Source organism: Primulina huaijiensis, chromosome 6 (genome assembly GCF_012295235.1).
Source record: "Primulina huaijiensis isolate GDHJ02 chromosome 6, ASM1229523v2, whole genome shotgun sequence".
Taxonomy (NCBI): Eukaryota; Viridiplantae; Streptophyta; class Magnoliopsida; order Lamiales; family Gesneriaceae; genus Primulina; species Primulina huaijiensis.
In genome coordinates, this window is record NC_133311.1 from 10,000,651 (window position 1) to 10,064,858 (window position 64,208).

At 36.9% G+C, this 64,208-nt stretch overlaps 2 protein-coding genes and 1 pseudogene across 8 annotated transcripts; 1 reads left to right on the top strand and 2 right to left on the bottom strand.

Moving 5' to 3' along the window:
- The first annotated feature begins 9,740 nt into the window (after window positions 1-9,740).
- Window positions 9,741-10,825, top strand: LOC140979073 (uncharacterized; annotated as a pseudogene).
- Window positions 10,826-23,699: 12,874 nt separating this feature from the next.
- LOC140979922 (MLO-like protein 11) lies at window positions 23,700-29,947 on the bottom strand. Of its 6 annotated transcripts, none has more exons than XM_073445577.1 (16): window positions 29,184-29,251; window positions 28,811-28,851; window positions 28,607-28,664; window positions 28,267-28,502; window positions 27,916-28,032; window positions 27,317-27,377; window positions 26,660-26,754; window positions 26,412-26,486; window positions 26,042-26,127; window positions 25,655-25,704; window positions 25,366-25,406; window positions 25,008-25,178; window positions 24,837-24,917; window positions 24,646-24,713; window positions 24,488-24,548; window positions 23,700-24,268 (listed from the first exon to the last, which is right to left on the bottom strand). In XM_073445577.1, exons 3-16 carry the CDS (start codon window positions 28,614-28,616, stop codon window positions 23,879-23,881), a joined length of 1,542 nt encoding a protein of 513 aa, XP_073301678.1. In that variant the 5' UTR covers window positions 28,617-28,664; window positions 28,811-28,851; window positions 29,184-29,251; the 3' UTR covers window positions 23,700-23,878. The 6 variants fall into 6 exon arrangements, with proteins under 6 accessions (XP_073301678.1, XP_073301679.1, XP_073301677.1 ...); XM_073445578.1 differs by having other exon boundaries at window positions 28,746-28,851; XM_073445576.1 differs by lacking the exon at window positions 28,811-28,851 and having other exon boundaries at window positions 24,882-24,917; window positions 29,184-29,947.
- A 10,282-nt stretch (window positions 29,948-40,229) lies between these two features.
- On the bottom strand, window positions 40,230-48,822 carry LOC140979417 (uncharacterized). Of its 2 annotated transcripts, XR_012175738.1 has the most exons (3): window positions 40,985-41,104; window positions 40,858-40,890; window positions 40,230-40,376 (listed from the first exon to the last, which is right to left on the bottom strand). XR_012175738.1 is itself a non-coding variant. In XM_073444803.1 (2 exons), the coding sequence occupies exons 1-2, from the start codon at window positions 48,805-48,807 to the stop codon at window positions 40,336-40,338; spliced, it is 1,149 nt and encodes a 382-aa protein (XP_073300904.1). In that variant the 5' UTR covers window positions 48,808-48,822; the 3' UTR covers window positions 40,230-40,335. The 2 variants fall into 2 exon arrangements, 1 of the variants encoding a protein (XP_073300904.1); XM_073444803.1 differs by lacking the exons at window positions 40,858-40,890; window positions 40,985-41,104 and adding an exon at window positions 47,700-48,822.
- Between the last annotated feature and the right edge of the window lie 15,386 nt (window positions 48,823-64,208).

Sequence of the window (64,208 nt, forward strand, 5' to 3'; positions counted from 1 at the left end):
CGTAGTACACAACATCACAGATGCTAGTCTCGAGCTTAAGTGACTTTATCCCTGTTTTAGGTGGCTGAATCGACTAGGAACAGATTTAGAATATGCAGTGTTTACAAATGAGTTTCAACATCGAATTACGATTCATTTGTATTAAAGCATAATCAAGGACTTTATCTATGCTGATTGCATGGGTATACAGATAAAGTAAACTGAAATCATGAAAAGTTAAATTATATTAAAATAAAGATTGTTTATTTCACTTGAGTCAATAAATTCCCTAGGTAACCGTTGGCTTGCAGGGCATCTACTCTAACACTAGCATGGCTAAGACTCATTCCCTGACCCGAGCCCTCGATCACCCACAACCGTGAGATGGTTCTAGCCTTATTCGTGTCTCGTGCGCAGCGTGTTGTGCATCTTGTAGGACCCTTAAACTCGTGTAAAACAATCCCATATCACTTCCTAATCATGGCAGGCCCTTAGATACATGTAATTCATGTTTTTTGGATCAAAACACATGTTTTAAAAATCACCTATGATGCATATACGAAAATATTTAAAAGCAACCCTTGTTTTTCATGCAAAACATATTTAAACAAATACTATGGTGTGATAGATGAGTAAAGAGAAGAAAATGGCGTACCTCTGCGTTAATTATGCTACGAATATACGTTGACGGATCGAAGAACGATGACACGAAGCCTTGAGCGAAATTCCTTGAAGAACTCGAAGCCTTCTCTTGTTCAAAACTTGTGTGTGCCTTTAGAGAAAAGAAAGAGTTTTAATTTTTTGGGGAAGGCGGGCGTGAATAACATGGGGTTATGGGGTAGGTTTTGCACTTAAATAATTAATTAACACACTAACAATAGCCTAGGCCCAATAAAAAAGTTAGTTAGGCCCAATTAGCCCATTATTGCTTAATTAAAATATTTTGAGTAGAAAAGTTTGTGAATTTATTAGCCGGATTGTCAAAATGTTTGTAGTTTTTTTGAAAATCCAACAACGATAAAAATTACGTCCCAGCGTAAAAATCACCTCAAAACTCTTTATTTTCAAAAATAAAAAAAACATCAACCATATTTTAAATAATTAAAAACAATTATTTAATAACAACATTTTCCAATTTTCAGTCAGCGGTCTCCGTTCCTCGATCGCAACTCGAATAACGCTTAAAAATACATTTTAATGCATTTAAGTGGAAAAACTACTAAAACATCATACAAACATATCACATAATCAATTTAGCAATTAAAATCAATTATTTAACTATTTTTCATATTCCTTATATTTGCATGTAGTTGGATTACGTCGTCTTAATTTTGGATCTTACACTTTATTTCTTTCGCACATCACCTTTTGAGTTGGGAGAGCAGATGAAAATTTTATATGCTATGTTTTGACTTGTTGATGGTTGTGAGGATTTTTAATTTTTTCATATCTGCATTATTTTAAAATGTAGGTTGGGGTTCGACGATTTGTCTCTTTTTAAAACTGCAGTATTTTTACCTGTTTGATGATAGCTACTATTTTATTAATGTAAATTTTAAGCAGGGTTGCATGCATACATAATTTATGAATTTTGGATAATGACCTTGTAAAAAAATTAGTAGCATTTTTAAGTAGTAGATGTTACATGAAGTGCTTTAGAAATTACCACTGCCTTAAATTGATTCAGTACGACTTTCTCTAGTGCTATAAACATGTCCAGTACAACCTTTTTCTTCATTTTCTTAGCAAAAGTGATTGTCCAGAACTATACCTATTCATCAAATAATTTGATCTTATCTTCAACAAATCAATCAACTTCATCCATGACCAGATCAATCTGAGTTTGAAACAGTGATACTGGTTCTTTTTCCACAATCTTGGCCATATTCTCTTTTCCCTTTCCTGATATAGTCTTGATTGAGAATTGAGAATCCAGCCCTAACTGTAAGACCTGAGATTAGATCACTGTAATTAGACATTGATTTAGTGACAGAATTGCAAATAGTGAAGAGTACAGGGGCTAAAGCGCAAGAAATGAAATTGAGTAGAAAAGCATAAAATCAAATGTGGTGGACAGAACTTCAGGCGCTTATGCGCGGAAGAGAGGCGCGCATATGCGCGAGCAACTATTTGCCAGACAGAACTTCTCGCGCATATGCGCGAGACAGGGTGCGCATATGCGCGAGCAGATGAGAAGCTAGAGTGCGAGACAGAACATCTCGCGCATATGCGCGGAGATGAGGCGCGCATATGCGCGAGCAGCCGATTTCGCCAAGCGCCGAGACAGAGTGTCTCGTGCATATGCGCCGGTGCTGGACGTGCATACGCGCGAGACGTGCAGTATAGAAATTAGGCCACTTGGCTTTGCCATGCATCTAGATATGTATCTTCTTCATTTCCTTTCAGAACTCCAGCAAGAAAACCGAGAAGAGCCATAGAAAATTCCCTCAAGCTTCATCCTATATTAGAATTGTGATTGTGCAAGATCCGGCGATCTGATTTTCAACCCGAACATAGTTTCGTGTTCCTCTTATAAAAAGCCTCAAAAGGATGTAAGTTTTATTATGTTCTTGCATAGTGTAAGTTTTATTATGTTCTTGCATAGTTTGAAAGTTTGATGTTGGAGGAATTATGATTTGATTGAGATTATGTATTCCCGAGATTGTGGTAATCATATAATCGAAACCGGATCGAAAAACAGACACCGTATGTAATTGTTATCATTTTTCAATTATATTCGAATGGGGTTATACAGAATTGGTCTTGGAATTGTGTTTGTGGATATATTATGAGTTGTTGAGATTGAATGTTGGTTAATGGTATTGCCGGTATTTCGAGATTTTGCCATTATGCCGTTGAAAGTTAACTAGATTGAGTATTGATCAAAGTAATCAAGTCTTGCTTTGAATTGAATGGTGATATTGTATGTTTCGAATGTCATTGCCAGATTGAGTGGTGACAGCTTCGAATTCAAGACTTCGACTTCGTCAGACCGACAAAAAAAAGGTATAAATACTGTTAAACCGGGAATGATAACTCGAGTAAGATGTAACTTGAGTTTCCCTAAAACCACATACTTACTTGTTATTGTTTTGATACAATTGAATTCCTTGCATGTGTATGTTTGTTCTATTGATTTATAGAAAGGCGTAGAATAGAAGACATATATTGTGACAGGGTTACTGGCAGAGGTGCCAGGTCACTTGACGTTTGGGTTATATCGATGTGATTAGGAGACAGATCAGTCCCTATTGTAGATTACTCGATATAGTGTGCCGAAGTACAGGAATAGGAACGTACCGCCGCCTCGAGGGGAGAGTAGGTGGGAGATTTGTTACGTTCTTATTCAAACCAGGATCCCTAGACTAGATAAGAGTCGATAAAATTTTGACTTAGAGTCGAGTCAAAGATTAAGAGTTAAAGAGTTTGATTTACAGATTTGTATTGATTATATTTCATAGATTAAGATACATGTCTGATATATGCTTTATGCTTTTGTATATGATTATATGAAATGCATGATGCTCCAAAGCTCTTTTGGTTGTAAGCCACCAACTCTTTGCAACCTCATGCAACTGATGCCCAATCAGTCTGACTCTACGCTCATCTATATAATCAAGTGAATCAAACAACATCTAATATCATCAAGCCAACTCTCACAGTCGATAGAATACTCAATGCCTTTCAAAGTCGGCGGTTTGAACGACTGAAATCTCTTTAACAATGTCTCCATGGGTGTCGCTATCACATCCATCGGATTATTGTACGTACTACCCTGTTCTGGGATTCTTTGAGCAGGAATATCTGATTATAAAATTAAGAGGGGGTTGCGGGAACTGAACTGGAGGTTGTTGTTGTTTCTGTGTCTGAGCAACATACGAAAATCCTCGCTGTTTGATCAAGCCTGCTTCAGCTCCCTTTGCTCTGTTCAGGGCATCAGCAAGGCAAACTCTGAACCCTTGTCCTTTCTGTACGACACTGGGAAAAATCGTTGATAAAACTCAGCTTTAAAGATTTTCCAAGTAATAGTCGTAAGTGAAAAAAAAGGTAGAAAAAAAAGGGAGAGAGAGTACGACAGAGGAAAGTTGTTTGATCCATAAAGCATCTAGTATTTATTCGTTATCTCTCTCATTTGAATCTTGAATGCTTCTGATGCGAGTCTATGAAAAAAACTTGATGTTTTCTTTGTATGCAACTGATAAACATAAAAATTGTACATTAATTAAATGTTTTATAATATAATTATATAGTTTTTGTTTTATTAAATGTTTAAATATTATATGTTTTATAATAAATTGTATAAAATATAAGTTGTTGTGTAATTACAAGTTTTTACTATTTTTTACAGGTTCGATAAAACAAGAATAAACTTGGCGTTGCAAATGGGATTAAGATGATTCTTGGACCTGTAGAAAGTTGCTTATAATATCTACAATATTGTTGACAAGCATGAGATAAAAATCCTCTCACAATTGGGATCAAATTAAGCAACAAATAAAGTTACCAAAGGAGTGGCAGTTTTATCATGCTCTAGTATTTTGACCATATCTCTCAAATTACTTGGTCAAATAATTTAAAAAAAATATCACAACTAGACAACTCAATTATCCACATGTTTCTTTTTATGTGAAGAAGCAAATTCGGAGAAGAAGATTTTCAAAAGTGATGTGTAGTATAATATAATATCTGGGAACACCAATGAAGACTTATGTGTAAAAAAAAAAAAAATTTTATTTGTGGTTGTCTCCCCAAATTTGGCTATAAATAGGGGTGCATTGTAATGTATTGAGATATCCCTCATTCTATGAACAAACATTTGATTTCATAATATTTCTCTCCATATTTTTCCTTTATTTCTTCATTTAAATACAATTAGCATGTTAGTTTCATATTCAAAGTTTTACACTTTGAATAATGAATAGCTAACTTCCTAAAGTTGAGATGATAAGGTGAAACTCTTGGCATGATAATAAGGTTATTAAAATGTAAGAATCTATGTTTTATATTATTTAATCATTATTTATTGTTTATGTTATATTTATTTCTTTAAGCATTTTTATACCCTACTTATAAGTGGGAGTTTTGATTTATTGTTGCTATATGTTACACTAAATTCTTGGAACCATTTAAATGTTAGTTTGGTTTTACCAACCATGTAACTTGGATTCCTTGATTTATTATATATGAATATATCATAGTATTAATTTATTGGTACCATTTAAATGTTTGTTTGGTTTTACCAACCATTTAAAGTGGGAACCTTGATTTAGTGTTTACAAATATATATAACACAATAAATACTTGACCACATTTATAAGTTTTGGTATATATTATATACTTATAAGATAATAATTTTTAACACAATATAAATATGATTATTTAATATATTGGAACCATTTTATTAAGTGGATTTCAATATTGTTCGTTAATATTAACTTTATTAAAATACCAAGAGTGGATCCTTTAATCTCAACTAATTAAATTAAAATTTGAACAATTAAAATTTACCCATTAAAGATTCAAACAATTAAAATTAAAAAGAAACAAAAACAAAAACAAAACAAAAAGACATTGTAGTGGACTTGTAATTACCTTAACTTCCCTGTGGATACGATATCGGCCTCACCGAATTATACTACTTGTGGACAACCTGCTCTTGGGAGTGCAACAATCAAAGTGACAACAACAACTGATTTTGCATTCTTACTACTACATTTATGGGTAGTTGCTCTAGATGATGTGTTGAAATGATAAGTGTATGGGGTCTAGCACACATACTGTTTTCTTTGGTGAGCTTTGAGCCTATGAGCAAACATTATATCATGCTCCATTTTATTTGATTGTGTGTTAGTCATGCATTGTTGATTTTTCTAGAACTTGCATTGTTATACATATCTTTGTTGACACCTTGTGATGGATTAGAGGCATAAACAAAGTAAAGGGCATTAGGTTCAAACCGTTTTCTTTCACATCATCAGTGTCGTTCTTTTGAGCCTACCCTGATTCATTTACCACTAGTGAGCCAAGTTCGAGCTTGAGCCTATTTGTTGGAAAATAACCACGTTACAAGCCATGATAAATCCCTTTTGTTTGTTATTCCTCTATTTGAACCTTGAATTGGAGAATCATACAAACTTTTCGCATTTAGCATCGCTTTGAGCCAAGAAAGTGCAAATTGTTGAGATCGAGTGATTAATGCTCGAAATCGTTGTCTCAAAAACTCCTTATGAAAAAAAATATGAAAAAAAAGAGAAGAGAAAATATATATATTTAAAATTAAAAGAAAAATGAAGGAAAATGAAAAGGCGGAATGAGAAGGAGAATAAGAGCAACGAAGAAGAAAAAAATGTTCTTGGATTTTATAATGAGATTGAAGATGTTATTATTTGGATACAATTGTCTTTGTGAAAAGTGCGTATGATTTCTTCAATTCTGTAAACGCATTGTGCCTTCATTCCTACCTGACCTCTAGCCATGGTACAACCCATGTATAGCCCTTATTTGTGCATTTTAATTCATTCAATTGGTGGAGGATGTGATATATTTGCAATCTTATGGTAAAAATTTTCAGTGTTTTGACATAAGAGCTCTTTGATACATACCTAGACACTTACGAGTGAAATGATCGAATCCTGTGAGGAGTGTTTGGACCCTGTGCTTTTTTATTTCTACAAATTCGGATGGAAGCAATTGTTCATGATGTTGGTATGTTAGGTGCTTAAAAATTAAATTGCTTTGGTGCATGACAAAATATTTTGCTGACAAGTAAATGAAGCAGAAAGAGGATAATAAGTTGAAATAATGAATCAAATTCTTTTATGCTTGAGGACAAGCATGGTTTAGGTGCGGGAGATTTGATAGGCTCATAATAGTTTGTATTTTTATTGTCATATCTCTCATTGTTACAACTACCAACGTGCCTAATTGACACATTTTTGTGTGATTTTATTGTAGAAGAAAGTTTTCTACTCTTACGATAAATCTTGGCTAATAAGGGTGATTTCATATCACAATTAAAGTTTCCGATATGATCTTAGTGGGAATCGTTGAGCAGAAAAATTCAAAAGATGTTTTTGGATATGGTGTTGTCACGCCTTGTGACGATTCCTTGGCTGCCTAGTGAGAAATATGGAATTTTTATATCAAGGAAAATAATATCTTTTATTTTTTAATGATTAGGTTTTATTTTAGATAATTGGGCTTTGATATTATTTGGACTCAATTTTTCCTTCTTTGACTTACACAACTCAAAGGGAGGCGGCAGGAGAGAAGGAAGATTCACAAGAAAGAACTCTGCAATTCCTTCCACCAACACACGTGAAAGAAGAACAAGAAAGGCGCAAGGATTTTCTCCTCAACTCTAGGCTAAGTTTTATTTCTGATTTAAGGGTTGTTTTTACTGTTTAATTTATCAGTGTGAGGTATTCGTTCTTAAATTCAATATTCTTTTTATTCCAAGTATTTGTCGATTTATGATTTAATTATATGAATATTGTATATTAAGTAATCTTACAATTCAATTCGATATATGATTTTCTAATGCTAACCATGAATTCAGTGATCCGTAATTGTCACGAATGCTTGGTACATGAGTAGCATAGATTAGATGTGTTGTGGTATCATAATATATTTAATCTAAATAAATCAATAAAACTTGATTTATCAATTGCAGCTATCTCGATTGATAGATTTCAGGATTAACTGTTTTCACAAATCTAAAAGCTATCGTTAATTAATATGGAACGCTATCGTGCCCAGTTGGTTATTTATAAGTTTTGACTGGATGCTGGGTTCGGTCAATTTATTTAGAAAAAAACATGAATTTTAGCGGCTATCTCTATAATTCTAAAGTTAATTGTTTGGAACAACTTGAATAAATTATTTGTTTGCCGATGAACAGTGATATAATTAAATAGTAGAACTCCTTTGAATCAGATCTTTCTCGTATTAAATTCTTCATTTTAGTCTAGTAGATAAATTATCATTTAAATTTATTGTTTTCATTTCTTGGATAAATTTAGTTTAGTATTTTATTAAATTCATATCCAAAAATCCCCCCTTTTATTTGCATTTTTACTCGAAAGAAATCATCCCCTGTTTCCTGTGGATTCGACTCTGCTCACCATTACACTAATTTTATTTAAAGAGTAGGAATTTAAGTTTGGTGGCACAACGACACCACACCAATATGCATTGACTTCCGAGACTTGAACTGTGCAACTCCCAAAGGCGTATATGTGATGCTGATACCTGATATGTTGATTGATTCAGTGGCTAGACATGAATTTTTATCTTTCAGGGATAGATTCTCGAGCTACAATCAGATCAAGATAGCAGAAACTGACACTCACAAAACAGCATTCAGATGCCCAGGAGCTGTTGGTACGTTTGAGTGGCTTGTCATGCAATTCGGGCAAAAAAATGCAGGGGCCGCGTATCAAAGGGCTATGAACTCGATCTTTCATGATATGATAGGGCACCACATTGAAGTTTATATAGATGATATCGTTGTGAAATCTAAACAAGCTGATGATCACATCGAACATTTGAGGAAGAGCTTCCAAAGAATGAGGCAACATGAGTTGAAGTTAAATCCATTGAAATGTGCCTTTGGCATAAAAGCAGGAAACTTTTTGGGATTTCTGGTGCACCAAAAGGGAGTCGAGGTGGATAAAAACAAAGCGAAGGCTATCATGGAGGCGAATCCGCCTAGGAACAAGAAAGAGTTAGAACGTTTTCTTGGGCAAGTGAATTACTTGAGACGTTTTATTTCTAACTTTGCAGGGAAGACGAAGTAGTTTTCACAGTTGTTGAAGCTCAAAGACAGCCGGGAGTTCAAATGGGAAGATTCGCATCAGAAAGCTTTTGATGTGTTCAAGAAATATTTATCTAACCCACCTGTTCTTATGCCTCCCAGTGACAGACCCCTGAAGTAGGCCTTCAGGCCACTTAGAATATGGCAAGAAAGAAACACACCGAGCGAGGATTTGAGCTCACTGAGCAGAACAACGAATAATAAAGGGAGAAAAGAAAATAACAAGATGACCCATAAGTGGACTTTGGTATAGAAATAGGCTATCCAGCCATTTTTGTATGTTGATTAGCTTCATGTTGTAAGATTTTATTTGAAGTAGGCCGTAGGGCCACTAATGTAAATATTTGTTGGTTATGATTCAAAAATGAAAACGATCAATTAAAGTTGGCCAGTAGGCCACTTTTATCATATTGGATCCATTGTGTTTCGAAAGATAATGAAGAGAAGAAATAATCTCGAGTGGGGAGTTTTAAGCTAACATATGGTTTTGCTTGAAGCAATTGAAATGAGTTGGGTTAAGAACGAAGAGAAACTCCTTCCCAACATCCAATACACAACATCACATACAAACCCACCTTCATTCCACATCCATCACCCAACAATCACAACACCTAACCAACAGCCAACAAATATAAAGCGGAGTCACCGCATGCGAGAACAGCAAGTAAGCGTGTATGCGAGAAAGGGGTCCGACTGAAGTGCAAATGCATATACGTGTATACGGTAAAGGGGTCCGACTGAAGTGCAAATGCATATACGTGTATGTGGGAAAGGGATCCGACTGAAGTGCAATGCATAATGCTAGGGACTCGGGAGTCGTCTTGAATGGATGCAACATGTAAGAGCACGTAATGCACATAAGAGTTGAGAGGTACCTGTGTTGCAAGATACCCCAAATGACACTAATGCTTAAGTGTCAAGTGTACAAAAGAACTGAGGCTAACCCATGGCCAATCTCGATCCAGTGATATCAGGACGTCCAACGATTAAATTTGAGAGTGGGTATAATGTGGAGACTGTCTTTGATGGCAACGAGCTTTGCATTGAGCCATATGTTGTTGAAACAGTATCTGATGGGGACTTGCTAATTTTGGATTTAACTAATAGCAATCTTTATAAGATTTCCTCCTCTTTGCCCCTTTACAGCCAGCCAAAGTTGGTTTTAGGGTATGCCGATGGATACTATGGACATGTAGATAGACCAAGTGAAGATGCAAAATTTTCTAATGATTTTGATGTGGTCTATATTGGGATCAGTTGCTCTCTTCTCGTTATTGACCGTGGGAAAAAGGCAATTCGTGAAATACAACTCCATTTTGATGATTGTGCTTACCAGTATGGAAGTGGTTTCCCCATAGGCATTGTTATGCTTATAGCAGCTGGATTCTTTGGTTATATGCTAGCCTTTCTTCAACAAATGGTTGGATCAATTGTTTCTTCTCAAGAAGAAGTTGTGGAAGTACATGTTTCTCCCAACACATATCAGAATCCAATGAAATCTGTGAAACGGCCTCCACTAATTCCAACATAAGATGATCAAGAAAACAAGAAGAAAGGTTTATGGGATCTATTGAGAGATTGGTTGCCCAAAGTGGAGCATCTGTTGCAGAAATCATGGGAGGAGTGTTCACTGTGTTCCACAAAAAGCCATTAAAACATAATAGCCAAAATCAGTATTACCAACATCAAAGGTATTCAAATTCTTGGCTGTTGCAAGAGAGCTTTGTTATTCCAGATGAGGAGGAGCCTCCTACTGTTGAAACCTGGACCCCTATTCCACGGAAAACCTATCCCTTTATTTCCAAAGATTCCGAGAAAATGCAACAGCTTTGCCAAGGCCGAGCTTTCTATAGTGAGTGGGACGGAGACCTTCAGCAACAGCAAACGAAGAAGCAGCGGCACATACATGACACATGCGTGATGCAAGAAGGCTTCATGATCGGAACAAGTTTGGGTCTTGCAAATGTTTGTGTATTTTCATTTGGGCAAATTCACAAACACCATGAAGGCACAATGGTGATCAAAATATAACTTATGGGTTGGCACGAGCGCCATAATGGAAGAAACAAGGGACAAGGTGAAGCTAAAACGTTGGCTTGATCAGAAGAGGAACCCGCAGCGCTGAAGTTGGGTATATGCGCAAATGAAGAGTCTTGAGCCATACCGCGTTTTTGGGCGACAACGGAGCCGACAGCAAATAACAATTGAAAAGATCTTAAGGAAGGCGATCCTCCACACCGGCAGCGAAGAGTAATTGAAAAAACGGGAGGAAAAAAGATTGAAGAGAGCGGGCTTGGAAGTTTGAATGTAGATAGTGAGTAAAGCATGAATGAAGATACATTGGTGTGAAGTTCAGTAGTGAATGGGCTTGAGTTATTCAGTCCACTATCATAGCCAACTCACAGACACATAAAATCGCGGGCTGCTACAAACAAATGAGTTGAATCGGGCTTACATGTACAAGCATTTTGGCCCAATGGGCCAATGCTTGCGGGGGGCAATTGTTTGGGCGAAAAATAATTAATTATGGAAGCCAAATTTAATTACAAGCCCAATTAAATTATGGGCCCGTCAAATGTAGCGGATTAATTTCTATCAAGTCCAACCAACCACAGAGTGCTGAAGATGGAAAAGATCGTAGGAAGACAGGCACAGATCGTGAGAGAGTAGTGGAAAAGATCATGGGCTCATGGGGGAGTGGAGAGAAATGGCACAGCACTGGGAAGAAAAAGACATCGGCAAACACTCTACACACAACTCTACACGCAAAAACTCTGCAAATACTCTCTGCAAATTTTTTAATATTCAAGCACTAGTTTGTTAAGCGTTCCAGTATATTTATAGCATTCTAGGTCTTGTCCTTTTAGATTTTGGCAATTTTATGTGTTATATTCCATGTCTTGTAAATTCCTACTGTTTATTGAAAATATAAAGGATGTCAGGGGTTTATTCTTCAAATTCCATTAATTTTCTTCATTTTGGCGTTATAGTTATTTTAGGTGATTAGAACCGACGGTCAAATTTAGGATTTGCTTTCGCTTGTTTTTTAGAAGTTAGATTTTATTATTTTCACACAAATCGGTGCAACTTCGCACCTGGCACGCCCGCAAATCAAATATTGTGCAAACATAATGATTGATGGTATTATTATTATTATTGTGTTGTAGGAATTTCTCAAGAGCTTTGCAAGAACTTGTGTATTGGGTTGTAAGTAGATTATTCCTTTGAATGCATCTCATGAGCTATGTATATGATAAATGAAGATTCCATTGATTTTAGCTCCTTTAAATCATTGATTATGTATATTGTATGTATTGACATATTGAAAAGAAATGGAATTGAAGCCAAGGGCAAAGTAAAGGAGCTAACTCTTTAGCACGCACGCCACATGTTTGATAAAATGATTCAATGAATGTTTTTATGGCTTGATGGTTATATGGTATTGTGGTGTTACCTATGGTAATTATAAACCCACTTGACAAGTTGATCAACATAATGACATGTATTGTGACTGATTTTGACTGAGATCGCGTACATGTGTACCATTGACTGATGACCTATCGACGCCATATGAATGAAAAGAAATGAATTGTTCTATAGATGTCATCTTATAATTGTTATTTACGCATTTTTATTGACACATGGCATATTATGATTAAGAAATGATACGGATTCCTTCTGTACACTATGGTATATGTACTTGTTATTTAAAGGTCTACTTGCTGAGTTTTTATAACTCATTTCAGTTATGTTCATGAGATGCAGATGCAGGTAACCGAGATTGATACGGCGGGGTGTCGAGACGGAAGATGGAAATGTGCCAAGCTTGGAGGAAGGGTTAAATAATTATTCTGTCTATGGATTGTTAAGAAAGTATTTTGTTTTGAAACGGTTGATGTTGGTTAATATATTTTGTTGTAACCCATTTGATATTTTGGGAGTTTAAACTTGACTCGATTATTTTGGTAATCAAATGCAATACTTTTGCCTTTGTATGTCTTTATGTATTAGTTGTGGGAATTTTTATGATGTATTGGTTTTATTGCTTGAGACAGTTGGTGATTTCCTTTTCACGGGAAAACTCTGCCAAAATTTTTAGAACATGTACTTTCCTCCAAGTTTTTTTTTCAAAATCTTCCGTATTATAGAGTTTATTTTTTTTAAAACGGGCCAGGGTGTCACATTTAGTGGTATCAGAGCAAATCATTTTCGGACCAATGAATTGGCACATGACTTCTTCTGTTTACGACATTTCGGTATGTATATTTCTACATCTCATTGATGTACTGATATGATGATAAGTATCTTTTATGGTATATATACGATTTAAAATGATTTTAAACTGAGATGCAATGTAGGAGATGCCACCTAAGAGGAAAGTTGTAGAGGGAGAAGATAGTTCCTCATCACGAGTTGTTGATGAGTTTAGTAAGTTGCCCAAGGAGCAAGCCAAAGTTCATGGAGAACAGATCCAACAGTTATTGAGATTGCAGAACCCATTACAAGGGAGAATTAGAGGCCTTATGCGACAGGAGCCCAGTTCAGAGGGAGCATATCATAGATTTAAAAGAATGAATCCACCTGACTTCGTGGGAAGTGCGGATCCTCTTGCAGCTATGGAATGGGTTAAAGATATTGAAGCAATCTTTGACTACTTGCACTTTGAGGTTAATGATCGAGTTAGCTGTGCAGTGTTTATTCAGACCAAGACTGCATGCATTTGGTGGGAGGCCACGAAAGTTACTGTCAACGTTCAAACCATCCAATGGAATGAGTTCAAGGGGCTATTTTATGACAAATATTTCTCCACAGATGTCAAGACACAGAAAGTGAAGGAGTTCTTGAAACTAAAGCAGGGCAACTTGAATGTGAATGATTATATATTGAAGTTCGAAGAAGGATGTCTGTTCGTTCCTTTTATTTCTTCGAATGACAAAGATCGAGGAGAACACTTCATGAGAGGCTTCAGAGCCGAGATCAGGAGGGATGTCAGAATGTCTAAGGCCGAAACGTACAAAGAGATCGTGGAAAAAGATCTTTTAGCGGAACAGGACGAGAAAGTGATTGAGAAAGAAAAGCAATTGAGAAGACATAAATTCAATCAAAAGAGCCAAGCTTCGAGTCAAAGTTGGAAAAGAGGATACAAAGGAAAAGGAAAAGAAGAACATCGAAGTAAAGCTCTTGTGGTTCAGTCTGAGACGAATAGGCCTTTATGTCCCAAATGCAGCAAGCCACACAAGGGTGAATACTTTGTAGGAACCAACAAATGTTACAGATGTGGAGGTCCAGGTCACATTGCCATCAACTGCACCCAATCTTCAGGCCGAGGACGAGTCCAAGGGCGCATCTTGTCTTTGACCAAAGAGGGTGTTAATCCTGATACGTCGGTTATATCAGGTACTATTCTTATTTCAGGCAATGTAGCTCTTACTTTAATTGATATTGGAGTTACGCATTCCTTTATGTCTGAAATTTTCATGAGATCGTTGGGTATTGCACCTATAATTGAACCTCTCCAGTTTATTATTATGCTTCCGTCAAGAGATGTGATTTTCTCAACAAGTGTGATTAGAGCTTGTCCTATTCTAGTGAATGAGAGAATTTTATTTGATTATCTTATTGTAATTCTTATGATAGAGTTTGATGTGATTTTGGGTATGGATTGGCTATCATCGTATCGTGCAGTAATAGATTGTGTTGAAAAGACGGTGCGATTTCCGACAGAAGAAGGTGACAGCAGGGTCTTCAAGCGTTCAAGTACTTCGCTTGACACTTCTTTTATTTCTTGTTGGAAGGTGAATAAGATGTTGGTTAAGGGGTGTCAGAGATTTCTAGCGTCAGTAATGAATGTGAGTAAGGAATATAATATGGATGTGAATGATATTGTAATTGTTCGAGAGTATTCAGATGTCTTTGCTGAAGATGTGTCGGGGTTGCCACCGATAGAGAAGTCGAGTTTGTCATTGATGTTGTACATGGTACTGCTTCTATTTCTAAAGGCCCTTATCGAATGACACCAACTGAAATGAAAGAATTAAAGAGCCAATTACAAGAGCTGTTAGATAAGGGCTTTATTAGACCGAGTTCTTCACCATGGGGGGCACCAGTGTTGTTTGTGAAAAAAAAGATGGGTCATTACGTTTGTGTATTGACTACCGAGAGATCAACAAAGTTACAATTAAGAACATGTACCCTTTGCTACGAATAGATGATCCGTTTGATCAATTACAAGGGACAACGGCATTTTCCAAAATTGATCTGCGATCGGGATATCACCAATTGAAAATGAAAGAAGCGGACATACTTAAGAATGCTTTTTGAACTAGGTATGGTCATTATGAATTTATGTTAATGTCTTTTGGGTTAACGAATGCGCCGTCAATTTTTATGGATCTTGTGAATCGAGTCTTCAAGCCTTATTTGGACAGTTTCGTCATTGTATTTATTGATGATATTCAGGTTTATTCGAAGACTCGAGAACTTCATCGAGAACATTTGAGAACTGTGCTGCAGCTATTGAGGAATAACCAGTTGTATGCCAAGTTAAAGAAGTGTGAGTTCTGGTTGGACCAAGTGACTTTCCAAGGCGACGTGTTTCTAAAGATGGAATTACCGTGGATCCAACAAAGATAGAAAAAGTGAAGAAATGGCTTATTCCTACGACAGTTTCTGAGGTACGAAGTTTTCTTGGTTTGGCAGGTTACTATCGTCGTTTTATAGCTGATTTCTCAAATATAGCCCTGCCATTAACCACGTTGACAAGAAAGATAGTTAAATTTGAATGGACAAATGATTGTCAACAAAGTTTTCAGGACTTGAAGGATAAATTGACATCGGCTTTAGTGTTGTCACTTCCTGAAAGAGTTGAAAACTTTGTAGTGTTCACTGATGCTTCTAAGAAAGGACTTGGTGCTGTATTGATGCAGCGTGGTAATTGCTTATGCTTCTCGTTAGCTAAAGGATTATGAAAAGAATTATCCGACTCACGATCTTGAGTTGGCAGCTGTGGTATTCGCTTTAAAGATATGACGACATTATTTGTTTGGAGTGAAGTGTGAGATTTTCTCAGATCATAAAAGCCTTAAATATCTGTTTACTCAGAAGAAATTGAACATGCGTCAGAGGAGATGGTTGGTACTTGTTAAGGATTATGATTGCACTATTAGTTACCACCCTGGGAAGGCGAATGTAGTGGCAGACGCATTGAGTCGGAAGTCAGGTGTTGTGTTGAATTCTATGATTCAAAAATCTTTATTGTTGGACTTGCAAAAGAATAAGATCGCTTTGGTCGAGAAAGGTACGATCGTTCGAATTTTAGCTTTGGTGATTCGACCTACTTTGAATGACAGGATTAAAGATGGACAACAGAATAATAAGCAATTGCTGGAAATGAAATCTAAGGCTGAGTTGAAAGGAAATTCTGAGTTTGGTTTAAACAGTGATGGGTTGATGACCTTCAGAGGTAGATTTGTGTTCCTACCGGTGATAATATTCGACAAGATGTTTTGATTGAGGTGCATACCGCATCATATTCGATACATCCAGGTAATACCAAGATGTATCAAAATCTTTGTCGAGTTTTCTGGTGGTCAGGTATGAAGAAGGATATTGCGTTGTATATTTCTGAATGCCTAACATGCCAACAGGTTAAGAGTGAGCACCAAAGACCTGCAGGATTGTTGCAGTCATTGCCGATACCTCAGTGGAAATGGGAACACATCACAATGGACTTTGTTGTCGGACTTCCTAGGACGCAGAAAGGTTATAATTCACTTTGGGTCATTGTTGATCATTTAAACAATTCATCACATTTTCTTCCTGTCAAGACAACTTATTCGATGAATCAATATGCTGAGGCTTATGTTCAAGAGATTGTTAGACTTCATGGGATACCGGTGTCAATTGTTTTTATCGTTATCCAAGATTTACATCTGAATTCTGGAAGAGTTTGCATAGAGCTTTAGGTACAAAGTTGGCCTTCAACACAGCTTATTGTCTTCAGAGTGACGGACAATCAGAACGAGTTATTCAGATTCTTGAGGACATGTTAAGGGTCTGCATTATTGATTTTCTTGGAAGTTGGGATTTGAAGCTGCCTCTTGTGGAATTCACATATAATAACAGCTATCAGTCCTCGATTGGCATGGCACCCTATGAAGCTTTGTATGGGAGAAAGTGTCGATCACCTTTGTTTTGGGATGAAGTAGGTGAAAGAAAAATGTTAGGACCAGAGTTGGTTCAAAAAATGGTTTATGTTGTAGCATTGATTCGAGAAAGAATGAAAACTTCTCAGTCTCGATAGAAAAGATATGCAGATGTTCGAAGAAGGCCTTTGGCAGTCGAGGTAGGTGATCACGTGTTTGTTAAGATAGCTCCTCTCAAGGGAGTTTTGAGATTTGGGAAGAAAGGAAAGTTGAGTCCTCGTTTTATTGGACATTTCGAGATTCTTGATAGAATTGGTGAGCGAGCTTATAGATTGGCTTTGCCTCCGGACATAGATAAAGTACATAATGTATTTCATGTCTCAATGCTTCGTAAATATGTATCGAACCCAATTCGTGTACTTCGTCACGAACCACTAGACTTAATGCCAAATTTGAGTTATCATGAACGGTCGGTACAAATACTGGATCGAAAGGTTAAAGTGCTTAGAAACAAAAAAATTGGGATTGTGAAGGTGTTATGGAGTAATCATGTCATCGAAGAAGCAACATGGGAACCCGAGGAAGAGATGAAGCAACGTTATCCTGACTTGTTTACGTCGTGAGGTAAATTTCGGGGACGAAATTTTTATAAGAGGAGGATCTCGCTCCACCGCTCCCAGTACATGTTTAAAAAACGTGTTTCGAGGATTTGGAAGGCTTTTAATAGATGTTGTATCAATTTTTCCTCATTTCTTCCCCTCTCCACATCGGTAAGTTAGCGTTCTTCAATTTTTTTCTTTAAGCCAACTTTTAGCAAGGCTTTGAACTTTGATTGGAGATTAGAAGTTCTTCTCCTCAAGAATTTAGGAGCAAGGTAAGAAAAGCTTATTCCATGGGATAGTGATTGAAGGGAAAATATTGGGTTGTTTGGTTTGAGTGTTGAGGTAAGGTTGTTAATATAATGATTGATGATATTATTATTATTATTGTGTTGTAGGAATTTCTCAAGAGCTTAGCAAGAACTTGTGTATTGGGTTGTAAGTAGATTCTTCATTTGAATGCATCTCATGGGCTATGTATATGATAACTGAAGATTCCATTGATTTTAGCTCATTTAAATCATTGATTATGTATATTATATTTATTGATATATTGAAAAGAAATGGAATTGAAGTCAAGGGCAAAGTAAAGGAGCTAACTCTTTAGCACGCACGCCACATGTATTATAAAATGATTCAATGAATATTTTTATGGCTTGATGGTTACATGGTATTGTGGTGTTACCTATGGTAATTCTAAACCTATTTGACGGAAGTTGATCAACAAAATGACATGTACTGTGACTGATTTTGACTGAGAAATACATGTGTACCATTGACTGATGACCTATCAACGCCATACGAATGAAAAGAAATGAATTGTTCTATAGATGCCATCTTATAATTGTTATTTATGCATTTTTATTGACAAATGGCATATTACGATTAAGAAATGATACGGATTCCTTCTTTACACTATGGTATATGTACTTGTTATTTAAAGGTCTACTTGCTGAGTTTTTATAACTCATTTCAGTTATGTTCATGAGATGCAGATGCAGGTAATCGAGATTGATATGGCGGGGCGTCGAGACGGAAGATGGAAATGTGCCAAGCTTGGAGGAAAGGTTAACTAATTATTTTGTCTATGGATGGTTAAGAAAGTATTTTGTTTTGAAATGGTTTATGTTGGTTAATATATTTTGTTGTAACCCATTTGATATTTTGGAAGTTTAAACTTGACTCAATTATTTTGGTAATCAAATGCAATACTTTAGCCTTTGTATGTCTTTATGTATTAGTTGTGGGAATTTTTATGGTGTATTGATTTTATTGCTTGAGACAGTTGGTGATTTCCTTTTCACGGGAAAAATCTGCCAAAATTTTTAAAACATATACTTTCCTCCAAGTTTTTTTTTAAAAAAAGCTTCCGTATTATAGAGTTTATTTTTTTTAAAACGGGTCAGGGTGTCACAATAATTGTCCCCAAGTAACAATTTTACTCTTATCACCAATTAGAAGTTAGATTCCTAATTTCATAATCCCAAATAAATATTTTTTGACACTACAAGTTGTTTCTTAATAACTTTTAACATTTCTCCCGAATGAATTCATCCTTATAAGGTTTGGCGACAAAGTTAAAAAATACGGGTTTTCGGACCTTAGCAATCACAGCAATTGCAGTGTCAACCCAAAAATGAAATTCTTTCTCTTAACTCACTTCCCAAAATTTCGCAATTATCTAGTATAGTCCCCGAATAATATTTTTCTCGAATCCTATAAACTGAAGTTTACAAAAATTATACAAACTTCGATATTCTTAGTTTGTATTTCTCGAATCCTTCATAACATTACTTCAATAGTTTTATGCCTAATATCCTAATATAAACGAATTCCATTTACTGATTTTCTCCTTCAGTAATTTGACCCCTTAAATATCTTATTAAAATTCTGAAATCTAAAATACAAACGCCCCAAACTTTCCGATACTATAGCCATTGTTTTTTAAATTATGTTTTTAATATTTATATCATTTGTGTTTCACGATGTACACTTATAACACTTGTAATACAATTGTAATTCTCTATAATCCATTATGATACCCAAAAAATTATTAATTTGACGAATCTTACTTTCTAATCAAAATCGCTAATACCAATATTTCTCGTTCCTCCTAGGACATCCTCATACTTACATATCTGTCTAATTTCCTCGATCGCAATTCCTTGGTAATTTACTTGCTGACTACATTCAAATAGACCTTTTTTTATTTTTCAGAAAATTGCAACCTAAATCTTAATGTTCTCGGATTATTCCATTAAGCCTAAATTATCGCATTCCAGTCGTCTCAAACTATCGAATTTAATGCAAAGCGGCTCCCATCGCTTTTGAAAATTGCTAAAATGACCTCATAATTTTCCTAAAATTTGCAATCAAGACCCAAAATTCTCGAATTCTCAAATTTAGCTCCAAATTTTCGCATTTTAGCCCTCCAAGTTTTCGGATTCATACAACTAAGCCCCTATATTTTCTAATTATAGCAAAATCACCCTCTATATTTCCGAAAACTTGCAATTAAGTCCCTCAAATTATATTATAATTCAATCCCTAAGTTCATGATTTCTTAAAATTCAACCACACCATCAACTCCAAAATTCCCTTCCTCAACAACGTAGAATTCGAAACAAGCAGTCCTAAATCACAAAGTTCAATTCACCTCAACTTAATCTTAGGTAGGGCAAAATTCGAGATACACAAAAACCAAATTCTCCTCACTCTGAAGCATAATTGTACACACCGTCCAAACCACGTAACCAACATGTATTTAATTTTAAAACAACATCCAACCTCCAGATTTCTATATCATAAAAGCATTCAAAAATTTTCAGCATGTAAAATTCAAAGCAGTAAATACTCACATACTTGATGCTTGACTTCTTGAGCTTCTTGGAGTGGCAGTAACACAACTCTTACGGGATTCTTGGCTCTGATACAAACTGAAACGTCCACTACTTTTAAAATTTAAAATTCTATTAATTATTTTTTCGAAGCTTGGGATTAAAAACTCAACATTACCAAAAAACAAAAATTAATTTAACATTTAAAATCTCAAGTGCATAAAAATCCCTAAATCATCAATTAACAAAACTTCTATGTTAACCATTAACATGATCAAAACTAACTTCAAAATAAAGCATAAAAATCTCAAAATAATTCATTCTCAAAATCTTTATTTCAAAACTTTCATTATCAAGCTAATGCAGAAAATAAAGTCCCTCAGGAGTGTACTACCGGACTCAATCCACTCAAGCGTCAGTGCCTCCCTCAATATCATCCTCACCAGCAACCAATCAAACCTAGTGAGTCTAATGACTCAGCACGTTCTAAACATGAGTAACAAATAATACATATACAGACACATGCATAAAAAATCATACTTTTATTTAAAATTGGCTAGTACATTGTAAGCATAAATGAATCATAAATCGTCAAATCATAAAGCTTTCTATCATTTATCATTTTGGGTGAAGTTTGATCCTTGAAAGTGACTAGCTGTATCATGTGGTCGACTGATCAGTCTTAGCTCACCATTGCGCATGAGGATGGACACTAGGCACCGCCATAAATGGAAATACGATCGTTGGGCTCTCTCTGGGACTTTTCCTGTAAACGGGCTCCTTCTAGGTCTTCTCCTTCACGATATTCTCAACAATCATAACATATCATATCATATCATTTTTGTCACAGTCAATTAACATCCTTCAAAATATTTTTTTTCCCTTTTAATCATAATTATCATATCATATCCACATTTGTAAAATAACATTTTTAACAGTAAAAAATGCACAGTTTTATCATAAATCATGAAATTCCATATTTTCATCATAAACTTTTTCAAATATCATTTAGCATGCGTTATGATTCTTCAGGACACTGCCAACCCTTTTTGTACTACCAGGTGTTAAATGATCGTTTTGTCTCTAGACATAAAAATCCTCGATTTTGACTTTTTTCTCACTTTTATTGACTCGAGCCTATCCCAAATAATTATTTAAGCATAAATTTGACTTCTAATATTTTTATTTAGCGTGAACTCGAGACTTTCGAATTATTTTCTTAATTACTAAATCGTAAAGCGTTTTAATCCCGAATTGATTCCAAACTTAATATTTTCTTCCCAAACTTTAAACATACACTTTACACACCAAAACTACCCTCGTGAACTATGAATCGACCCTTGTGGACCATGATTCGAACCGCTTCTCTTCCTAGCCTCAAAACCGAACCCTAGCCTATATATATTAAGTCACGGCTCGATTCCATCGAGCCACCACCGAGCCGCCCTTGACCAAACCTCCCCCTGACCTTCTTGGACCCTTGCTGAACCCTCCTGGACCAGCGCACCAGCCCCAGCCCCAGCCCCAGCCCACTCTTGCGCATGAACCCGAGCCACGCCCCTTTCTTGTTTCCTAGAATCCTAGCCATACAAGGACTTTCCTAATTATCCAACCAATGACCCCACACACACCTAGCCATCCCTGGACCCCTTTATAGACCCGACTGGACCAGCCTAGCTATCCCTTAGCCACGTTGCACTCTCTCCTGAATCATACCAGCCGCACGCACGATGGGGAGAGTCCTCGTGCGTGTGGACTTTTCTCCCTCGCTGCTACTACGTCTAGCCCCTAGCATCTCACCCAAGCCACGCACAGGCCCTGACCCAAGCCCCATGTGCTGCCTCCCCTTAAGCGAGCACTAGGATCCGTGCAAGACACACAAACCTTATGTTCATCCAGCTGACTGAAGCGCAACCTCCTTGCTACTGTCCAGCCCTAGTTTCCACCTTAAACTGCCCTTGTTCCATCCTTTAAACACCTTATGTTGGCAGCCTAACCCTTGGGAATCATAACACGTTCATATACGCATTAAATTCATCAAAACTTTCAAAATAATCATTAATATGTTAAGTGATTTGTACCTAATTATTTTTCATGCAAAAATACGTAAAAAAAGCATAATATGATTTGAATAGTGCGTCAAAAAAGTTTAGAAGCGTGCCTTTGTGTTTAAAACGCTCGAATATTTGATCGTTGGTGTGGGTTGCGAAGAGGGACGAACGGGCGACGAAGAATCCTTGAATATTTTGCTCTTCAAATTTCGAATTTAGTGTGTGATGTGTGTGAGTGTTTCGACTGCTATGGAGTCAAGATCCCTAGGTTTCCTTTTTATTATTTTCGAACAACAAGTGTTTAAAGGTTAGGGTTTTGGGCTTTTTAGTTTATGAGTAATTAAGCCAACTAATCTTAGGTAAATTAGACTCATTAAGACCTATTTAATTGTAAAATAAAAATTTACAAAGATTTATTTCAAAAATTATACTTTTTTGGCCTTTAAAAGTCCTACGTTTGTCAAAAATCGGCTTCCCGGATAAAATCGAGATCATCTCGTAAAATAATTTGGACTCCAAAATTTTTAGAAAATTATATTCATATTTAATCGTATTATCAAGCCTCAAAAACATTTAACGAAAAAATATTTTTATCTCAGTCGTCCCCGTTCTCCTTTCCCAGCCTAATATCAAATGTTCGGATAAAATTCTTCAATTTCATGAAATCATGTAATTTAAACATTTAAGCATGTAAAATATATCATTTAAGTATTTAAAATAAATTAAATAAAATAAATAAGCAATTCAAATAATTTGCATGCATGCGGTTTACGTAGACCGATTTTTCGGGTGTTACACAAACTCTTTTTATGTATAAGTTACCACTAGCTCAACAAAAGCCAAGCAAGGAAAATTGCAAAAATCAACCTTGTCGAAATTATATTTTTGAAAAATGAGTTACCCCAAAAATATTTGAGTGTATTCAAATATACTTGAGAAGATTAATTAAAAAAAAAAAACATTGTTTAACGGAAATTATTTTGAATTTTGGAGTTTTCTCCTAACTATCTAAACTGTCTTTGCCGGTTATAGTCCCTAGTTCCAAACATACGCCTTGTACATATTAGCAATGTTGATGAAACTAGTCAATTCTCTAATAAAATAAAATAAACCAACCTATCAGATAAAATCAAATTTTGACTAATTAAATGATCAAAAATTTTAAAAAACCAATTTATAAAATGATTTTACTAATTTAACTTATCATATTGATAAATATTACATGTATCTCAACCAACAAAGAAAACCTTGTTGTACTAATGGAAAAACGAAGATTAATGTTTAAGCATTTGTTTTTTTACGTTATTCTTTAGTAACATAATTATTTGATGTAGTAAAATATATTCGAAAAATTATCGCAACACCCTCTGAAAATAACACCACGTCCGAAAACCACACAAAAAGCTTTTTTTTAACTATTGCTATCATTAAATTTTATGCGACATTCTTGATGTCACTGACTTTCTCGGGGCAATGAGGAGGACCTTTGCTCCATTTGTGGCAGAATTCTTGGAGCCAGTGGGGAAGATACCGGAGAGGGTCGAAGGAGAGGCATGCCGAGTCGGCTATTAGTTTCGTTAAAAACTGAAGAATGGTCTGCAATAACAACAGTAGGTGGTTGCAACTCAATTTCAACACTTCTGTTAGAGGCGAATCTAGGACTACGTAACGACCATTCATCATCATCTTCGTCGACTGATAGAACCGAGCTTCTGTCCGTTCGTACTGTTGAATTATCGGCAAAGACAGCATGTTTTCTCCTTCTCCTAGCTTCCTTTCCCCATCCATGCATCGTCTCTCTTATGCTATGTGGAAGAAGGGCTGCCTTATAGTTTGTTCCCATCTACATTCAAGAATCCTTCAAAATCAGAACATATCAACAAAACAGTCATCAATATATTAAAGTTAATAAGGTGCTCCTAATCTAAAAATATTTTTAAAAGTATTGGTTCCAGTTCGATAACTTCAAATACGAGTCAAATAATATTTGAGCTGATTTAAAAGGACGCAAGCCATTCCAATTCTATCACACCCTGGTCGGTATGTTGTATGTACACCGTACCTGGGTAACCAATGCATAGAGTGGTAAGGTGCTGTAGCTGCATAAAACTTGCCCTGCAAACCTAAGAAAAAGTACTGGCAAAGTCGGGTAAGATCTCTTTTTACAAGGTTATAGAAGAAAGGTGCCTGACCGTAAAGTTTGTTTGAGTTTATGCATACCCCATAATCAGTCGTAAATAAACTATTGAACGGTTCTTTAGGAAGCACGAATTATAGCCAAAGTGCCACTGCAATCAAAGGCACATACACTCTCTGAATTCAAAATGTTCAGTGTAGGTTTTGCTTGATTTGAACTAAAAGTATACATGTATAGCACGTAAAGGGCCAGTTTAATTCGTTTCAGGACATACTAGAAACAAATGAATGCAAGAGAGAAGGGTGTGGAGTGGGTGTACCCAGAACCAAAAGAAGGAAGCCAGCTCAAATGAGTTCTAGAAATAAAGATGGAAAGATTAGAGTCAGACATCAAATGCATTGAGCATTGCAAAGGTACTAAACATTCAAAATATGAACTGGCAGACCTGGAAAAGGATAAAATGGATCAAGGATAGCAGAAATTTAGGATTATTGAACCAAAAGAGTTCATCTCGAAGCTTAAACTTAGATCCTGAGAAACTCCCACTTATTCCAGCACTCTCCAATGCCAAGGTTGCCATGACATGTTGCAATTTCGCACCCACGAATAGGACAAGCTGCATATAAATATGGACAGAAATAATCTTTTCAAGGACATTGTTATCTTCCTTTTACATGCAAAATGAAACAATAGAAACCCAAAATCCTTTGGCATCTGCGAACCTGAGGTAGATCAAAGGAGGGCATACAAAGAAATGCAGAAAAAGATTAAAGACCTTGCACATTTCCAGTAAAAAAACTTACAGTTACTGGAATAAGTGCAACCCAAAAATAGAATTCCGATCCTGAAATTTACATAGTCGATGAACTACAAATTATTTTTTTAGACACATCAAATAATATGCTAGACTACAACAAGCAATACGTGGAAAATATATTCAGAAGTACAGGTAATTTATAGAAGGACGTATAACTTTGAAATTATAAGAAATTGCATCCAAAAGCAAGGGAATCTCAGACCAAACAAGCACAATCATTCTTTCTAGCTACAGCGAGTTATTAATCAAAAGAAAGGAAGCTTCAACTGTCATACCGTTAAAATTAAACAGCATAAAAGCTACAACAAATCCCCACAGAGGAGCGCTGTATAAATTCAAGAAGAAAGAAAGGTCATTTAAGCTTCTTCGTAAAAATGTCAATGAAAGCAAATCATTGAGATCAAGAGATAACCGGTTTGAAGTATTGACCTACATACATAAAGAGAGATTGACTATAAGCGCGTTTTGGAAGATGGTTGAATTAATGAGTTAAAAAAAAAGGCGATGTGCTTCATGCGAACCACCAAAATATCTTGGTATCCATCACTAAACTAAAATGAAGGATAAAAGAAATGAAATATGAACCTCCCAATTTGTTAAAAACAAGAATAATATAAGAAACTTCAATTGAAATTAAGAATTCTATGATAATTTCTCCTTACCTAACACCAACTATAGATTGAAATTCCTCTTCCATGGAACGAATCATATAGCTGTGAAAATCATATTTTGTGTTAAGGTTGTGGTTCTGCCATAAATAACAAACATAAGACATATAAACGATTTCTTAACAAAGAAAAATAACAAAAGACAGAAGCTTTTAACATGTCTAAACGGGAATACAGACAGTGGTACGCCAAAAGATGCTACAGCAAAGAGATCCATTTAAAAACTACAGCTAAACATATGAAAGAGTACTTGGTAGCAACACTAAATTTTCATGAAGGTAATAATGAAAACAATGGTAATTTCCAAGTGAGAAATGTGTATCATGAAGTGGCATGATTAACATGTGCGCTTCTGCTTACCCACCATAATGAATCCTTGACGCAGTGCAAGGTAATCAGCACGAACCACAGAACGACCAAATTGTCGGAAGAAACAAGTCTGGATGTTCAAGGCACAGTAATCTGAATCAAAATTATGTCTTGTTTTCCTTCTTATCGAGCATTGAAGCTAAACATATACTATTCAGTATATTGGAATACTAAATCGGTACATACTTACGTATAGAATACCAAGACACAACTGAAAATTGCAAAGGAAAGAAGTGACCTCACCACCCAAACAAGGAAGCTGTTTCGATTCATGGTATTTGATGGATGGACTTTAACAAATGTTGATTGCCTTTGCATTGTCAATTCTATGGAGATTGCTGCAACAGAAACGAATTTTCCATCAATTATTCCTAACTTCGTTGAAATTTTAGGATTTTACCAATAAGTGGAGCATGACGACAATGTTAGTGATAACATTTCTTATTAACACTGCTAGTGGCTTTGGGAGGACATTTCAAATTGTGTTGATTTAACTTCTGTTATCTACTATGATGGTAAAAGTGCACAACTAAAGTGGGCCACTCAAAGAAATTACCACCCAAAGAAATTAGTGTTATTACAAGCTATTAGACCAAACTGTATTTTTAGGTTTTCAATGCAATGTTACTGCTACGTTATTGAGGCACTTGCTATAAGAAACTATCTACTAAAGCAGTAGGACCATTTCAATCTTAAAATGAGCCTTTCAATCAATTTTTGTCATCTTTAACAGCCATCACATGATGGTAAGAAGGTGTTTTACTCCCTTCTAAAAATCTGCTCCACCATTAATAGAACTAAAAATTTCAGGAAAACGAGAAAGAAAGGTTCTATTTTCCTGTTAGTACATGAAACTATACAAGGTAAAAACTTCACACTAAAACACTGTTGTGGAATTACCTCTTAATGAATTATCCCTGTCCATGCATGTCTCATCCTCCCATACTCTCCAACCATGAATCTGCCGGAGATAGTGAGTGGCAGAATGAGAACGCAGAATAAGAATAAACAGCAAAACACAAAAGCAAGAAAAGACCAGTAAGATCTCCTCTCACTGGACAATACTATCCAACTAACTGTTATGTTTCCTCACATAACACAGGTTTCCCTTATTTATATTTATAGTACATAAAGGAGTTGCATAGCTTAGAAAAGAAATTGGCGTGGAATAATGATATATAGATTAATCTAAACACTCCTTATCTGAAGTATTGACATTTCTTATGTACATATATTATCATAATCACTTATAGAGTAAACAAAAATAAAATTGTACCATGACTCAGTGGCATTACATACAGGAATTCATTTCTACATGTCACATCAGAATATATTTTTCCCTTTACCATGTCCGTGAAACATGTTTTCATCAAAACTGCACATGTGGTGAATATTCACATACCAGCACCAGAAAATAGATGGTTGCAAAAACTAGGTTTCAAACAAATCATCGTCAAGAACAATATTTCTGTTGGCACAAAGAGACACCGATTTACAACCTTTACAACTGCCAGCAGCATTGTTAAGCAGCTGTATGATATATGAGTAACTGCCATAACAAAGATAAATCGATGTAGTTCCTCAAGGCCTTCGTAAGACACAAATGGTTCATAATTCTGCATGAAAACATTAAAAATTACAAAAAAAAAGTTATTTTTTTAAGTGGTGGAAAATTATGAACCATAAAAAGAAGGTGCCAGATATGGCATTCAGCCATTCAAAGCAACTGTTCATATATGCACAGAGGCAAATGGTGTACATTAAAATGTCACGTCATCACAAACTATAGCAAAATAGACAAAAGAAAACATACATGGTATTCTCATGACGTTCGATAGAGACCTGATTACCTCTCCACAGGTATTCTGATTTAGGCGATTCAGCAACCTTCTATCTAAGCGAGGATAAATGAAGGCCATCAGTAATTTACGCTCCTTCATATTATTATTTTCCCTTTCTTTATCGACTTCAAATTTGGTGCACGGGGTAAATACATTTTCATAATTTTTTGTTGGGATACATATATTAGATATAAAGCTCGAGGTCACAGTAAGAAGAAGAGATACGAAGCCGAGCAGCATCAATTCTGTAGACAAGTTTCAAATGAAGCTCAATGTCAAAGGAGAACCGAAAACATACAAATGTTGCATTGTATAATCAATTAGAAATTGCACAAAATACGGCAACTACCTTCCTTCATTTTCTCCACTGCTGCAAGCAAAGGTTTTCTATCAGTCTTCTTCAACCACTGAAAGATTTTTTATGACAGAATTTGTTAATGAGAACAAATTTACAGTTGAAGATAAGACATTATGCCAATGAATCTTACCGCACTATATATTGACAGCCCAAAATGAATACTTAATCTTGACACTTGACAGAACCAAAGTATACAATTATAAAATTTTGACTTCGACCATAAATTGAGTCCGCAGCTGCAAATGGGAATCGCAATGCATTCCAAGGTAAAATCATTTGATACTAAATTGATGATTTCAGAATACAAAAAATTAAGGAACCTTATGTCAAATGATTTCTTATCTGACATCAAAAGGAAGAAAATTAGACAGGGCAGTCCATTTAAGATTCAAACTTCGCTGGAAGCGATGGGAACTCATAAATTTAGTCTGAGACAGCCAAAAATATACGCTAAACAGAAAGTGAAACGTTCCCAAACTATAGAAAGCACTTCCATTCTTCAATAATCATAATGTGTGAGATGCAACATAGCTTGTCATCCTAATAAGCGTTACTTGAAGCAACTCACATTACACAAGAAGTGTATCGAGCGCTCCACCATCAGTGAAGCGGAAATAAATGCAATCAACACGAAACCAATGGACCATGCCGGAGTCAAGGCCGGAGACCTCAACTCCTCTGCATTATCAGACATTTCCAAGGCTTTAGATCCTGATACTTAAAAAATTACACCAAAACTATTACACTTCAATCTAAGGCCACCTCAACCCCTCCATTTTCATTAATCTCCGCGCTCCAACAATGTGGATACTCTAGGATTCCACAATCAACAAATCCCATTTGATCGAAGGCCAAAAATCAAGACTTGGTTTCAAATATATGCTCAACCTTCTATTACACTGTAGGAGTCAAGAATATTACCATTGAATCTTTTACGCTTGCAACGAAATGTTTTTTCCCCCCAAAATTGGAGCACAAATGATACAAAAAAGAATCAAGATATATTCCTCAATGAAGAAACGGTACATGTTCGACGTTCATGTCCACCACACAGATATCCACAAAATTTACGCTATATGGACACTGATCATTGGAGAAGAAAATGATGAAAATATCAATCCCTTCCACTGCTTGAAGTATTCGTGTCAAGAAATCAGCCGGCGGTGGTTCTTTTCTACATGGGATTTGGGAGCGGATTCATGCCTGTTCGAGTGCTGGTCTACAATGCTTTCCACCCATCAACGTAAAAATACATCACACGATAAAATTTAGTAAATCTCATCATTCTTTCGGGCTTTTTCAATTTTCATCAACTCTTGAAAACCACAGCTGATTTTTTCTTTTTTCGATTTCTCAAATATATAATAAGTGACTTCTCTTTTTCCATATCTATGTTTGGCAATAATTTTCTATTTTTTCTCCTAACATATACATTGATATTGTAATCATCTAATTATTAAAAAGAAAAAAAATTATTTATATAAACACTCATTAAATAAAGATAAAATTTAAAAGTTGTTTGTTTGTTTTTTTTATCGCAAAACTTGTAGCATTATTGAGATTAAGAAATATATTTGGTTACAAATTTTACAAATCAATAAGGAAAATCACCAGACTTCCAAACAAAGGAAGTTGGGTGAGAAATAGCAAAAGATGCTAGTGAATCTGCAACGACGTTTGTCTTGCGTCGAATGTGGTTTAAGGTGGTTCCGTTATGTTGACTCAAGAATAGTCGGATGTATAGAGCATATGTGCCAACATAGCTAAGGTCCTCATCTAGTTGAGTGACTGCTTACACTGTCAATAGAGAGTCCGATGTGATTTGGTTGATAAAGAGGTTATGTTCCCTTGCAATCTTCATTCCTATATCAATGGGGACCAGTTCTCCATAGATGATCGAGGGAGGCTTCCGGATCTTCTTCCCGAAAGCTATCATTGGTTGGCCTCATGGTTACGTACCACTCTCATTATAATCTGCATCAACATCAAGTCTTAACTCATTAACCTGTGGTGTCGTCCATGTCTTCGGTGAGTTCCATGAAGTATCATTTTCGAATGTAGCATGCTCAATCATTGGGCCTCTTGGAAGTCTAGCAGTAGTGCATGACTCCAGTTCACATTAAGTCTCTTTGGAGGCTTCCTCAGTTATGTACTAGATTGAGTCGTTCAATCCATATCGCATAAGTGTTCATAATGAATAGTTCAAAGTCCATTATGTTAAGCTTATACTTCATCCATCTAAAGATATCGAACAACTCCAAAGATTGTACCTGAATAATGCATGACTTGTTGTATCGTATCCAAAATGGCATGATGGGCAGTTGCCAGTTAACGGGACGTGGTGAGCCATTAGGTTGACTGATGTTGGGATAATATTGTGCAAAATGCGCCACCAAAATACTCGGACTTTTGGAGGGATCGACATAGCCCAAAGTAATTTCCACCACCTCTTTGATTGCATCTCCGAGCTATGTTCCGGTGGTTCAGAAAATCCAATTTCACTCTTATATCCTTCCATGACCAAATATCTACCTTTTGGATCAAAAGCCGAATATATGAATTCCTCGCGGTTCGAAGGGGATATCAGAATGTCTAACACTTATGCTGCCACATGAAGAGGAAAAGAGTCAAGCACAATCTGTTTATTCCATTGTCCATTCAGAATAAGAGAGCTGACCTTGTCATAATTGCCACTGTACTGTGGTGGCTTCGGTTGCACTCCCCTGCCAGGTATCCATCGATTCGCAAAAGTGGCAATTTGTTCCCCGTTTCCTACGTGCCAATATAAGCTTTTTTCCAATAGGGGGCGTTGGATCACAGACTTTATCAAAGTTTCTTTACCGCCACTTGAAAAGGTTTTGTTCCCCCACCCTTGTAATCTTTTCGCTACCCTTTCCACAAGGTAGCGGAATTGAAGCTTCTTCTTTCGGCTAGAGAAAACAAGCAGCCCCAGATACATTTCATGTCCTTGCACAACAGGGATAGTTAACTGTAACGTCCCGAAAATTTTAAGGTCCACACGAATCACATGCATACAAATTATTAAATTCCTTGTGTATATCAATTAATTTTTTATTGCATAAAATAATTATGTGTTTAAAATATACTTTTCTACATTGTTGCATAAAAATGTGTTTTTAAAAAATATTCGAGTTGCGATCGAGGAACGGAGACCGAGGGCTGAAAAAAATATAAAATATTTTTATTAAATAATTGTTTTTAATTACTTAAAATATGAGTGATGCTTTTTCTTATTTTTGAAAATATGTGGTTTTGAGGTGATTTTATACGCCGGGACGTAAATTTTATCGGTGTTGTATTTTCAACAAAAATACGAACGTTTTGACAACCCGGCTAATAATTTCACAAACTTATTTAAAAATAATTATTTTTAATGTTTTAATTAAGCACTAATGTGTCTAATTACCATGGTTAATGGACCTAAACTTGATTAAGGTGTAATTAACTATATATTATGCAATAAACCTACCCCAATTCATTATTATTTAGCCCCACACCCCAATAATTGACAAACTCTCCCCCACCAGCAATCACATGGCACACACAAGGAGAATAAGGAGAAGTTTCAAAAAATTGCAAGGGAAAGCATCAAGTTTGCTAGAGTTTTTCAAGTCTTCGTTCCTCGTCGTCGTTAGTCGATCCGTCAACGTTATTTCGTGCGTACAATATACAAAGACACGCTATATTTCTTTCCTTCAAACATCTATCACACCATAATATTTAATTAAACATGTTTTGAAAGAAAACAAGGCACACAACTTGAAGATTTTCGTACATGCATATGATATGATTTTTAACCCTTGTGTTTTGATTTAAAAACATGATCATTGTGTTGTTAAAGGGTCTTTCACGTATTAGGATGTTAAGGGATGGTTTTACACGAGATTTAGGGTCCTAATAACACACACAAAAAAGCTGCATTATGATAAAAAAACAAGCTGGTACCATCTTTCTGTTATGGGGGAGTTGGGCTCGGTTTTATAAGATTGGTGGCTGGTCTTGGGTTCGGCTGGGACCAGAGCTTGGCTAGGGTCTGTGAAAGGTCAAGGGAAGAGTCCTAGCCATGCTAGGACTCGAGGCAAGAGGCTGGGGAGGAGTCCTAGCCCGAGAGTAATCAAGAAGGGGGCGCAGGTTGCAGCAGCTGGTGCAGGGTTGGTTGGCTCGGCCAGGGGCTTTGAGCTGGGCTAGGTTAGGTCCTTAGGGTCCTAAGAAGGTGCACAAGGGGCTGGTTTAGGGTCTGGGTTGGTGGGCTAGGTCCTAGCAACATAAACGAGAGTCCTTATCCAGATGGGGTTCCTCGGCTGCTGCTTGCACCTGTTGGTGTAGCCTTACCGGACTGAAATGGACCAAGAAGGACTGAAGAAAAGTTCTCAAAAGTATTAATAAGTCTCAAAACTGATGAATTAGAGATTGACAAACAATATAACTGAAGCCCAGAACTAAAAAATATTATTCGCAAAACTGACATAGCAAAATTGAAATGATCAAACATAATTGATAGTAGAATGTTCAAACTGAAATAACATTAGTTAGAACTTATATAGACCAGCTAAACTGATAAGTCGACCAGTTTGACTTCTGATCAGTTAGTCACATCATCAGTTACAATTTCAATATCAGCAGACAAACTGACACTTCGTACTAAAGCAGAACAAACGAAGCATAACAATGTGATACATCGTACCTCTGTCAGAAAAATGATGTCTACATGGACTAAAAGACGACTCAACAGATATCATTAATTAATGCATTCAATGTGACTGTTGGAATCGAAGACTATAAATAGCTGTGAAGTTCGATTGCGAATAAGAGAGTGAAAAAATCAATAGTTAGTAATTAACAACAAGAACAATCAGTACTTCAGTTAGTTGCTATTTATTTTCAAGTTCATATTCAGTTTGCAAATCGCAATCTCAAACTCACAACTCATCGATATATTTGTATCATTCAGGCTACTCATTTGAGCTATTCAGTTTTCAACTGATAAGTGTAAGAAAAGCTAAAAGTTTCGGTTTGGCATTTCTTAAGTCCAAAACTGAAGTGGGTTATTACATTCATTGTAATTAATCAAAGTCTTTTAGTGAATATCTATCCTTTATATAGAAGGGGTGATATATGATTATTTGAAGTCTCTAAACATCCATAAAATCCTCGTGTGCATTATTCTTGTTCATTCAGTTTTCATAGTAAAATAACCAAAATATTCAAATCTATCTTTCAGTTTAATTTTGCATTATTTTAGTTAACTGATTGATATAGATATATAAGATTTCAGGATAAGTTCCTCAACAAACTGATTCATATTCGAAAAATATTTCTAAAAGCTAAAGTGTTTATTCAACCCCACCCTTCAAAACACTTTACTCATATTAACCGATCCTGACATAAAGAATCTTTGTGGGATTAGGATTGTGAATCTTAATAGGAGAAGGATTCCTGATGTGATTTGGAGTCGAGCTCTGTAAATATTTCATTGAGGGTCATATAAAATAAGACTATTTTTGCACACAATTTTTCTCTCTCACCTTTCCCACACACAATTTTCGGCTACTTGGGTTTGTTCACAAGAAAAATTCATGGCCACTTTCAGGAAATCATCATCCCCAGATCTCTAAAACTGCGGCAATTCAATCTCAATAAAAATTTTGTTTAAGATCTCTAGTGCGATCTAAATGAGGAATCCAATCCCCGATCGTTGACTTGATTAAGAGATCAAAAGAGGGAGATCTGTTCGATTGGTATACAAGAATGACCAACTCTGCTAATTTCGGACTGATTTGATGTCCAAAGTTATAAACGCAAAGGTAATAATTATAAATACCCTATGGATGTTTACATTCATATGATGCGCACGGAAAGTTTCGAACGACGCTCGACGAAAGTTTCAAACGTCGAAACCCAAAATTTTAAACTTTCGCTACGTGTTTGGTACGAAAAAATGGTACTCCAACATGAGAAACAAGAAGTTCATGTACAATTTTATTTTATTCACTGCAAACACTAACATTATGCAAATTCTCTTTGATTAGTTTAGTACTTTCTTGGAAAACTTAATGCAATATATATCATTTGAGTTAAGATCGTTCCTTGTCGAATAAGAGAAATTATGACATGATTTCAAGCCTAATATTTTTTTACTTAGAATTTTTGTCCCATAAGACTAAATATCTTCAACATTAGATTAGTCTCTATATAAAAAAAATGGTTTAATTTTTTGCAACCACTATTAGAAAAGATTGATATAGAAAGAAATTACCCTAACCAAAATGAAATTCTAACTGGGTAGACATCTTTTAAGTAATGTATGATAATGAAATAAGTAGAAGATTGAATATCGATAAAAAAATATTAAGAATCATCTATATGCAAATTCATCAAACCGGGATAAGATAATAAAAACATGTAATCTTAGTGAAAAATCCAATAAAATTCACACGATTAACAAAGAATATGAGCTCTAAAAGCGACAGATGATAAGACAGAAGGGCAAGAGGAAGATTTTGTGTGTCGAGAAGCGAAGAAGACGGAGGGGTGTATTGTAGAATTCCTGCGATGTGAACAGAAAAGTTGAAGGCTCTGCAGAGGGATTAGGGGAGATGGAGATGGAGGCTTGTCATTTGTTAGGTTAAAATTTGTCAAAAATGTGTGGAGGCTATGATGGAGATTTGTGAAAATTTATAGGGATATTTTGAAGAAATAAATTGTTAAATAATATTTTTAAAAAAAATTAAGATCATCCAAATTTTTTAAAAAAAAATTGCTTATAATCTTTTTGGAAAAAATATTCCAAACACATTTTAAGAGCTTATAAGTTGTTTTGGAAACTTCGGCCAAACAGACAGTTTAACCTATTTTAAAAAAATTCGAAAATTTTTTAGGAGTTGCTCATAAAGATGCCCCCGGGTCACAATTAACTACGACCCATCTCGGAACTGTAACCGGGTCAACGGTCTGGTTAATCGTTGACCGGCTTCGACAGGTTATCGGAACAGATACATGTATAGAGGGGCCGATTACGATTCATGTTATAGGAGACCGTGAACCAATGGTTAACTGTGAACTGCCGGTTCACGGTTTAGAAGCTAAAATATAAATTTTTTTGGATAAAAGATTCGAAAATGAAACGGATCGAGAAACCACCGCCCAATGGTGCTCACCATTGTCAACGTTTCTCAGCATCTTAACCAGTAAGTTGTATGCTTCTTTGGTAATAATTTATAAAAAAATATTATATACATATTTTTAAAATAAAAACAAATCATTGAGTTGTCAAAAAGTATAAATTTAAGAATTCATAATTCAATTCAGACTTTATCGATTCAAACTTCATTGAATTCGGACATTGTAACTGTAAGGTCCAAAATTAAGAAGACGTAATCCAACTGCATGCGAATCTAGGAAATATGAAAAATGGCTAATTAATTGATTTTAATTTCTAATTGATTATGTGACATACATGCTTATATGTTAAATATGATTTTATTATCATCATGCATAAAACTGTATTTTAAGGATTATCCAAGTTGCGATCGAGGAACGGAGACCGATGGCTGAAAGCGTAAAATGTTTTTATTAAATAATTATTTTAATTATTTAAAATAAGGTTGATGGTTTTCCATATTTTTGAAAATAAGGGGTTTTGAGGTGAATTTATACGCTGTGGCGTAATTTTTATCGGTGTTGGATTTTTAACAAAAATATGAACGTTTTGACAACCCAACTATTAACTTCACAAACTTTATTAAACAAAATAATTCTAATTAAGCACTAATGGGCCCAATTGGTATGCTTAATGGGCCTAAGATTAATTAAGAAAATAATTAACTATTTAATATATTAATCTCACCCCAAACCCACACAAAAGTCACGCCACTTTTTGATTATTGCACACCACCAAAACTCTTCAATATCCACGGCACACACACAAATAATTTGGAGGAAAATCGTGAGTTGCAAAAATAGTTTCAAGCCTAGGTTCTTGCCCCGTTCTTCGCAATCGTCGACGAATAATCGTGCGTTAAATACGTAAAGGCACGCCATAATTCTTCCTTTTCTCGTCTTTCACACCATAGTAAATATTTAAAATCGTTTTGCATGAATAAACAAGAAGCACTTGATTATATTTTGTTTTTCATGCATATGTGATGTTAAAACATGATTTATGATTCAAATAACTTGTATATTATTTGATTAAGGGGCTGCCATGATGTAAGTTAAGATCAAGAGTGGTTCACACCTGCTTTAGAGTCAAACACTCACGCCTAAGCCACCTCAAAGACGAAGGAATTAAGCTTGCCGGAATCGGTTTGTTGTCAAGGGGTTTAAGGGTTCGGGTTCATGAATAAGGGGGACGGCTGGCCTTGGCTTTGGTTAAGGGCTGGCTAGGGGCTTGGTTGAGTCTAGGGTAGAGTCCTAGCCAAGCTAGGACTCGGGTTTGAGGGCTGGGAGGAGTCCTGATACACAAGGACTCATACCCGAGATTCTGCACAGAATCGTGCAAGGGCGCGCGGCTTGCTGGAGAGTGAGTGCTTGGTCCAGGGCTCAGGGGCTGGGCTAGGGCGAGTCCTTAGGGTCCTAGGTAGGTGTACTAGAGGGTGGTTCGAGTGCTGGAGCGCCGGCTAGGTTGAAAATTCCACAAACTAGAGTCCACACTGATCGCACCTCTCTGCCACTGCATGGTTCTAGTTAGGGGGTCATGTTTTTGGGTTTTGGTGTGGTTTCTAAGTGATCTAAGGGTTCAGTATGGTACTGTAGTGTGTTTGTCAGGTTTTGGATCAACATGGTTTGGGGGTGACTCGAGAAAATCAAAAGATGGCTCGGGGTCGAAGTTTATGTGTCATAATAGGGTTTCTAAACTAAAATAAATTGAGAAACGGCTGACGGGGGTCGAGTCATGGTTCATAAGGGATAAAATAATATAAAAAGATTAAATTCTGAATTTAGGAATTTTATATTAAAGTTTGGGATTTTTCGTGATTAAAACACTGTCAAAACAATTAATTAAAGATAAATGAAAAAGTTTAATACTTAAGCTAAATAAAATTATTGGAAAATTAATTTAGGCTTAAATAATTATTTGGGACATGTTAGAGTCAATGAATTCATGAAAAAGTCCAAACCGAGGAATTTTACATCTAGGGGTAAAACGGTCTTTTTACACTTAAAAATTAGTAAATATCATGGCAGTGCTCTAAATGCTGTTTTTATGCTAATATGGTTATTTTTAAAAGTTTATGAAATTTTCATGATTGAATTTTGATTTTTAAATGCCTATGGGATTTTTATGGTTTAAGAAAGAAATTTAAAAGACTTGTTGCATGCTTGGTTTCAAAAACAAAATTATATGCTATGCATGATTTTTATAAAGTGATGAGAATGTAAACGTTGAAGGAAGTGAAGTAATTGTGACTAATTCGATAATGTTGGAGATATCGTGAGGGTGACGGTCCAGTGGGAGCGCGACGATCGTATTTCCATTATTACGAATATGAGGATGTGAGGTAACGGTATAAGGTAACAGTAAGAATGAGAATATCGTGAGGGGAAAAGGCCCCAGAGGGAGCCCATTTATAGGAAAAGACCCAAGAGAGAACCCCGACGATCGTATTTCTATTCGAAAGAAGATAGGCCAGGGCCCAATTGACCGGTGAGAGTGTTGCTGGTGTCCCCCGTCGCCCAGTACTGCGGTTTCATGTAGATGGATTCATCAAATTTTTGAGGTTTGAGGAAAGTCACAATTAACGATCTGAATTCAACAAAGGAAAGGAAAAAGGAAAATGTTTATTATCATGTTAAAGGTTTTTATGTCATGTTGAGGAAAAAGGAAAGGTTAAAGTTTATGTTTGCATGTCATGAAAATGTTATTTTTACGTAAAAGTATTTTCACTGTTGCATGTGGTTTTATACGTATTACTTGTTATAAAGATTATGGTGTGTTGAGTCTTTAGACTCACTAGGTGTGATTAATGCAGGTAATGATGATGTTAATATTACTGGGGGCCTTGATGGTTGATTTTGCTGGACTGTCTGTGCACACAACCCGAGGACCAGCGCTTCTACTTTTTCCGCATTTAAGATTTATGATGGATGATTTACGTTAAAGATTTTAAGACTATTTATTTATGTTTTTGAGAGATTTTTGAGAGGTTTAGTATGAGCTATATTTTTCAAAGTTATTGTTTTTAGGTTTGGTGAAACATGCGACGATTTAATTTTATGACTCTTTCACTTGATTTTAAAAATGCTAGTTGGTGGGTGTTTTATTTTAAAGGTGTAAAATATAAAAATATTTTCATGAGGTAAATGTATAGGGCCGAAAATTGAGTGTAAAAAAAAAATTTCTAGTACTTTTAAAGCAATAAAAAAGGCAGACGTTTCAATTGCTATCAGAGCCGACCTCTCCTAGTATGGTGTGGTTCGGGGACGAACAAAGCGGAATCTGGTGGGCATGTGAGGCCCGGGGCTGAGGAGTGATCGCCGGTGCCATGAAGTTGCACGGACAATGAGCGGCACCTGGCATGCTTATAGGCGAAGGGAACATGAATGAACCGATCTTACACCGGAAGGAGGGGGATTCTGAAACTGTTCAATGTAATGGACCGTACAGCTGAAGAGGGCTTAAAAGATTTCATATGTACTACTCATACTAATAAGATGCATCTTCTTTTCAGTAGCTCATCACATAAGAACTTCAAAGTTAAGCGTGCTTGACTTGGGGTAATTCTGGGATGGGTGACCTCCTGCGAAGTTTCTTAAGGTGCGTGTGAGTGAGGACATAAGCACGCTGGAAAGACTCGTATTGGTACAGTGAGGACAGTCATCGAATCTGAGATGTTATAGTTAGTATCAGAGCAAAGGTCTTGTAAAGGGTTGTGCCACCATCAACGCCGGGAAGATCAGTCGTCAAGCCTCAAGTTGTAAGTTTTACATGCTTTATGTGATTTAATATGATTTTACCTGCATGACAATATGAATGTTATGTTTACGCTACATGTTTATTAGCTTTTTGAGTATTTATGCTTTGCATGCTTAAATTGCTAAAATGAGTTAGGATATGTCACATGATTAGAGAACTTAGATTTAAATGCATGTTGGATACGTTAGAATTTGGAAAACGTTCAGATAAAATGCCTCCTAGACGTGCTCCCGTTATTGAAAACCGAGCAGAAAACAGTGTGAATCATCAAGGAAATACACCTCCACCACCACTACCAGGGGATGATGCTACTCGCGCTTTATAGGGGATGACTCGTCTTTTAGAGCAGCAGATACAGCAGCAGCAATTACAGCAGATGCAACAGGCACCCAGGCCACAGCATGACGTTTATGATCAGTTCCGGAGGCTAGGGCCGAAGGAGTTTTCTGGCACCACCGATCCCTTTGCTGCTGAGAGTTGGATCTGTTCACTTGAGTTACACTTTCGTTATCTGGATATGGGGGATGCAGATCAAGTGAGGTGTTGTAGCACCCTTACCCGAGCCACTACTAAACAGACTAATAAGCATGCAACATTAAATCTTAATAAAAACAATTAAGCAGCGGAAACCAAATAGCTTAATCATCTTACAACCCAAACAAACATAGAACAAACAACAGCAGTCTTAAACATTAATACAACCATATCGAAAACATAATTTTGAACGAGAAAACGATAAACCACGCAAAACCTCCACCGGATCACTACCGAAAACCCAACTGCTCTAGCCACTGCCCTGGTCGTCCGAACCGTCCAACCTAAGACCTGCCCCGTGGAATGGGGTTCCCAAGATGAAAACAAGGACGTGAGCGACAATCGCCCAATACGAGAATGTACGAGTATACAAACTGATATGATGCATGCGAAATGCAGTATGCTCGGATATCAAAGATCAAGTCAAGAATCTCATGCTCAGTCTAGAGGCGCCTGAGTGTGTAGTCTCTGATCTGACCTAGGCATGTTTTGGCTCTCACACTCATCATCAAGACGTGGACCTAAAATGTCCAGGTCATCAGAGCCCGCGGGTCCCATCGGACACTGTTGCTCTCGATGCCCCATCGTCCACAATACAGAATAGGGATGAGCGGCCCTAACAAACGAGGTATATCTCAAAAGATATCAGGCTCAACATGATATGTCATGCATAATATGCCAAAGAAGTAAAACATGTGTAATGCAACACATAAATATGCAGCATATAAGTGTGTATACAACGCTTGGATATATAAGTCAGTACATCACGTACCTCACTAAAACAATCTGACAGAAAGCTCTTAACCTAGACAATACCAACAATATGAAATCACTATCAAACAAGATTCCAAATTACCAAACATGCTATAAAGTTCTTCCTAAAGGCTTTAGGATTATACCTGCATCCGTCGTCACCCCGCTAATGATGTCTCGATCTCAGTTCACCGACCCCCCCTCGAGTCGACACTAGCTCCGAAACTTCCCGACAACAAAGTACCCTAAAAACTGGCTAGAAAACCTAAGGTATAAGGCAAGAACTCTCTCTCTGAAGGATGCGGTGTAGGAAACAAAAGAATTCAGCTTCCACTTATAGGCTGTGTAGAGGCCTAAAAATCCTTACTTGAAAATTTGCGGAAAATTTAATTTTTTTTTTCTTTTAGAATAAATGGAGTGCCGATAAAATATTTAACGTTCAAAACAGCAGCGGAAGAAATTATTACTTGCCAAAATAACAAGTTAAAGTATTCAATAACTAATAAAATATTTGAGCATCAAAATGGCAAGTGCTGAAACTGAGGTCCTCGGGTGCCACTACTGCCGACTCGAGCTAGCTCACTGGTCCCCGCCCTCGATCCCGACATCATCAGTACCTACAACAATCAAGTCTAGTGAGTCTAAAGACTCAACATGCATATATCGTAAATAACGAGTAAATATAGTAAAATTGCATGGGAGTAAAATTTCATGTCATGAGGCATATCGTAAAATGTCGTGTCATGATTAATTATAATACGTGCATAGCTGAACTGAAAATCATAGTGAAACTGTTTGCTCCTTGGAGCCCTGTACTGAAATAGCATATAATAATTTTCTGTGAGATTATGGTCTACGCAAGTGGTCCCTGAACTGAACTGAACTGAGCTGACCGATACTGGTGACCGGACCGATACTGGGGATCGGATTTACGTCTGATCAGACTACTGCCACAGTACTGGGTGAAACAACTGAACTGACCGGTAACTGATGACCGGGCCGATACTGGGGACCGGACTTAAGCATGATAGTAAAGTGACCACAAGCAATATCGCATAAATCTCAAAATGAATATTTTTGCACGTAATATAATTAAATAACTGAATTAAATATCCTGTACCCATTTTACTGCTTGGATTGGATCGCTCCCAGGCTCACTGCAACCTAAATATTCCATGAAAATATGCAATAGATTTATGAGACCAAACTATACAATAACCTTAAAAATTGTGACAAATACGCCTACCGACTTCGTATTAAATCATGACTCCGAGCCAACCCGAACCAACACCGAACCATCATGTAGTCATGATTAAAATACGTCTAAAATGATCAAATAATGCTCCTAAAATAGTGAGGGTCGAAATCTAGGTGAATGGAGTCCAAAACATGAAACGCTTTTTCGAGAGTCAATTTGGCACATCGCACCGTAAATTCTCGTACGACCTCAAAAATTATCCGAATCACGAACGGTCAAAAACATGACCTTCCTAACTTGATGAGGCACTGTCCAGTCCAAGGCCATGGGCTAAAAGCCAACCAAGAACCCGGAACACGCCTCTGAACCGCGACGTCGCTTGCTGTTAAAAAAAATACAGCAGCAGCGTCTTGATTCCTTGCGTCATTTGCAAGCCTTTTGGCCATTGGGGCTTGAACCACCGACCAGAGCCTCTCAACAACATCCCAAGGAATGATTTGAACCATGGCTAAGGGCCCTAGGCCAGCCACAATCCAAACCACACCATGAACAACCGAAACTTCCCCACCGAGAGCCATTTCTGCGCGTGGGCTATTGTGATTCATTTGTTGTCTCGTGTCATTCCAGTGGCCATTTGATTGACCATGGCACGATCTAGACATCTAGGGGCATGATATGAACCNACTAGGGAAGTGTTCTAACCATGGCTATAGGCCCCTAGGGCAGCCATGATCAAAAACCTTTCCCTTTGGCAGCAAACTGAATTTTCGAAACTCATATGGACACACATGGGGAGTTGCTGTCAATTTCGGATTCTATCATGCATGGGGCTTGTTTGAATGGACCAACATGGTCTTAATGCATCTTAATACATGTCTAAATGTCGCCTAGTGAGCCTGGAGTCGAACCATCCACCTGAAACAACAAAACAAGAGAAACCGTGAAGCTTGAAATGGAGGGGCCGAAATCTGCATGTTTATTTTTCTGAAAATTCTTGATGTGTTTCGGTTTTTACATGAAAGGATGATCATGAAACATAAAAATAATGATAGTATGACTTGATTGAAGAGTCAAGGAAAAATATATGCATGCCTGGTTTCGTTTGAAAGAAAAACGAAAAGAACGAGACGATCCGGCGCGGAGGAGGTGGAGCGCTTTCTTTTCTACCTTTCTTCTTACTCGATTTTTCTCTCCTATCTCCCACTGAATTCTCACGTTTTTTACACTCTGAAATACTCTCTAATTCGGTGATGGGGGAGGGGAAAGTGGTGGTTGGGAGAGTGAGGGAAGTGGGTGCAAAATATAGGGAACAAATCAAGACCAAGTCTCCCCCTTTTGAAATTTGAATTTTGGTTGAAAACACATAATTGTTGGGGTGTTTTGTTGGAGGCTAGGTGGCCGATTTCCTCATGAAATCTAGACTAGGATAATGCTTAATAGTTAATTAATTAAGGTTGCTAAATAAATAAAAAGGTTAGCATGCTAAAATAATAAAGAATGGGTCAAAGATGATGAGTTGGCAAGGCATTGCTTAATCATCTAGGGACCGAAATTTGGTAATTAAATGGAGGGGAATTGTTGCTTATTTACTAAATTTCTAACCCTTAAGAGCCTTACATATCCTTTAAATAATTTAGTGAACTAACCACTTAATTATGGAACTTAAATGAATTTATTTTCTACTCACCTCAAGTTGTATAAATAATTCCTTAAACCTTCATTTAACTTAAATTAACTTACTTGCTAGCTAAAATAAATTCTGAAAATGTTTTCTGAATCTTAAATTTTATCTCTAAACTCCAACTCCAGTCCGGCCTCATTGAAATAACTGAAATGATAAAAAATCAAACTGCTGCATGAAATAATTAACTTAAGGAAAAATCATTTAAATACTCATGAAATAAAATCATTTAAAATACTAGAATTATGCATAGCTTATACGTAGTCTAAGTTACGGGTTCTACAGGCTGCATCCAGACTAGTTCGGAAATCCGGATCAATCTTATCTGCCACGTGTCAGAATCTCATTCATCTGGTTGGATTTCTCGAGATAACGTAATCGGAAGTAGGTCGGGTTATCCATTTAAAATTCGGTGGATCCAACAGATTAATCTCAAATTATCAATTCGTTAATAATACTTAATTAAACACTCTTTAATTATCTCTTAATTAATACTTCATTCAAAATAAGAATTCGGGTCATTACATCCTCCTTTCCTTAAAAAGATTTCGTTCTCGAAATCAGAACTGAAGTACAAAACAACTGAATAAAATACAACTCATGATTACAAAGATACAACTCAAAACAAATGTGGATACTCTGAGCGCAGACGACTCTCTAACTCCCAAGTCGCCTCTGCAGTACCTCGGCGTTGCCATTGCACTAGAACAAGTGGAATGGTCTTGTTTCTGAGCTTTTTCTCTTTCCTACCCAGGATTAAAAGAGGCTGCTCGACATAAGTCAAGTCTTCTTCAAGTTGAACATCTGTCAGACTAAGAACATGCGATTCATCTGCTACATACCGTCGTAGAAAAGATACATGAAAGATATTATGAATGCTGGACAGATACGGTGGCAAAGCCAATCGATATGCCAAATTTCCAACACATTCCAAGATCTCAAAAGGTCCGATGAATCTTGGGGCTAATTTTTCCTTGATTCCAAATCTTATCAACCTGCGAAATGGTGAAACTTTAAGGAAAACTTTTTCCCCTGACTGAACCTGTAGCGGTCTACGCTTGGTATTCGCGTAACTTGATTGACGATCTTGTGCAGCTTTACTTCTCTTCTTAATCAATTCCACTACGTCAATCGCTTGTTGCACTAATTCAGGTCCTTGCACTTGTCGTTCTCCTACTTCGTCCCAAAACAATGGAGTACGACAACGTCTACCATATAATGCTTCGAATGGAGCCATACCAATGCTGCTGTGGTAGCTATTGTTATATGCAAACTCCACAAGCGGCAGATGATCATGCCATGCTGGTCCAAAATCCAAAGCACAAGCACGCAACATGTCCTCGAGTGTCTGAATATTCCTCTCAGACTGACCATCGGTCTCTGGATGATAGACAGTACTCAAGCTCAATGTCGTTCCCAACGCTTTTTGAAAACTTCCCCAGAACCTTGAGGTAAAGCGTGGATCTCTGTCACTGACTATACTTGTTGGTACACCATGATATTTAAGAATCTCTTGGATGTATAGTCTTGCCATGCGATCGAAACTATATTCCCGACTATACGGGATGAAATGTGCTGACTTAGTCAGTCGGTCCACAACAACCCAAATTGCATCACAATTCTTAGAAGACAACGACAAGTGGGTGACAAAATCCATTGTCACATGCTCCCACTTCTACTCAGGGATAGGAAGATTATGAAGTAATCCTCCTGGTCGTCGATGCTCAGCTTTCATTGCTGACAAACCAAACACTTGGTTACAAACTGGTAAACACTTTTCTTCATACCTTTCCACCAAAACCTGGTCTTCAAATCCTTATACATTTCATGCTTCTAGGGTGGATACTCAACTTACTCCTATGGGCTTGAGATAAAATCTCGTCTCTTAATTCAGAATCTTCCGGAACTACGATTCTTCCCGACAGACAAAAGGTTCTATCTGTTTGGAACGCAAAGCCAGATGTGTTGTCTCCGTTAGCTAACCTTGCTAACTTTTTCACTTTTGGGTCAGAAAACTGAGCTTCTCTGATTTTGGCATACAACTTCGGTTCAGATAAAATGCTCGTTACTCGAATGTGTTCCCTTCTTTTCTTATGACGGACGTGAAATCCCCGAGAACAAAAATCTTGGATTACACTTGATATGAACCTTGTCTGAAGTGCAGATAATCTCACCTTGCGACTAAGAGCATCAGCTATAAGATTCGCTGATCCTAGATGATACTTGATTTCGCAATCATAATCCTTTAACAAATCCATTCATCTGCTTTGGCGCATATTCAACTCTGCTTGAGTGAAGATATACTTCAAACTCTTGTGATCTGTAAAAATCTCAAATCTCTCTCGCCAGATCTTCAAAGCAAACACAATCGCTGCTTATTCCAGATCATGAACTGGATAATTCTCTTCATGCTTCTTCAACTGTCTGGATGCATATGCAATCACATGACCATTCTGAGTTAAAACACACCCAAGTCCTTGAAGTGATGCATCAGTGTACACAATGTACCCTCCTGATCCAGATGGAAGAGCTAAAAATGGGGTAGTTGTCAAACGTTGACGCAATTCATTGAAACTATTTTCACAATCATGTGTCCATTCAAACTGCACATTCTTACACGTCAGCTGTGTCAATGGTTTGGCAATCTGAGAAAATCCTGAGATGAATCTCCCGTAATAACCTGCCAAACCTAGAAAACTTCTTATCTCTTGAGCTGATTCCGGTCTTGCCCAACTCAACACTGCTTCGATCTTGCTAGGATCCGCTGATATCCCATCTTTGGATATAACATGTCCTAAGAAGACAACTCTGTCGATCCAAAACTCGCACTTGTTCAACTTAGCATACAGTTGGTGATTCCCTAAGGTTAGTAACACAATCCTTAAATGTTGTGCATGCTCTTCAAGGCTACGAGAGTACACCAATATGTCATCAATAAAGACAATGACAAACTTGTCAAGATACTCAGGGAATACTCGGTTCATCAAATCCATAAATACTGCTGGAGCATTCGTCAAACCAAACAGCATCACTAGAAACTCGTAATGCCCATACCTTGTTCGAAATGCAGTATTGGGGATATCACGTTGATGAACTCGACGTTGATGATACCCAGACCGTAAATCGATCTTCGAGCACACTGAATTTCCTTGCAGTTGATCAAACAAGTCATCAATCCGTGGAAACGGATATTTATTCTTGACTGTTACTCGGTTCAAATGTCTATAATCTATGCAAAGCCGCATAGACCCATCCTTCTTTTTAACGAACAACACTGGTGCTCCCCAAGGAGACACACTGGGTCTAATGTACCCCTTGTCAAGAAGATCTTGTAACTGTTGCTTCAACTCTTTCATCTCCGTTGGTGCCAATCTATAAGGCGCTCTGGAGATAGGTGCGGTTCCTGGTACCAACTCTATTTCTGCTTCCACTTCCCTCTCCGGAGGAAATCCAGCAATCTCATCGGGGAAGACATCAGGAAATTCATCGACAACTGGAATGTTCTTCACGTCGATCACATCCTTCGATACGTCAACAACATAAATGAGGTATCCTTCTCCTCTTTTCGCTAAAGCCCATTGTGCCTTTACAGCAGACACTACTGGCATTGGAGGTCGAGCTCCCTCACCGAAGAAAAACCAATTCTCGTCTCCTTCTGCACGAAACTGAACGAGACGTTGATAACAATCTATCGTCGCTCTGTACTTAGTCAATAGGTCGTTTCCCATAATACAATCGAAATCTTCCATAGCCAATATCATCAAATTGGCAGACAAGTATTTCCCCTAAAACTCTAACAAACAGTCTACTACAAGTCGCTTAGCTAAAACCTCTTGTCTCATCGGTGTAGACACTGACATCAAAACATCTAATGACAAGTAGGGTAGTTTATTCTTCTTAACAAACATTGATGCTATGAATGAATGTGATGCCCCAGTGTCAATTAATACATATGCAGGAATACCACATAAAAGAAAATTACCTGCAATGACTCTCTCGTTTTGCTCCTCAGCCTGTTTTTGGTTTAGGGCAAACACTTGTCCTTGAACTCGTGGACGTTGCTGAGATCCTTGTGATATTCCACCACGACGAGAACCTTGAGCAGGAAAACCTTTCTGTTGCATAGTGGCCTCAGACTGTTTTCCACTGTAAGACCCTGTCATAGAACCTCCGCCTACACTCTGATTCTCCAAATTAGGGCAATCCCTCTTCATGTGACCAAAACCACCACAGTTGAAACAAGCACCTGTTACTTTTCGACAATTTTCCGTCTGGTGATTTCCTCCGCAGTGGCCACATTGCAGCTTTTTCCTACCAAAGCTGTGCACCCCTCCAGAACCTGAAGAAGAAGAAGATGCAGACTTCTTGAAAGACTGACCCCTCGGTCCCAACGAACTAGAACTTTTGCTAGCTTGCATAGCCTTCCTCCTAGCAATACTGATCTCTGCTTGACGACAACGATTCACTAATCTTTCGTACGAAATAGGATCATCACAGACTGAAACCCGATAAAAAATCTCCTGGTTCAAACCATTCAAAAAGTGAGAATATTTTGCTGCAGAATTCTCACTGATGTGAGGAGCGTACAGCAACAGATCCGTAAAACGCTTTTGGTAATCATCAATGCTCAAATCTCCTTGCTTAATGGTCAACAGTTCCATCTCCTTCGCCTGACGAAGAGCTGGCGGAAAGTGATGATTGATGAAGGCCTGACGGAAATGTTCCCAACGAATCCGCCCATGCTGCTGAACTAGGATGGCAGAAATAGGTTTCCACCATTTCCGAGCTTTTACTTGGATCATGAAATCAGCTACCTCCATCTTCTCATCCTCGTCATAGTGCAGCACTCGAAAGCACTGCTCCATGATATCGACCCAAGCTTCAGTAACATCAGTATTCTCATCTCCAGTCAGCGGTGGAGGTCCAATCTTCATGAAATCCATAATGTTGACACGGTTCCTACGTCTCCTTTCATCATGATCTCGATGACGCCTTCCGCCAAGATCTCGACGACGATGTTCTCGGTCAGCCTCATCGTCGCCATAACGACCATGTCCCACACTTCCGTGACTGCTTCCGTCTCCTGACATCTGGAAGGAAACCAAAATCAACCTCTAAATCCTCAAAACAGAATTACTAATGTCCCAAAAATCTTCGCATGCTCTGATACCACCAAATGTAGTACCCTTACCCGAGCCACTACTAAAAGACTAATAAACATGCAACATTAAATCTTAATAATAACAATTAAATAGCGGAAACCAAATAGCTTAATCATCTTACAACCCAAACAAAAATAGAACAAACAACAGCAGTCTTAAACATTAATACAACCATATCGAAAACATAATTTTGAATGAGAAAACGATAAACCACACAAAACCTCCACCGGAGCACCACCGTAAACCCAACTGCTCTAGCCACTGCCCTGGTCGTCCGAACTGTCCAACCTAAGACCTGCCTCGTGGAATGGGGTGCCCAAGATGAAAACAAGGACGTGAGCGACAATCGCCCAATACGAGAATGTACGAGTATACAAACTGATATGATGCATGCGAAATGCAATATGCTCGGATATCAAAGATCAAGTCAAGCATCTCATGCTCAGTCTCGCAGCGCCTGCGTGTGTAGTCTCTGATCTGCCCTAGGCATGTTTTGGATCCAACACTCATCATCAAGACGTGGACGTACAATGTCCAGGTCATCAGAGCCCGCGGGTCCCATCGGACAATGTAGCTCTCGATGCCCCACCGTCCACAATACAGAATAGGGATGAGCGGCCCAAACAAACGAGGTATATCTCAAAAGATATCGGGCTCAACATGATATGTCATGCATAATATGCCAAAGCAGTAAAACATGTATAATGAAACACATAAATATGCAGCATATAAGTGTGTATACTATGCTTGGATATCTAAGTCAGTACATCACGTACCTCACTAAAACAATCTGACAGAAAGCGCTTAACCTAGACAATACCAACAATATGAAATCACAATCAAACCAGATTCTGAATTACCAAACATGCTATAAAGTTCTTCCTAAAGGCTTTAGGATTATATCTGCGTCAGTCGTCAGCCCGCTGATGATGTCTCGATCTCAGTTCACCGACCTCCCCTCGAGTCAAAACTAGCTCCGAAACTTCCCGACAACAAAGTACCCTAAAAACTGGCTAGAAAACATAAGGTATAAGGTAAGAACTCTCTCTCTGAAGGATGCGGTGTAGGAAACAAAAGAATTCGGCTTCCATTTATAGGCTGCATCCGGACTAGTTCGGAAATCCGAATCAATCTTATCTGCCACGTGTCAGAATCTCATTCATCTGGTTGGATTTCTCGAGATAACGTAATCGGAAGTAGATCGGGTTATCTATTTAAAATTCGATCGATCCAACAGATTAATTCCAAATTATCAATTCGTTAATAATACTTAATTAACAATTCTTTAATTATCTCTTAATTAATACTTCATTCAAAATAAGAATTCGGGTCATTACAGGTGTACTACTTATCTATTTAGGGATGACGCTTCTTTATGGTGGGAAGGAGTCGGGCACAGTGTTAATCTTGCTACTATCACTTGGGCTCAATTTAAGACAATGTTCTACGAGAAATATTTTACTGCTGATGTGAGAAGCCGTTTAAAGAGGGAATTTATGACTCTCCGTTAGGGAGACGCTACTGTTGCTGAATTTGTGAAGAAGTTCGATAGGGGTTGTAACTTTGTACCCCTTATTTCCAGGGATGCCGAAGAAAAGCTTAGATACTTCATGGATGGTCTACCGCCTACTATACGGAATAATGTTATGATGATGCGTCCTTTGGATTATGCTACTGCAGTTACTTATGCATACTAGTCTGAGCAATCCTTGAAGGACATCGAGTTTGAGTTACAGCGCAAGAGGCAACAGTATCAGAACAATAGTCAACCAAATAAAAAGCCTTATACAGGACCTCCTAGACCTCAGGGGCCTCAAAAGCCCCAAGGTCAAGTCAAGAAACAAGCACCACAAAAGACACAGAATCCTGGAGCACCAAAGCCTGCTGAAAGGCAACCATGCAAGGAGTGCAAAAGTCTACATCTTGGCAAATGCGAATGGGGATCCTTTAAATGTTTCTACTGCAAAGAGGCTGGAAACAAAGCTATTGATTGCCCAAATAGGAAAGCAGCTACTACGGCACGAGCTTACGTTATGAATGCCGAAGAAGCTGAGGAAGAGGCAGACACTACACTCATCACGGGTAACTTAGTCATTTAACATTTTTATATTGCTTATTATTGCATGAAATGTTAAATTGGTTATTAGAATTGATTTGGGAACAAGATTTAACCTAGTAGAATTTAAATTGCATGCTCTACCTAGTTGGATTTAAGTTATGATTTTAGGAACCATGGAAAATGATATTAATTTTGTGGCTTATTTTATGTAAAGGATGACTTAATTCCAAATAAAAAGTTGAGGGCCAAAATTTAGAGAAAATCATAACTAAAAGAATTGTAGGGTTTTGAATTTTTAAGGGTTAAAGAAACAATTTTCAAAAATTTGGGGGCTAAAATGTAATTTTCAATAATTAGGAGACCAAAATGTAATTAACCAAAAGATAAGGGGCTTTAATGCAATTACCGAATTCTTAAGGACCATGATTGTGATTTTCAAAATCTTAAAAGACTAAAAAGAAAAAGCTCGAAAATATAAGGGCCTTAATGCAAATATCTGAAATTTTGGGGACTAAAATGTAAATTTCAAAAAATTGAAGGGCTAATGTAATTTTTCAAGAAATGCTTAAGTTTCAACACGAAAAGATTTAAAAGACATTTTTCGTCGCAGGGAGGATCATCATTCTAGGTGTGGCTACCTATGAACTGCTAGATTCGGGAGCTACACATTCTTTTATATCTGAAACCTTCATCAAAAGACTGAATATTACTCCTCAAGATATGGGTTTGGGTTTCAAAGTTTCTATTCCATCCGGTGATCAAACGCTCACGTCAAAGATTGTCAAGAATCTGAAGTTTCGTTTATTCAAGGATGTTGTGCGGGCAGATCTTATTGTGCTTCCTATGCCCGAATTTGATATTATACTCGACATGAATTGGCTATCAGCAAATGGAGCTTCGATTGATTTTCGTCAGCGAACAGGGTCTATTCGACCGCCTAGTGGTAAAAATTTTGTCTTTGAGGCGACGAGAAACAAGCAAATGCCACACATTATCTCTTGTTTATGTGCGAGGAAGCTTATTAAGCGGGGATGCCAAGCTTTTCTGGCATGTGTCACCACCACACATGCATCTATCAATCAGAAGTTAGAAGATGTTGATATTGTAAGATATTTTCCTAGTGTCTTTCTCAAGGACGTTTCTGGTATTCCACCCGATATATCGTGAAGTGGAATTCTCTATTCATCTAATGTCAGGCACTGTTCCTATATCTAAAGCACCTTATCATCTAGCACCCGCTGAAATGAAAGAATTGAAAGATCAAATCCAAGAATTGCTAGACAAGGGTTTCATTCGCCTTAGTTATTCTCCATGGGGCGCACCGGTGTTATTTGTGAAAAAAATGGTAGTATGCGTCTTTGCATCGATTCTCGAGAGCTTAATAGGGTCACTATCAAGAATAAGTAACCACTGCCAAAAATTGAAGATTTATTTGATCAGTTGCCAGGAGCATCGGTATTTTCTAAAATTGATCTGCGATCTGGATACCATCAATTAAAAGTAAAAGAGTCAGATGTACACAAGACAAAATTTCGCACGAGATGTGGGCACTATGAGTTTATGGTCATGTCATTTGGGTTGACCAATACGCCAGCGATCTTCATGGACAAGAGCAGAGAGGAGCATAGTCGTCATTTGAGAAAAGCACTGCAGGTACTACAAGACAGAAAGCTTTATGCAAAATTCAGCAAGTGCGAATTTTGGCTTGATAGAGTGGCATTCTTAGGCCACATCATTTCTAGTGATGGCGTGGAAATTGACCCGAGTAAAGTGGAAGCAGTGAAAGAATGGCTAGTACCAAAAAATGTTACCGAGATTCGCAGTTTCTTGGGATTGGCTGGCTATTATCGCAAGTTTATTCAGGGGTTCTCATCTATAGCGGTACCTATGACCGCCTTGACAAAGAAGAATGAAAAGTTTGTTTGGAGACCCGAGTGTCAAGACAGTTTTGACAAATTGAAGCAAGCCTTGATATCAGCGCCAGTGTTATCTATGCCATCAGGGCAAGGGGAGTATGTTCTTTATACCGATGCTTCAAAACTTGGTTTGGGCGCAGTTCTAATGCAAAATGACCGAGTTATAGCTTATGCGTCGAGACAGTTGAAAATTTACGAGAAAAACTACCCTACTCATGATCTAGAGCTTGCAGCAGTAGTTTTTGCACTGAAGATTTGGAGACACTACCTTTATGGGGAGAAGTGCAAAATATTCACCGATCACAAAAGTCTGAAATACTTCTTTACCCAAAAGGAACTGAATATGAGACAACGCAGATGGCTTGAGCTTGTAAAGGATTTTGATTGTGACATTAGCTACCATCCGGGAAAAGCTAATGTAGTGACAGACGCGTTGAGTAGAAAAGCAACAGTTGTCACTCATATATCACTCCAAAGACCGTTGCAGTCCGAGATACAGCGGTTTGAGCTTACAGTGTATGCTAGAGGCGAGGCCCCTAACCTTGCCACATTATCAGTACAGTCGACTTTGAGAAATAGAATTCGTGATGGGCAGTCCACTGATGAGCAGTTGCAAAAGTGGAGAGTTAGAGATGAAGCCAAGGGCCGGAATTTATATTCAGTGGTGAATGGTTTAGTTCATTATCGAGATCGCCTATGGGTTCCTAGTGACGAATCTTTGAGAAATCTTATTATGAAGATAGCCCATGACACGCCTTACTCCATCCATCCGAGAAGTACGAAGATGTACAAAGATTTGCAGTCATTATATTGGTGGCTAGGCATGAAGAGGGACATTCTGAGATTTGTATCCGAGTGTTTGACTTGCCAGCAAGTTAAAGCAGAACATCAAAGACCAGCGGGGAAATTGAAGCCACTCTCTATTCCCGAGTGGAAATGGGAAAATGTCAACATGGACTTTGTTGTCGGATTGCCAGAGACAGTTAAAGGATTCAATGCTATATGCGTGATAGTTGATCGTCTTACGAAATCAGCGCATTTTCTACCTATTAAGACGACATTTACCATGATTCAGTATGCAGAGTTATATATTCGGGAGATAGTTCATCTGCATGGGATTCCTGTGTCTATTGTTTCTGACAAAGATCCGAGATTTACGTCATATTTTTGGAAAATTCTGCATGCAGCGATGGGGACCAAGTTATTGAACAGTACAACGTTCCATCCTCAAACCGATGGTCAGTTAGAAAGAGTTATACAGATTTTGGAAGATCTACTGCGAGCATGTGTTATTGATTTCCAAGGCAGTTGGGAACCAAAGTTACCTCTAGTTGAGTTTACCTACAATAATAGTTTTCAATCATCAATCGGGATGGCTCCTTTTGAGGCACTTTATGGAAGGAAATGTAGATCTCTTATTCGTTGGGACGAGGTTGGGGAAAGGAGAGATATTGGTCCTGATGTGATTGAAGAGACCGCTGAGCTTGTAGTCAAAATTCGTGAGAGAATGAAGACTGCACAAAGCCGACAAAAGAGTTATGCGGACAAAAGGCGAAGGGAGATAGAGTTTGAAGTGAGCGACCATGTATTTGTGAAAATAGCACCTATGAAGGGTGTCATGCGCTTTGGCAAGAAGGGCAAGCTTAGTCCAAGATTTGTAGGTCCGTTTGAGATTTAGGAGAGGATTGGGACACTAGCTTATAGAGTGGCATTGCCACCAACACTTTTTGGTGTTCATAATGTGTTCCATATTTCGATGCTGCGGAAGTACATGTCGAATCTGTCACATGTACTAAATTATGAACCTCTTAAATTAACTCCAAATATGACATATGAAGAAAGATCGGTCCAGATCTTAGCAAGGCAAGAAAGAAGATTGCGAAACAAAGTAATCCCAATGGTCAAGGTCAAGTGACTGAATCACTCGGAAGAGGAAGCTACTTGGGAAACCGAGAGAGACTTGCAGAGTCGCTATCCAGAATTATTCGGTAAGTTCTAATTTTGAGGACGAAATTTTATTTAAGGGGGAGGAATTGTAAGGTCCAAAATTAAGAAGACGTAATCCAACTGCATGCGAATCTAAGAAATAGGAAAAATTGCTAATTAATTGATTTTAATTGCTAATTGATTATGTGACATACATGCTTATATGTTAAATATGATTTTATTATCATCATGCATAAAACTGTATTTTAAGGATTATCCAAGTTGCGATCGAGGAACGGAGACCGATGGCTGAAAACGTAAAATGTTTTTCTTAAATAATTATTTTTAATTGTTTAAAATAAGGTTGATGGTTTTCCATATTTTTGAAAATAAGGGGTTTTGAGGTGAATTTATACGCCGAAGGCGTAATTTTTATCGGTGTTGGATTTTTAACAAAAATACGAACGTTTTGACAACCCGGCTATTAACTTCACAAACTTTATTAAACAAAATAATTCTAATTAAGCACTAATGGGCCCAATTGGTATTCTTAATGGGCCTAAGCTTAATTAAAAAAATAATTAACTATTTAATATATTAATCCGACCCCAAACCCAAACAAAATTCACGCCACTTTTTGATTATTGCACACCACCAAAACTCTTCAATATCCACGACACACACACACAAATAATTTGGAGGAAAATCGTGAGTTGCAAAGAAGTTTCAAGCCTAGGTTCTTGCCCCGTTCTTCGCAATCGTCAACGAATAATCGTGCGTTAAATACGCTAAGGCACGCCATAATTCTTCCTTTTCTCGTCTTTCAGACCATAATAAATATTTAAAATCATTTTGCATGAATAAACAAGGAGCACTTGATTATATTTGTTTTTCATGCATATGTGATGTTAAAACATGATTTATAATTCAAATAACTTGTATATTATTTGGTTAAGGGGCTGCCATGATGTAAGTTAAGATCAAGAGTGGTTCACACCTTTTTTCGAGTCACACACTCATGCCTAAGCCACCTCAAAGCCGAAGGAATTAAGCTTGCGGGAATCGGTTTGTTGTCAAGGGGTTTAAGGGTTCGGGTTCATGAATAAGGGGGACGGCTGGCCTTGGCTTTGGTTAAGGGCTGGCTAGGGGCTTGGTTGAGTCTAGGGTAGAGTCCTAGCCAAGCTAAGACTCGGGTTTGAGGGCTGGGAGGAGTCCTGATACACAAGGACTCCTACCCGAGATTCTGCACAGAATCGTGCAGGGGCGCGCGGCTTGCTGGGGAGTGAGGACTTGGTCCAGGGCTCAGGGGTTGGGCTAGGGCGAGTCCTTAGGGTCCTAGGTAGGTGTACTAGAGGGTGGTTTTGGTGCTGGAGCGCCGGCTAGGTTCACAAGTCCACAAACTAGAGTCCACACTAATTGCACCTATCGGCCTCTACATGGTACTTTTTAGGGGGTCACATTTTTGGGTTTTGGTGTGGTTTCTAAGTGATCTAAGGGTTTAGTAGGGTACTCTAGTGTGTTTGTTATGTTTTGGATCAACATGGTTCGGGGGTGACTCGAGAAAATCGAAAGATGGCTCGGGGTCGAAGTTTATGTGTCATAATAGGGTTTCTAAACAAAAATAAATGGAAAAACGGCTCACGGGGGTCGAGTCGTGGTTCATAAGGGCTAAAATAATATAAAAAGACTAAATTTTGATTTTAAAGTTTGGGATTTTTCGAGATTAAAACACCATCAAAACAATTAATTAAAGATAAATGAAAATGTTTAATGTTTAAGTTAAATAAAATTATGGGAAAATTAATTTAGGCTTAAATAATTATTTGGGACATGTTAGAGTCAATGAATTCAAGAAAAAGTCCAAACCCAGGAATTTTACATCTAGGAGTAAAACGGTCTTTTTACACCTAAAAATTAGTAAACATCATGGCAGTGCTCTAAATGCTGTTTTTATGCTAATATGGTTATTTTTAAAAGTTAATGAAATGTTCATGATTGAATTATGATTTTTAAATGCCTATGAGATTTTTATGGTTTAAGGAAGACATTTAAAAGACATGTTGCATGCTTAGTTTCAAAAACAAAATTATATGTTATGCATGATTTTTATAAAGTGATGAGAATGTAAACGTTGAAGGAAGTGAAGTAATTGTGACTAATTCGATAATGTTGAAGATATTGTGAGGGTGACGGTCCCAGTGGGAGCCTGACGATCGTATTTCCGTTATTACGAATATGAGGATATGAGGTAACGGTAAGAATGGGAATATCATGAGGGGAAAAGGCCCCAGAGGGAACCCCGACGATCGTATTTCTATTCAAAAGAGGATAGGCCAGGGCCCAGTTGACCGGTGAGAGTGTTGCTGGTGTCCCCCGCCGCCCAGTACTGCGGTTTCATGTAGATGGATACATCGACTTTTTGAGGTTTGAGAAAAGTCAAAATTAACAATCTGAATTCAACAAAGGAAAGGAAAAAGAAAAATGTTTATGATCATGTTAAAGGTTTTTATGTCATGTTGAGGAAAAAGGAAATGTTAAAGTTTATGTTTGCATGTCATGGAAATGTTATTTTTACGTAAAAGTATTTTCACTGTTGCATGTGGTTTTATACGTATTACTTGTTATAAAGATTATGGTGTGTTGAGTCTTTAGACTCACCAGGTGTGATGGATGCAGGTAATGATGATGTTAATATTACTGGGGGCCTTGATGGTTGATTTTGCTGGACTGTCGGTGCACACAACCCGAGGACCAGTGCTTCTACTTTTCCGCATTTAAGATATATGATTCATGATTTACGTTAAAGATTTTATGACTATTTATTTATGCTTTTGAGATATTTTTGAAAGGTTTAGTATGGGCTATACTTTTCAAAGTTATTGCTTTTTAGTTTTGGTGAAACATGCGACGATTTCATTTTTATGACTATTTCACTTGATTTTAAAAATGCTAGTTGGTGGGTGTTTTATTTTAAAGGGGTAAAATATTTTTTAAAAATATTTTCATGAGGTAAATGTATAGGGCCGAAAATTGAGTGTAAAAAAAAATTTTCTAGTACTTTTAAAGCAATAAAAAAGACAGATGTTTCAGTAACAGGCTGAGAGTGGGAGATGGGCAGATGCTCTGATAAGATCAAGCGCTTACACTAGTCCTAAATATATAGCTATTAGCCAAGGTGCAATTTTATTTTCTTATACTTGTGACAATGTATAATGAACTTACTTGGGTGTTAATGGGTTGGGTTGTTAGGCCCATGAGTCCAAGGAGGTGCATGTTTATCTGCTGATGATGTCTCATATCCCTTATATCAGTCTTACCATTTTCCTACCATCGGCTCTATCCCCAGCAGAGACAGTATTACTTGTTAAGATCTGACGTCACTCTTTTACGGTCAATCTAGTGAACCAGATTAAGCGGCTCAACGTCGGCAGCTTTACACATGATAAAATTTCAGGACGCCATCCATCCTAATATTACTCTAACTTATTCACGCTTAACCCAACAAGCTCCATACTAGTAGACACTCCTTTGAAATGCAATTCAAATTCAAATTTGATCATTTAAAAAATATTAAAGTTTATTTTAAAATTATATAAATAGCATATACACTTATTTTATTTTTCCTCAAATACTTCTACAATATCTATTCTCCAACCCTCAGCCACAAACGGGTCAATGGTGCCACTGAATTCCTTCGGATTCAGCCTCCTGAACTGCTCATAAATGTCTTGTTGAGGCCTAGGAATCTGCTGGGCTTGCTCCATCAGTCGAGCTACGCCCTCCGAAACTCGGGTAGCCTGTCAGTGCTAGGAGCTATTCAATCTAGGAAACTCGGGTAGCCTGTCAGTGTTTGGGAGGCATATCTGAATACGGTCCAAATTCTAAACGTAACCAACATGCAATTCAATCTAGCTTTTAAATAAATTAACCTCAATCATATCAACATATCGGCATGTACTGAAATGCGTAAATCATGTAAACATGCAGATGATAACGATAAAAACATTTAAAGAATATAAGCTTACAAACTTAAGACTTGAAGACTGAGCTTCTGAAGCTGACGGTGGCACAACCCTCTACAAGAAACATGGCTCTGATACCAACTGAAATGTCTACTAATAAAATACTACTAATTTTTTTAAAAAGTACAACAAGCCTTGGCCGAAATTCATACACATACAATTCGGACCATGTACTAAAAATCTCATTCCTGTTTAAAATTGACAGTAGTTAAAATCTTGAAAATGTGACTAACATAAACGTTTACTGTCTAAAATAAACCATCAACAAAATATTAAAATCTACCAATCTTCAAAGCGTAAAATCATAAAAGTTCAAAATAAACTGTTTTAAACAATATCCTCATAAAAATCATAATTTGCAGAAAATTGCAAGGTCCTCGGATTTCTCGTGCACCCCCAGCCCAGTCTACTCAGTCCTCAGCACCTCCAGTCTCCTCATCAACAAATTGCTCACCTGCATCAATCTCAACTCTGAGTCTAAAGACTCAACACACTGAACCGTAATAACAAGGTACATATACATATAAAGCAACAGTGAAAAGTATTGTAATTAAAGTTACTTACATGATCTTCAAAAGCATGAACGTAAACATAAACACATTCATATTCATATCATGTCATCGTAAACGTGTACATCTCCTTAATTGAATCCAGATCATTAGTTGTGACTTTCGTATCAGCTGTTGTTCGATGAGTCCATCTATGTATAACCATGGTACTAGACGGCGGGGACATCAATAACACTCTCACACGTCAACTGAGCCTTAGCCTTACATATTTCATGTTCATGTTCGTATTAGTCACAACCAACTTACTTCCTTCCAAACATGTTATCATATTCATTACTTATAAAATTTCATGCATATACATATATTTTCTTCAAATAAAGTATGCAATATATTTTCAGCATTTTCATAAAAATTCCATATTCATATAATATAAACATTTTAAACATGCATTTTCAGTTTTCAGGACACTGCTAGGACTGCTAACACGATTCAGGTACGAAATGACCATTTGCCCCTGAAACCCTAATTTGACCATTTCACCCTTGGACCTTAAAATTCGACCCGAAGCCATTCAAACTTATTAAAACACCTTAAAACATACTTATAATCATTTCTTAGACATAAACTCGAGCCCATGTATTAAATTCTATAATTAGTTTTAAAACTTGGACCGGAGTCCCGGTTTTAACCCGAATTATTCCGAAACACAACCAACCTTCCCAAACTTAAATCATAACCTAACCACACATGACCAACCCTTAGTTTATTTCAGACCATTTAGGACCCTCAAAATGCCCCTTGCAAGCTGCTGGAAAATATGCACTAAAACCCGAAACCCTAACTACACGTTCAAGTCAAGAACTCGACCTTACATCAATCCAGCTCGGACCAGACCCAAATCAAACCATCCTAGACCAAGAATGGACTCTCTTGGACAGAACTAATTGTGTTCCTGAGCCCCATGAATGTGGACGTACGAGATTCACCTGAAACACCCCAAAACCGAGCCACAACTACACCTATCTCCCTCGATTTTCCCTAGACCCTAACTAGTTGTTCACGAGACACTCTAGGACACGTCTCAGACCCACCAGGGTCTGATCCAAGGCCAGAAACATCCCTTGCACAGTTTCTCTCCTCCTAACACTCGATCGAGCCAACCAAAGCCAAAGCCATGAAGATCCGATCAGCCACTTACAAAGACATGTTCCATATCTGATGTTTTCACTTAAACCCTCTCTAAACCTCCTATAGGTCGTCTCTTAACCATCAAAACATGGCAGCCCTTCATCCATGTCAAAAACGTGAGATGCATGAACAAGAGTTTCATATTTTTCATGTAAAAACCCTATAAGATCGATTCATATTAGTAGATCTATTAAATGGCATGCAAGATCAATCAAAATTCATAATAATATGTGATCAACGAGAAAGAAAAGATATATGGCGTGCCTTTGCGTCTAAATTCTCGAAAAATCTAACCAACGAAGCGAGAGATGAACACTGGAGGGACGGGGCGGTACTCCTACTGAATATTCTTGCAAAAAACCGAGCCAAAACCTGCTGGTGTGTGTACGTGTGAGTGCGGCCGAGAGTGAGTGGGGAGGGGCTAGGGTTCGAGAGTGAGTTTTGATAATAAAATGAGTGAATATTGGGCTTAAGTTTTAAAATAATGAGATATAGTGGTCTTGGCCCAAAAATCTACTAAAACAAGCCCATTAGGCCCAATAACACGCACGCAAAATATTTTATTTTTATACGTTTTCAAAAATATTATCCGAACCCTCAAAAAAGTCTTCTGTTTTGCTAAAAAATCGACTACCAGTTTAAAATATGACTCGACGTGTAAAAATACCAGAAAGTGCCTATTTTTGAAAATCACCTATCACACACATCATATATTAAATAATTTAAAAGAATTATTTAATAAAAACATTTTTCTTTAAACTGTCTCTGGTCCTCGTTCCTCGTTCGTGCAATGAATACTGCAAAAAGGCCTAGTTTTTGCAATTCTAGTAAACCATGTCATAGCATCATAAAATCATGTCATGAACATGCATCTAATGCATTTAAAACATTTGATTAACCATGAAACATCTACTACTTTACTACTACTGAATTTTTTATTTTTTTTGCAAACTATGGCCGAAATATATACATACTCATATATTAATATATAAGTCAAACCATGCATTTTATAAAATCAACCAACTACTAATTAAAATAACAGCAGTTAAAAATCCTGAAAATGAATCCAATTTAAATGTCTACTATTTAAAAGTTACACACCAAACAAGTCATTAAGCCTCTGCCGTATTGTCAAAGAACAAAATCACAACTTAATAAAAATGCTGTTTTATAATCTCAAAATCATAATATGCGGAAGAAACGCAAGGTCCTTGGGTTTCCCATGCACCACCATCTCAGCCCACTCAGTCCTCAGCACCTCCAGTCTCCTCATCAACAAACTGATCACCTGCATCAATCACACCTAGTGAGTCTAAAGACTCAACACGCCTGAACCGTTATAACAAAGTACATACTCATATCATGCAACAGTGAAAATTACTGTAATAAAATATCCTCATGATCTTAAAAAGTATGTGATAAACATAAAAATTATACATTAAATAAATGTTTTATAATATAAATTTATAGTTTTTGTTTTATTAAATGTTTAAATATTATATGTTTTATATTAAATTGTATAAAAAATAAGTTGTTGTGTAACTATAAGTTTTTACTATTTTTAAAGGTTCGATAAAACAAGAATAAACTTGGCGTTGCAAATGGGATTAAGATGATTCTTGGACCTGTAGAAAGTTGATAATAGTATCTAAAATATTGGTGACAAGCATGAGATAAAAATCTTCTCACAATTGGGATCAAATTAAGCAACAAATAAATTTATCGAAGGAGTGGCAGTTTAACCACGCTCTAGTATTTTGACCATATCTCTCAAACTACTTGGTCAAATGGTTAGAATAAAATACCACAATTCAAACAACTCAATTATCCACATGTTTTATTTTATGTAGAGAAGAAAATTCGGATGAGAAGATTTTCAAAAGTGATGTGTAATATGATATAATTTCTTGGAACACCAATGAAGACTTTTGTGTAAAAAAAATAATATTTTATTTGTGGTTGTCTCCCCAAATTTTGCTATAAATAGGGGTGCATTGTAATGAATTGAGATATCCCTCATTCTATGAACAAATCTTTGAGTTCATAATATTTCTCTCTTTATTTTTCCTTTATTTCATCATTTAAAAATAATTAGCATGTTAATTTCATATTCAAAGTTTTATACTTTGAATAATGAGTAGCTAACTTCCCAAGGTTGAGATGAAAATGTGAAGCTCTTGATATGATAATAAGGTTATTAAAAAGTAATAATCTATGTTTTATATTATTTAATCATTATTTATTGTTTATGTTATATTTATTTCTTTAAGCATTTTTATACCCTACTTATAAGTGGGAGTTTTGATTTATTGTTGCTATATGTTACACTAAATTCTTGGTACCATTTAAATGTTTGTTTGGTTTTACCAACCATTTAAAGTGGATGCCTTGATTTATTATATATCAATATATCATATTATTAATTTCTTGGTACCATTTAAATGTTAGTTTGGTTTTACCAACCATTTAAAGTGGGAACCTTGATTTAGTGTTTACAAATATATATAGCACAATAAATACTTGACAACATTTATAAGTTTTGATATATATTTTATACTTATAAGAAAATAGTATATAACATAATATAAATATGATTATTTAATATATTGGAACCATTTTATTAAGTGGATTTCAATAATGTTCATTAATGTTAACTTTATTAAAATATCAAGAGTGGATCCTCTAATCTCAACTACTTAAATTAAAATTTGAACAATTAAAAATTACCAATTAAAGATTCAAACAATTAAAACAAAAACAAAAACAAAAACAAAAAGACATTGTAGTGGACGTGTAATTACCGTAGCTTCCCTGTGGATACGATATCGGACTCACCGAATTATACTACTTGCGGACAACCTGCTATTGGGAGTGCAACAATCAAAGTCACAACAAGTTTTTGGCGCTGTTGCCGAGAAAGTATAATTTAATTTCAAGTCTTTTTAATTTTCTTTCTTTGAATTTTTTATTGTTTTTGTGTGTTTTTCTTCTTTTTCTTTTGCATTTGCATGAGCATTATTTGGTCACGTACACTTAGTGGTCGACTCATTCGAAATAACCCTTTATTTTTACATAACATGGCGGAAGAACCCATCCAGGAAAAGGAAGATGAAATTCAATCTCAACATGATCATGATAGGCGAAGAACACTTAGAGATCACATGAATCCTACACGTACTAGTGCACCTTCATGTCTAGTTTTTCCCCCTGATGCATCTCATTTCAATTTTAAGCCTGGTATTATCCAACTTTTACCCAACTTTCATGGCTTAGATTCTGAAAATCCATACATGCATTTACGAGAATTTGAAGAAGTGTGCAACACATATAATGATCTAAATTGTAGCATGAACACCATTCGACTTAAGCTTTTTCCTTTTTCTTTAAAAGATAAAGCTAAAACTTGGCTACAAAATCTTAGATCGGGATCCATTCGAACTTGGGATGAATTGCAACAACAATTTTTGAAAAAGTTTTTTCCATCTCATAGAACAAATTCTTTCAAAAGGCAAATCATCACTTTCACTCAAAAACAAGGAGAAACTTTTTATCAGTGTTGGGATAGATATAAAGAATTGCTTAATCTTTGTCCACATCATGGTTTTGAAATTTGGAGAGTTGTTTCTCAATTTTATGAAGGCTTAACACCTAAAGATAGGCAAATGGTTGAATTTATGTGTAATGGAACATTTGAAGATAAAGATCCAAA

Bases quoted from the DNA above. Each gene is read 5' to 3' on its own strand.
- LOC140979922 (XM_073445574.1), bottom strand. From the start codon at position 29,309: ATGTCTGATAATGCAGAGGAGTTGAGGTCTCCGGCCTTGACTCCGGCA. The intron at 25,179-25,365 runs GTAAGTTTTTTT...ATTTATATGCAG, and splicing joins TTGCACTTATTCCAGTAACT to CTTGTCCTATTCGTGGGTGC. The intron at 24,549-24,645 runs GTATGCATAAAC...ACTTTTTCTTAG, and splicing joins TATTTACGACTGATTATGGG to GTTTGCAGGGCAAGTTTTAT.
- LOC140979417 (XM_073444803.1), bottom strand. From the start codon at position 48,807: ATGTCAGGAGACGGAAGCAGTCACGGAAGTGTGGGACATGGTCGTTAT. The intron at 40,377-47,699 runs GTAATTTTCTTT...TCCACGGGGCAG, and splicing joins AAACGAGAGAGTCATTGCAG to GTCTTAGGTTGGACGGTTCG.